Source organism: Arachis stenosperma, chromosome 5 (assembly GCF_014773155.1).
Source record: "Arachis stenosperma cultivar V10309 chromosome 5, arast.V10309.gnm1.PFL2, whole genome shotgun sequence".
NCBI lineage: Eukaryota > Viridiplantae > Streptophyta > Magnoliopsida > Fabales > Fabaceae > Arachis > Arachis stenosperma.
In genome coordinates this window covers 19,908,839-19,969,786 of record NC_080381.1, presented here as the reverse complement: position 1 = coordinate 19,969,786, position 60,948 = coordinate 19,908,839, and the positions used below count along the sequence as shown (strand labels likewise).

General features: G+C 39.0%; 2 non-coding genes across 2 annotated transcripts; both read left to right on the top strand.

The window, feature by feature from the left end:
- The first annotated feature begins 1,426 nt into the window (after window positions 1-1,426).
- Window positions 1,427-1,534, top strand: LOC130932268 (small nucleolar RNA R71). The gene has a single exon (XR_009067425.1). It is a non-coding gene; the product is annotated as a small nucleolar RNA R71 (small nucleolar RNA).
- Window positions 1,535-27,383: 25,849 nt separating this feature from the next.
- Window positions 27,384-27,491, top strand: LOC130984394 (small nucleolar RNA R71). The gene has a single exon (XR_009088332.1). It is a non-coding gene; the product is annotated as a small nucleolar RNA R71 (small nucleolar RNA).
- Window positions 27,492-60,948: the final 33,457 nt, after the last annotated feature.

Here is a 60,948-nt window from a genome sequence, read left to right as displayed (position 1 = left end):
AAAGGTCCTACTTATAGAAAACTAGTACATAGATGAGTAAATGACATAAAAATCCACTTCCGGGCCCACTTGGTGTGTGCTTGGGCTGAGCAATGAAGCTTTTTCGTGTAGAGACTCTCCTTGGAGTTAAACGCCAGCTTTAGTGCCAGTTTGGGCGTTTAACTCCCAATTAGGTGCCAGTTCCGGCGTTTAACGCTGGAATTTCTTGAGGTGACTTTGAACGCCGGTTTGGGCCATCAAATCTTGGGAAAAGTATGGAATATTATATATTGCTGGAAAGCCCAGGATGTCTACTTTCCAAAGCCGTTGAGAGCGCGCCAATTGGGCTTCTGTAGCTCCAGAAAATCCACTTCGAGTGCAGGGAGGTCAGAATCCAACAGCATCTGCAGTCCTTTTGAGTCTCTGGATCAGATTTTTGCTCAGGTCCCTCAATTTCAGCCAGAAAATACCTGAAATCACAGAAAAACACACAAACTCATAGTAAAGTCCAGAAAAGTGAATTTTAACTAAAAACTAATAAAAATATACTAAAAACTAACTAGATCATACTAAAAATATACTAAAAACAATGCCAAAAAGCATACAAATTATCCGCTCATCAGACGTCCCATGAGATCTTTCTCACTGGGATTCACGTCCTCCTCCTCCTCTGTGCATTAGGCCACACCAAACAAGGTTATGACCTTGCACTCTCTTTTTGGATTTTCTTCTGTATTGCTTGGGAGAGTACTAGGAGGAGTTTCAGTGACTCTTTTACTCAGCTAGCCCACTTGTGCCTCCAAATTTCTAATGGAGGACCTTGTTTCATTCATGAAACTTAGTGTGGCCTTAGATAGATCAAAGACTATGTTTGCTAAGCTAGAGGGGTTCTGCTCAGAATTCTCTGTTTGTTGCTGAGAAGATGATGGAAAAGGCTTGCTATTGCTAAACCTGTTTCTTCCACCATTATTAAAGCCTTGTTGAGGCATTTATTGATCCTTCTATGAGAAATTTGGATGATTTCTCTATGAGGGATTATAGGTGTTTCCATAGGCTTCATCCATGTAATTCACCTCTGCCATTGCAGGGTTCTCAGGATCATAAGCTTCTTCTTCAAAAGATGCTTCTTTATTACTGTTGGATGCATTTTGCAATCCATTCAGACTCTGAGAAATCATGTTGACTTGCTGAGTCAACATTTTGTTCTGAGCCAATATGACATTCAGAGCATCAATTTCAAGAACTCCCTTCCTCTGAGGCGTCCTATTACTCACAGGATTCCTTTCAGAAGTGTACATGAACTGGTTATTTGCAACCATGTCAATGAGTTCCTGAGCTTCTGCAGGTGTTTTCTTCAGGTGAATAGATCCACCTGCAGAATGGTCCAATGACATCTTAGACAATTCAGACAGACCATCATAGAATATATCCGGATGGTCCATTCTGAAAGCATGTCAGAAGGACACTTTTTGGTCAGTTGCTTGTATCTCTCCCAAGCTTCATAGAGGGATTCACCTTCTTTCTGTCTGAAGGTTTGAACATCCACTCTAAGCTTGCTCAGCTTTTGAGGAGGAAAGAGCTTGGCTAAGAAAGCCGTGACCAGCTTATCCCAAGAGTTCAGGTTATCTTTAGGTTGAGAGTCCAACCATATTCTAGCTCTGTCTCTTACAACAAAAGGGAAAAGCATAATCTTATAGACCTCAGGATCAACTCCATTGGTCTTAACAGTATCACAGATATGTAAGAATTCAGTTAAGAATTGAAAAGGATCTTCTGATGGAAGTTCATGAAACTTGCAATTCTGTTGCATTAGAGAAACTAATTGAGGCTTTAGCTCAAAATTGTTTGCTCCAATGGCAGGGATTGAGATGCTTCTTCCATGTAAGTTGGAATTTGGTGCAGTAAAATCACCAAGCATCTTTCTTGCATTGTTGTTGGGTTCGGCCATGTCTCTTTCTTTTTCGAGATTCTCTATAAGGTTTTCTCTGGATTGTTGTGCTTTAGCTTCTCTTAGCTTCTTCTTCAGAGTCCTTTCAGGTTCAGGATCTGCTTTAACAAGAGTGTCCTTATCCTTGCTCCTACTCATATGAAAAAGAAGAGAACAGAAAAGAAGAGGAATCCTCTATGTCACAGTATAGAGATTTCTTTATGTGAGTAGAAGAAGAAAAGAATAGAAGAAGAAAAATTCGAACACAGAGAGAGAAGAGAAGAGGGTTTGAATTATGAGTAGAAGAGAAGTGTTAGTAAATAAATAAATAAATAGAAGGAGATGAGAGAGAGAGAGAGAGAATTCGAATATTAAAAGAAGAGAGAGGAGAAATATTTTTATTTTTATTTTATTTATGATGTTAGTTTCGAAAATTAAGAAAGGGAATGAAATTAAAAGTTAAAACAATTAGTTAAATAAAAAAGATTTTTGAAAAAGAAGAAGGTGATTTTCAAAAATTAGAGAGAGAAAAGTAGTTAGGTGGTTTTGAAAAAGATAAGAATTAGTAAAACAAACAAAAAGTCAATTAGTTAGTTGAAAAAAATTTGAAAATCAATTTTGAAAAGATAAGAAGTTAGAAAAATATTTTGAAATCAAATTAAAAGAGATATGATTGAAAAGATATGGTTGAAAAAGATTTGATTTTTAAAATTGATGACTTGACTAACAAGAAACTAAAAGATATGATTCTAAAATTTAAAGTTTGAATCTTTCTTAACAAGAAAGTAACAAACTTGAAATTTTTGAATCAAGACATTAATTGCTAGTATTAATTTCGAAAATAAAAGATAAAATTAAGAAAAAGATTTTTGAAAATTAATTTTAAAATTTTTGAAAATAAAAAAATAAAAAAGATTTGATATTTGAAAAAGATTTGAAAAGATAAGATTTTTAAAATTGAAATCTTGACTTGACTAACAAGAAACAACTTATTTTAAAATTTTTTGACTAAGTCAACCCAAAGATTTCGAAATTTATGAGTGAAATAAGGAAAAGATATTTTTTTATATTTGAATTTTTAATAAGGAGAGAGAAAAACACAAAAATGACTCAAAACATGAAAAATTAATATCAAAACAAAGAAGACATGCAAGAACACTTTGAATGTCAAGATGAACACCAAGAACACTTTGAAGATCAAGATGAACATCAAGACTTATTTTTGAAAAATTTTCAAGAAAAGAAAAATATGCAAGACACCAAACTTAGAAATTTGTAATGCTTAGACACTAACAAACTAAAAATGCATATGAAAAACAAGGTAAGACACAAAACAAGAAAATATGAAGATCAAACAAGAAGACTCACCAAGAACAACTTGAAGATCATAAAGAACATATGCATGAATTTTTTTCTCGAAAAATTTTTTGAAAATTAAAAAGATGCAATTGACACTAAACTTAAAAATTGACTCAAGACTCAAACAAGAAACACAAAATATTTTTGATTTTTTTATTTTATTTAATTGTTTTTGGATTTTTCGAAAATTATCTTTAGAAAAACGAAAAAGAGAAAAAAATTTTTGAAAGATTTTTGAAAACCTTTTGAAAATAAAATAAAGGTTGAAACAAAAAGAAAATGACCTAATCTGAGTAACAAGATGAACCGTCAGCTGTCCAAACTCGAACAATCCCCGGCAACGGCGCCAAAAACTTGGTGCACGAAATTGTGATCTCAATGGTGCCAACAACTTGGTACGCACAATTGTAATCTCAACTCTTTTTCACAACTTCGCACAACTAACCAGCAAGTGCACTGGGTCGTCCAAGTAATAAACCTTACGTGAGTAAGGGTCGATCCCACGGAGATTGTCGGCTTGAAGCAAGCTATGGTCATCTTGTAAATCTCAGTCAGGCGATTCAAATGGTTATGGAATTTTAATAATTAAAAGATAAATAAAACATAAATAAAGATAGAGATACTTATGTGATTCATTGGTAGGAATTTTAGATAAGTGTATGGAGATGCTCTATCCCTTCTGAATCTCTGCTTTCCTACTGCCTTCATCCAATCCTTCATACTCCTTTCCATGGCAAGCTGTATGTTGGGTGTCACCATTGTCAATGGCTACTTCCCGTCCTCTCAGTGAAAATGGTCCTCTACGATTTCTGTACGGCTAATCAACTGTCAGATTGCTCGTCTCGGATGAAAAATACCATGCACATATATCGTATGGCTAATCAGCTGTTGGTTCTTGATCGTGTAGGAATAGGATTTACTATCCTTTTGCGTCTGTCACCACGCACTACAGTCGCGAGTTTGAAGCTCGTCACAGTCATCCCATCCCAGATCCTACTCGGAATACCACAAACAAGGTTTAGACTTTCCGGATCTCAGGAATGCTACCAATTGATTCTAGCTTATACCATGAAGACTTTGATCTCGGATTCAGATGCCCCATTGTCAGAGGGGAGTCGATGTGAATCGTTGATTAGAAATCCAAGAGATATACATTCAAGCTTGTTTTCATGTAGAACGGAAGTGGTTGTCAATCACGCGTTCATAAGTGAGAATGGTGATGAGTGTCACATAATCATCACATTCATCATGTTCTTGTGTGCAAATGGATATCTTAGAATAAGAATAAGCATGAATTGAATAGAAGAATAATAGTACTTTGCATTAATACTCAAGGAACAGCAGAGCTCCACACCTTAATCTATGGTGTGTAGAAACTCCACCGTTGAAAATACATAAGTGAAAATAAGGTAGGCATAGCCAAGAGGCCAGCCCCCAATGTCTAAGGACTAACAATGATCAAAAGAACTTCCAAAAGCTCGTCCAAATATTAAAATACAATAGTAAAAAGTCCTATTTATACTAAACTAGTTACTAGGATTACAGAAATGAGTAAATGATGCAGAAATCCACTTCCGGGCCCACTTGGTGTGTGCTTGGGCTGAGCATTGAAGATTTCACGTGTAGTGGTCTTCCTTGGAGTTAAATGCCAGTTTGTAACTTGTTTCTGGCATTTAACTCTACTTTGCAACTTGTTTCTAGCGTTTAACGCCAGAATAGGGCAGAAAGCTGGCGTTAAACGCCAGTTTGCATCGTCTAAACTCGGCCAAAGTATGGACTATTATATATTTTTGGAAAGCCCTGGATGTCTACTTTCCAACGCAATTAAGAGCGCACAATTTGGGTTTCTGTAGCTCCAAAAAGTTTATTTCGAGTGCAGGGAGGTCAGAATCCAACAGCATCAGCAGTTCTTTTTTCGCCTCTAAATTAGATTTTTGCTCAGGTCCCTCAATTTCAGCCAGAAAATACCTGAAATCACAGAAAAACACACAAACTCATAGTAAAGTCCAGAAATATGAATTTTGCTTAAAAACTAATAAAAATATACCAAAAAGTGAATAAAACATACTAAAAACTACCTAAAAACAATGCTAAAAAGCGTATAAATTATCCGCTCATCATACGCGCACGTGTCGCTGTGCAAATCTCCAAATCACGTGCACGCGTCAGGTACGCGCATGCGTCACTCCTCGCTAGTTATCTCCTTTAATTCGTGTACTCCTTCCTTTTTTGCATGCTTCCTTTCTATCCTCTAAGCCATTCCTGCCCTGTAATCTCTGAAAATACTTAACGCAAGTATCATGGCATCAAATGGTAATAAGAGAGGATTAAAATTAGCTAAATTAAGACCAAAGAAACATGTTTTCAATCATAGCACAAAATCAGGAAGGAAAATGTAAAACATACAATTTACATGAATAAGTGAGCAAAAAATTGATAAAAACCACTCAATTGAGCACAAGATAAACCATGAAATAGCAGTTTATCAAGGCCTTGGATGATTTCTTCTTTTATTTGTCTTCTCATTTGTTTGTGTAACATTATCTGTTACAAAATCAGTTAAGATAGGTAAGCATCTCCTCCAAGTTATGCAATGATACATGTTTCACAGCAATGATACAATGTTTATTGAGATATGATATAAGTAAACAGAAACAAAAGGTTAACCTGTTGCATTTTTTGTAACCATTTCCTCTGGCATCAAGTCATCCACAATTGGAGTTCCAAAATGATCACCTTCATTAGCATCATTAGCATTATTCTCATGTTTGTCTTTATTTATTGTCTCAGCTTCTCCAGAATCACCGTCAGCCTATCTAGTTTCACCAGCTCTTCTTTCATAGGGTAAACCACTTAGTGGTGGTCTTGGATGCCTCTTTCTAACCTTCTTAACACCCTTCTCTGGAGCTGCTGCTACTTTAGTGTCTTTATCCCCATTTACTTCATTCACATCTTCATTCATAACACTACTCACACCTTTATTCAACTCATTAACCTCAATAGTGGCCTCATTCACAACTTCGTTCACAATTTCGTTCACAACAACACTCACACCTTTATTCAACTCATTAACCTCAAAAGTTGCCTCATTCACAAATTTATTCTCCCTCTCATTAGTCTCACCAATTACTTTATTAGTCACTTTATCTTCGTTCACATTATCAACAGACGGATTGATTTCATACACACTCTCACCACTACCATCAGACACCACATCTTCGTCAACAATTCCAGGGTTGGCATCAATAGGATGATCAAAATAAAGATGGACAGTGTTATCATTCTTCATCGCACTCTCACACATTCTCATCACTTCGGCATCCGTCCTAAGCACTCTTAAACCCTTAGCTAAATCTAAACCAGGTTCTAGCCAATACATTTCATTATATTCAGGGTAACCAAAGTCTAAAAATAAGTCCTCAATAAAAAATAAATTGCATGTCTTCATATTCACCCTATGTATCTCAGTTACTAAACCCCCATCGTATATCACATTACCGTCTCCATCCCTTTTCTAGGAACCCATGTGATGATACAAAAATATAACTAGATGATCCATCTAAAAAATAGTAGAGAAAAAATACAATGAATAAACAAGAAGTTATAAGCACAGAAAACAAACAATAAAAATGGCCCACTACTAAAACAATCAAAATAATCATAAGGTTGTCCAAAAAGGCAACGTGCACAAAACCATGGAATGAAGCGAAACCTACCTCTTCGTAGGGTCGTTCCCAGCAAAGAATGAAGACGCGATGATGCCACTTGCAATCCCTTACACTTGAAGCTCCAAATTCGACAATATCTCTCACGTCGTTTCATTCTTCTTCATGCCAAGCTTCTACAGCAACGTCTCTCACTTTCTACATGACCTTTCAGTTTTACTCGTAGTGAAACAATGGGAGATACACTTAGTCATAGTAAGTCAGTAACTAGTAACAACGGTAGCTAATAAGGGCTTAAGGCAAATCCATTTGATTTAGGGAAAATTCAATTTCAATTAGGGATTTTCCAGCTAGGTTGATGATTTATTTAATTAAAAATTCCAGCTAAAATTAAACTTATCTTGTCAGCAAAAACCGGTGGTCAGCTCAGTATCGTTCTCACCGAAGCTGTGGTTTAGCAAGCACGAGGACACACTTGTCAATTTTTAAAATCATTCAGGTGCCATTTTGTCAATACCAATAGTGAGGTACCATTTTGTCAGCGCCAGAATCTTTTGGGTACTGATTTGGTATTACGAATTCAAAATTTTTACTCATCATAGAATACTTCTAGAATGACTAATAGATAAACTTCTAGAAAAAGAAAAAAAATGAGTATAATACATATATAATAAAGTATCACTTATGCCCTTTTGTATCTATTGTATTTGAACTTCTTTAATGTTTTAATTTAAATAAACTTTATTTTTAACTTAGAAATAAATTTTAATTTTATCTTTTAATAATATCAATTTTTTACGTTACGTAGTTATTCAATTATTTTTTAATCACATCTAAGTAAATTACACTTAATCACATTACTTTCAATCTAAATAATTTTATTTTTTAATTTTACTTTTAAAGATTTTTACTCATCACGAAATATTTATAGAATGACTAATATATAAACTTGCGGTAAAAAAAAAGAGCATGGTACATATACAATAAAGTATAAATTATACATTTTGTCTCTAATGCACCAAAATTCTTTAATGTTTAATATAGTTAAACTTTATTTTTAATGTTAGAATAAATTTTAATTTTACCCTTTAATAATATCAATTTTTTATGGTAGATAATTATTCAAATTATTTTTTTAATTGTATCAAATTAAATTACTCTTAATTATATTATTTTATTCTAAATAAATTTGTTTTTAAATTTTACTCTTAATCATATTGTAAATCTCGTTAAATTAGTAGATAATTAGTCAAAAAATTAATTTTTAACAAAGAAGATTAGAAATATGAATATGATATTAAATTAGGATAGAGCTCATCGAAATGAGAATTTTGACACTAATTTCGAAGAAATCGACCCAAAATTGGACCGAATGGGCCGTGGGCCCAACCGGTTCCGCATTTAAATGAGCCTAAAGCTCATTTCCTTCACCAACATAGCAGAACAGCAACGTACTAGAGAGGAGAAGAGAAGGGCACGAAACCCCTACGTCAACTTCCGAACACCGTAACTCCTCCGTCCGAGCTCCGATCGACGCACTGTTTGCGGCCACGCGACTGCCACGTCGAGCTCTACGTTTCTATGGAATAATTTGATAGGTAACTCATTCTTTTTTCTCAGCCTCTTTTTCCCCAATTTTATGGAATTTGAGTGGAGGTATTGAATTTCTTTGTTCTTTGATGTTTTAGGATCCAATTATCTTGAGGAAAATGTTCACTTTTATTTATGTGAAGCTTGGGTAGGGTGAGAAAGCCATAATTCCATTTTAATTTCACTGAAATTGAGCTTTGAGTATTAAATTGGTTATATATGTGCTATAAATGTGTATTACATTGTGAATAAATAATTGGAGCTTGAAAATGTGAATATTGGAACTTGGAGGAAGCTGAGGTTAGAGTGTATTGAGCTTTTGATAGGCTATCTTTGTTTTAATTAAATTGCCTTGATCGTTACGTGGAAATCGGCCAAGGTATGATTTAGGTTTCTTGCATTTAATATATAATGTTCTGTGAAAACTTAGGCTAGATGACCATAGGATAGGCTGGAACGAATGTGTATGTAATTATTGCTTAGCCTCTTGTTAATTAGTTGATTTGGTTTGGTGTTTGTGAGAATTGAATAGCTTGATGATTATGGATTTGAGAATGTATGTTTATAGTTGATAATGCTTAATGAATTAGTGGTGATTTGGTGAATTCGTTGATGATTTGGACTATGATTATGGTGGTGATTGCTATGGTGAAGAAGATGGATATGTAGTGTTGATTTGGTAGGTTCAGAAGTGTATAAAATGAAACTTTTGAATTGAAAATGAGGTTTTTGAGGTTTGTTGCACTTTGGTTTTGGACTGAACTTCGGCAGGCTATAACTTGGCTTCCGGAACCCCAAATTGATTTTAACTTGTCTTAAATAAAAATTGGGTTCGTGAAGTTTATGCCGTTCGAAGAACGGAAGAAAAACGATTTAAAACGATTGAGTTATGCCCATTGGAAATTTTGATGTAGAATATGTAACTTATATGTAACAATGTAGGAAGCTTTCTATGATTCTGCAGCTCTGCTACTGAAATCTATTTTTCTAAGAGAACGTACGTCCACGCGTGACATGGGATTTTGGCGATGTGTGCACGACTGATGCCATGCACACGCGTAAGGGGTAGTAAGCATGTCCACGCGTACGCGTGACCCACACGCACGCATGACATGGAGTTTTCATCCACGCGTACGCATGACAAGGGACGCGCGCGCGAGCGGCACTTTTACACTCCCACACGTGGCCCCTCTTCCAGCAAACATGATTTTTGAGTTTTTAAACCCTATTTCAAACTTCTAAACCTCTATTTTCATTCCTTTAGTCATTAATAATAGTATTAAACTTGATATTCAGATGAAGTTAGGAAATGAGGATTACTTGGAAATGAAGTAAAGTTGAAAAGTAATGAATTGACTATGAAATGTTACAGATGATCATGTATGATACATGACTTGTTAATCAAATTAATGATCATGTATTATACTTGGCTTGAAGGATTAAATGATCTGAGATACGAGATTCCCTGGATAAAGTACCGTGGCTTGCCACCACGTGTACCAGGTTGAAAACTCGATACTCTATTGACAATACGACGTAAGGGTGACCGGGCACTTATAAATTCCCGGGAATGTTAACTCGCATTGAGCAATATTGATTATTTGAGAAAAAGTTATGCATAGACTCTTGGGGATGCACGTCGAGGGATAGTCTAAGGTTTTCGGACTTGTCAGGTTGGCTGGATAACCGACAGATAAGCCTCATCAGCCATAGAATAGGTATGCAACATATGCATACTACTTGAATTACTTGTTTGTGCATTAACCGGGTGTGCCTAAGTGTACTTGCCATGCTAAGTGTATATTTGTTACCTGCAGTGCTTGTAACTTTCTTGTGCTTGCCTTTATTTGTTTATTTGTCTGTGAAACACTAACGGAGATGGAGGTAGGGAGAAATGGCAGTATGGGACTTAGATTTAAGGTTAAGTTAAGTTAGGCCTAGATACTCTTAGAAAACTACCTTTTATGGCTTCTGTTTAATACTTTAAGCTCTATAATCTGAGTGCCGACATTCTAGGATTGACTCTGGCATTTCCAGGGCCTTATATATTATGTGTGTGGCACCTTTACCATACTGAGAACCTCCGGTTCTCATTCCATACTATGTTGTTGTTTTTCAGATGCAGGTCGAAAGGCATCTCGTTAGGTATCTGGACTCCTAAAGCGAAGTGGTTATTGGGTTATTTTGTTGTACAGTGATGTATATATATGTACTTAGCTTTCTCTCCGCATAACTTGTTCTTTTTTATCCTCTTAGAGGTTTATGGAGAGGCAGGATTTTGTTTATGTACATTTGGGTTTTGGATATGTATATATACGTGTAAATATTCTCTGATCAGCCTTGACTTTGCGCGCTGAGTTAGGAGCTTGTTATTTTGTATCTTTGGCTTTCTATTCCTACTTTTATTATCTTATGTTTGATAGTTATAGTTTTCTTCACATGCAAGTTATTTCATTTCCGGAGCGTTGCGCTTTTCGTTTCGCGATTTTGTTATACCCATTTTTCAGGACTCCTAGTTTATTGTATTATTTCTGCTATTATATGTATGTATTTTAATTTTAGAAGTTGTAGCACCTCGCCACCTTTGTTTTACATCCTAGGTGTAATACTCTGTGTGGTAGGGTGTTACATTATGGTATCAGAGCAGTTCGTTCCTGTAGAGCTTGAGAGATGGACTGATTATGGTTCTGTGCATACTCTGTGTGTGACTATGTGCTACCTAAGATATCCGACTGGTATGTGTAGCATACATGTTCGTGAGCATGAATTTGTGACTTTAAAGCATTAAACTTGAGATATTGAGACTGATCACCTTAATATCAATTGTTTGGTGTGAATAGGGACCAAATGTCATCTCGTAGATCCGAGCGAGATGCCCAGAGGGAAAATCTTAGGACCAAACCGATGCAAGGACCTCGAGATGGGAGCTCGGGTGCTGGTACAAGCAATGTAGGTCAATACTACAGGTCTATGACCCTTACTGATTTCCTCAAGAGTGGTCCACCTTAGTTTAATGGAAATACCAATGCATTGGAGGCTGATCCATGGTTTTGAGACGTAGAGAGATTTTTGTACACTCAGCACGTTCCTGAAGTACAGTCAGTGGAAATGGTGACCTACATGTTGGAGGGAGATGCTCAGAAATGGTGCCAGGAGTTATGTCATACCTTGCAGATAGAGTTAATAGATGTTCCTTAGAATAGATTCAAGACAAAAATTTTACGGAAAATATTTCTTGCATGCACTTCGCACTGCAAAGGAGTTGGAGTTAATGTAGCTGAAGCAAAAGAATATGTTTGTTGCTGACTATACCTGTGAATTTGACAACCTGTGCCATCTCTCAAGAGTTTGTCAAGGAGATCCAGCCGACTATGAGGAGTGAAAGTGTGCTCAGTATGAGAAAGGACTTAGGAGGGACATATTTAACTACGTGTATCCGCAAAGGTTAACGAATTTCACCAAATTGGTTAAGAAAAGTTAATTCGTAGAAAATTACTCTATTAAATGGGCGATGCTACAGGAAGGTTTTGGAGAGACAGCTCCAGACGAGCCGCCTAGGGCCGGGTTAGATGAATGCTACAAGTGTAGAAAGCCGGGGCATATGGCTCGAGACTGTTTACACAGAAAATGCCGGGATGCAGCCGAATTCGATTCTCAGACCCGAGATAATCATAAACTAGCAGTTGAATTTCGAACTTCCTTGCATAGGATTAATATGTGATATTCATTCTTAATATATGATGCACATTGATAATTGTAAAGCCCAAGTCGATGATTGGTCAAAGGCTATTAGTTGTTAAGACGGAGTAATATTTAGTTAACTTAGAAGGGTGGATCAATTTGGGGGGATGTTAGATTTAAAATATATAAGTGTTAGATATGAAGATATTCCAAAAACTGCTTTCAGGATACGTTATGATCATTATGAGTATACGGTGATGTCTTTTAGGTTAACTAATACTCCAGCAGTATTTACAAATTATATGAATAGGATTTTTCGGCTGTACCTGGATAAGTTTGTTATTGTCTTTATTGATGATATTCTTCTTTACTCTAAGACTGAGGAGGAGCATGCTGATCACTTGCGAACTGTGCTACAAATTTTGAGAAATAGGAAGTTATACGCTAAGTTATCTAAATACGAGTTCTGGAAGAGTGAGGTGAAGTTTCTTGGTCACACATAGTGAGCAAGCATGAAATAGCTATGGATCCTGCTAAGGTGGAAGTTGTAATGAAATGGGTGCGACCAACTTCAGTAACAGAGATCCGAAGTTTCCTAGGTCTGGCAGGGTATTATCGCAGATTCATTAAGGGATTTTCACAGCTCGCCTTACTTTTAACTAAGTTGACTAGGAAGGATACGCCTTTTATCTGGACTCCGGAGTGTGAAGAGAGTTTTGAAGCATTGAAGCACAGGTTGACTACTGCACCCGTGTTGGTATTGCCTGAACCAAGTGAACCGTTTGAAGTGTACTGTGATACATCATTAAAGGGTTTAGGATGCGTTCTGATGCAGCACCGGAATGTTGTAGTATATGCCTCACGACAATTAAGGTCGCACGAGATGAACTATCTGACACATGATTTAGAACTTGCTGCTGTTGTGTTTGCTCTAAAGATCTGACGGCACTATCTCTATGGTGTTAAGTTACATATCTTCTCAGACTATAAGAGTTTGAAGTATCTCTTTGAGTAGAAAGAGTTGAATATGCGTCAGAGGAGGTGGATGCAGCTTCTGAAGGATTATGATTTTGAATTGAATTATCATCCAGGAAAAGCAAACGTTGTGGCAGACGCCTTGAGTCAGAAGTCTTTATATGCAGTTTGGATGATATTGCGAGAAGAAGTGTTATTAAAGTCATATCAAGGTTTGAAACTGGGAGTTAGGAAAGAATTTAGAATTCTGTGTTTGAATCAGTTGCAAATTTCAAGTGATTTTAAATCAGAACTTCTGAAGGCTTATCAAGATGGTGAAGCATTACGTAAGTCGGAGATCTGTGAAAGAGTATCTTGAAGAAAGCTCATAAAAGCGGGTTTTCAATTAATCCAAGAAGCACTAAAACATACCAAGATCTGAAAGTGATGTTCTGGTGGCCAAGGATAAAGAATAATATGGCATTGCATGTATCTAAATGTTTAAACGTGTCAGAAGGTTAAGATTGAGCATCAGAGACCATGAGGAACCTTCAAGCCTTTAGAGATTCCACAATGGAAATGGGAGAGTATCGCAATGAATTTTGTGACAGGTTTACCTGGGACTCAGACTGGTTGTAACGCTATTTGGGTGGTTGTGAACCGACTGACAAAATCAGCTCACTTTCTCCCCATCCAAATAAGTTGCACAATGGAAAAATTAACTCGAATGTACATCAAAGAGATTGTCAGATTGCACGGCATGCCTTCTACCATTATATCTGACAGAGATCCTCGTTTCACATCAAAGTTCTAGGGAGCCTTTCAGCGTGCATTTGGGACTCAGTTAAGTTTTAAGTATTGTATATCACCCTCAGACAGATGGTCAGTTAGAGAGAACCATTCAGATCTTGGAGGATATGCCAAGAGCTTGTGTTTGGACCAGCCGGCGAGCTGGAATTGATATATGCCATTAGTGGAGTTCGCTTATAACAATAGCTACCATGCGAGCATTGGAATGGCTCCATATGAGGCTCTGTATAGCATGAAATGTCAATCTCCCCTATGTTGGTATGAAACTGGAGAAAGAAGCTTATTAGGGCCTGAGCTGATAGATGAAACTACTGAGCAAATAAAGAAGATTCGTAACCGAATGCTTATAGTCCAAAGCTATCGGAAGAGCTATGCTGATTAAAGGCGGAAGCCTTTGGAGTTTGAAGATGGGGAACATGTCTTTCTGAAGGTTACACCAACCACCAGAGTGGGAAGAGCCATTAAGACTAAAAAACTGAACCCCCGTTATATTGGGCTAGTGGCTTATAGAATTGCTTTACTGCCGTATCTTTCGAACTTGCACGACATGTTTCATGTGTCACAGCTTTGGAAGTATACTCCTGACACAAGTCATGTTCTTGAACCGGAACCGATTCAAGTAAGAGAAGATCTAACACTTCCAGTTTATTCTGGTGAGAATTGATGAAACTAGTGTTAAACGATTGCGTGGGAAGGAAGTATCACTGGTAAAGGTTGCTTGGAGTCAAGATGGTATTGAGGAACATACTTGGGAACTCAAATCAGATATGCGGAAAGACTATCCACATCTCTTTTCAGGAAACTACATTTGAATTTTGAGGGCAAAATTCTTTGTTAGGTGGGTAGGATATAAACCCCGTTAAATTAGTAGATAATTAGTCAATAAATTAGTTTTTAATAAAGAAGATTAGATATGCGAATATGATATTAAATTAGGATAGAGCTCATCAAAACGAGAATTTTGACATCAATTTCAAAGAAATCGGCCCAAGATTGGACTGAATGGGCCGAACCGGTTGAACCAGACCCAAATCGGGCCATGGGCCCAACTGGTTCAGCATTTAAATGAGCCTAAAGCTCATTTCCTTCACCAACGTAGCAGAACAGCAATGCACCAGAGAGGAGAAGAGAAGGGCACGAAACCCTTGCATCAACTCCTGAGCACTGTAACTCCTCCGTCCGAGCTCCGATCGCCGCACCGTTTGCAGCCACGCGGCCACCGTGTCAAGCTCTACGTTTCTACCAGAAAAATTTTATAGGTAACTTGTTCTTTGTTCTCAGCCTCTTTTTCCCTAATTTTTGAGAATTTGAGTGGAGGTATTGAATTTCTTTGTTCTTTGATGTTTTAGGATCCAATTAGCTTGAGAAAAATGTTCACTCTTGCTTATATGAAGCTTGGGTAAGGTGAGAAAGCCATAATTCCATTTTAATTTCATTGAAATTGAGTTTTGAGTATTAAATTGGGTATATATGTGTTATAAATGTGTATTAGGTTGTGAATAAATAATTGGAGCTTGAAAATGTGAATATTGGAACTTGGAGGAAGCTGAGCTTAGAGTGTATTGAGGTTTTAAGGGGCTATCTTGGTTTTAATTAAATTGCCTTGATCGTTACGTGGGAATTAGCCAAGGTATGGTTTAGTGGTGCGCGAAATTGTGATCACTACTTTTCACAACTCAATTAATCCCCGGTGATGAGTCCAAAAACTTGGTGCTCAATACCATGGCATAAACACAAATTCGCACAACTAACCAGCAAGTGTACTGGGTCGTCCAAGTAATAAACCTTACGCGAGTAAGGGTCGATCCCACAGAGATTGTTGGTATGAAGCAAGCTATGGTCACTTTGTAAATCTTAGTCAGCCAGACTCAAATGGGTATAGATGATGAATAAAACATAAAGATACAGATAGAGATACTTATGCAATTCATTGGTGGGAATTTCAGATAAGCGTATGAAGATGCTTTTCCCTTCTGTCTCTCTGCTTTCCTACTGTCTTCATCCAATCCTTCTTACTCCTTTCCATGGCAAGCATTATGCAAGGGTTTCACCGTTGTCAGTGGCTACCTCCCATCCTCTCAGTGGAAATGTTCAACGCACCCTGTCACGGCACGGCTATCCAGCTGTCGGTTCTCGATCATGTCGGAATAAAATCCAGTGATTCTTTTGCGTCTGTCACTAACGCCCCACAATCGCGAGTTTGAAGCACGTCACAGTCATTCAATCATTGAATCCTACTCAGAATACCACAGACAAGGTTTAGACCTTCCGGATTCTCTTGAATGCCGCCATCAGTTCTAGCCTATACCACAAAGACTCTGATCTCACGGAATGGCTGGCTCGGTTGTCAGGCGAGCGCTCGGTTGTCAGGCGATCAACCATGCGTCGTGTATCAGGAATCCAAGAGATATTCACCCAATCTAAGGTAGAACGGAGGTGGTTGTCAGTCACACGTTCATAGGTGAGAATGATGATGAGTGTCACGGATCATCACATTCATCAAGTTGAAGAACAAGTGATATCTTGGAACAAGAACAAGCGGAATTGAATAGAAGAACAATAGTAATTGCATTAATACTCGAGGTACAGCAGAGATCCACACCTTAATCTATGGTGTGTAGAAACTCCACCGTTGAAAATACATAAGAACAAGGTCTAGGCATGGCCGTGAGGCCAGCCTCCCAATGATCTAAGAACTAGATGTCCGAAGATGAAAAATACAATAGTAAAAGGTCCTACTTATAGAGAACTAGTAGCCTAGGGTTTACAGAGATGAGTAAATGACATAAAAATCCACTTCCGGGCCCAGTTGGTGTGTGCTTGGGCTGAGCAATGAAGCATTTTCGTGTAGAGACTTCTCTTGGAGTTAAACGCCAGCTTTTGTGCCAGTTTGGGCGTTTAACTCCCACTTTGGTGCCAGTTCCAGCGTTTAACGCTGGGAATTCTGAAGGTGACTTTGAACGCCGGTTTGGGCCATCAAATCTTGGGCAAAGTATGGACTATTATATATTGCTGGAAAGCCCAGAATGTCTACTTTCCAACGCCGTTGAGAGTAGGGGTGTGCATGGTTCACTTTTTCCCTAAACTGAACTGAAACTGCACTAAACCATTTTAAATGGTTTAGAAACTGAACCAAACTGCTTTGTCACATAAGAAACTGGTTTTAAACCAGTTTATAATACAGTGCACCAGTTTAAACCAGTTCATAAAAAAAACTGGTTTTAATTTAAAAAACCAGTTTAAACTGGTTTATAGGCTAAAACTAGTTTTCTCACCCTCTCTCTCCTCAAAAAAATCAGTTTAAACTGGTTTATAGGCTAAAACTAGTTTTCACACCCTCTCTCTCTCCTTCCCCTCTCTCTCTCTCTCTCCCATTTTCTCTCCCTTCCCCTCTCTCTCTCCCCTACCCTCCCCCTCTATCTCTCTCTCTCTCCTCTCTCTCCCCCTCCCTTTCCCTCTCTCTCCCCCCTTTCTCACTCTCTCTCTCCTCTCTCTCTCCTTCCCCTCTCTCCCTCCTCTTTCTCTCCTCTTCCCCTCTCTCTCTCCCCCTTCCTTTTCTCTCTCTCTCCCCCCTTTCCCACTCTCTCTCCCTTCTCCTCTCTCTCTCTCTCCTCTCTCTCTCTATCTCTCTCTCCTTCTCTCTCTCCTTCCCCCCTCTCTTTCTCTCCCCTTTTCTCTCCCTTCCCCTCTCTCCCTCCTCTTTCTCTCATCTTCCCCTCTCTCTCTCCCCCTCTTTCTCCCCTTCCTTTCTCTCTCTCCCCCCTTTCCCCCTCTCTCTCCCCCTTCTACTTTCTCTCTCCTCCTTCTCTCTTTCTCTCTCCTCTCTCTAAATCAAAAGTTGAAAGAATCATAAAATATTTACATACTAGTAAACTAAAGCATAGTCTTACTTTTTGTTCAATGACAACATTCAAAATATGATATAATATGACACTAACCTAAATGAAGTTAAAATAAACTAATTCAAATCTAACACAAATACACAATTTTGGCCCATTACAATATTCTAATCATCTTCAAGAGAATCAAGCGTGCCCACATTTCTTGAAGAATTTCTCCCTACATAGAAAAAAAATATCTCATTAATTATAGAAAACTAACAATTAGTAACAAACAAGCAATAAGAAAAAAAAGTATATTACCTTGTTCAGCTTTTTCAATCTCTTCAAAATTTTCAATTAGTCCAAAAGGGTCATCTATTACCCAATCTTGAGTGCATACAAGAGCTTCCACCATATATGGTGTCAAGGAGCTCCGATAAGGGTCAATAATCCTTCCTCCTGTACTAAACGCACTCTCAGAAGCAACTGTAGAAACCGGTATGGCTAAAACTTCTCGAGCCATACGTGCAAGAATAGGAAATCGGGTTGAATTTCCCTTCCACCAACCCAAAATATCCAACTCTGCCGACTTGTTTCTAGGCTCACAATCTTCTTTCAGATATCTGCCAAGTTCAGATTTAGCATCTGAATCACGTCCAGTTGATTGCAAATAAATATTCAGGATATCATCTTCATCCTCTTCATTGATCATTGCATCTTGATTACTTTGAGATTCATCTTCTTTGCCTTGGTAGTGATTATAAAGGGAATTCAAGCAAGTAAACAATTTTGACTTGAGTTCTCCTCCCTTTTTAACACCAAATGACTCATCCAAAATCCAATTTACAAAATCCAACTTGTGACATGGATCAAGCACAATTGCAATTAACAACAACATGTTAATGACATTTGGAGTTCCCCAATACTTATCATATTTTCTTTGCATCTTGGACGCCATTAATCTTATGCTCAAATCAGTATTTCACAATGCAACTTGATTTTTCTTCCGATGCTAAAGACTTCTTTCATATATTTATTACTAGTGACATACAAACTCCCAGAAATGCGCAATGTAGCATCATAGAATATTTTCAAGAATGGTAAAACTGACTCTGCATAAGTCCAATCATCATCTGTAGGCACACCATAAGATTTGCTCATCTCATTAATATATTTATCATCTTGCAACTCAAGCAAATCAAACGCTGCTCGAAGCTTCAATGCTGCCTCCAACATTAAATATGTCGAATTCCACCGAGTTTCAACATCCAAAGAAACAAGCCCTTTATAATTGATGCTCTCCCACTCAATGCACGCTTTGAAGCTTTCACATCTCATAGGAGATGACTTGACATATTTGACTGCATTACGAATTCTTGTAATTGAATCATCAATCTCTTTCAAGCCATCTTTTACTATCAAATTTAGGATATGAGCACAACAACGCATATGAAGATAGTCCCCCTTTAAAACAAGACTATTCCATGCATTTAATCTCTTTTTCAAGTATAAAATTGCACCATCATTAGAAGTTGTGTTATCAACCGTTACAGTAAAAACTTGATGCAATTTTCAAGCATCCAAACAACCTTCAATAGCTCTACCAAGTACCTCTCCTGAATGACCCTCAACCCGACAAAAATTCAATATCTTCTTTTGCAACTTCCAATCATTATCAATAAAGTGTGCCGTTAGTGACATATAAGTCAAATTTTGACTCGATGTCGTCCAAGTGTCAGTTGTAAGGCACACTTTTTGACAATGATGAGAGAGATAACTTTGTAACTTCATTTTCTCTGTTTCATAAAAAGAAAGTATATCACAGGCCAATGTAGTACGCGAAGGGATTTTAAACTTAGGTTGCATGCTATGCAAAAGCCTTCGAAACACATTTCTTTCTACAAATCGGAAAGGTAGCTCTTCAGTCACAAACATCTCAGTAAGGATACTTCGAGTTACTGCTTGGTCAAACTTTATAACACTCGGTGAGGATATAAGACCACTTGTTCCCCTTCTATCCTTTGTCTCTTGCTCTGTTCGTTGTTCGATTCAAAACATCGCTTCCAATGTTGCCGCATAGCACTTGTTCCCCCCGCATATTTTATTTGACCGTTGCAGTTTTTACATCTTGCATACTTCTCTATCCCTTCGATTGGAATGAAATGTTCCCATATCTCTGATCGATTCTTACGCCCAAAAGATCCACTAGGTTGAGGAGGTAATGAGAGATGAGCAGAAGGAACAGCAGGATTTGAATACTCCTCTCTCTCAGACATTTTTAATATGAGCAACAAACCTAATTGTAAATTAAATAACTAATTAGACCAAGTTTAAAAAGCAGGGAGCAACAACACTTTAAAAAGGAAAATAAATAAATAAAATGACACAAACTATGAAGTAATAAATACATCATTACATGCTAACACTAACAGGGTTACTTAGACCAAGTTTGGAACTTACTTTTTCTTCAGCAATGCTCTCTTTAGAAATCTGAGAAACGCCTCAAAAAAGGAAGCCGCAGGAACCAGTTTGCAAGTCAATAATGCAAGGGTATTCTAGAGCTCTCTGAGCTTTCACCTCATCTAGTCTACAACAACATCAACAATAAGCAAACGTAAGAGTACTGGAAAGCAAACAGAAGAAATAGCGCAGTTAAGACTAACAGTGAACTGGAATGAAACTATATAGACCAGAATTATAAAACAAAGTTTATAAGATCTGACAGAAAGCTTTTCTACAAATTGCATACCAACACATTAATTGGGCAGAAAGAGAACTATTATGTCTATGTGTATAGCACAAAGCAGAATGCCACAAACACACTCAGGAGTTAGCAATAGGGACAAACAATCCTAAGAACTTCACTACTTATATATACTCATTCACACACAAATGTTTTGGCTTTAAAATTGTAAAGTGGTGGTGATGATGAAACTTTAGCTACAAATGCATCAGAGCCTACCAAGTGGACAAACCCAAAAGCAACTTGATGAGCATTTATTTATCATCATATCATATCATATCATGTAAAAATAAGGGCCATTAAATGGTTCTGCATTTAATTCAAACTTTTTTATAAAGACACATTGACATATACTATTATTTTTGTATTCAACTTTTAATAAATGTTCACTAAGGCGATTATTAACCACGTGAGCCCAAATTATTTTAATGCATATAAAAATATTTAAAGTCTTAAACAAATCTTTGAAAAACTAGTAAGTGAGCTGTATAAATAGACTATAATGACATTCCCTATTTCTCACAATCTCGCCTTATAATATCTTATATCCATTTTTTCATTCTATGGTGGTACAGATTTGCATAATTTATACTGTTTTCTTATTCTTCCTTCTTTAAACATCATCTCTACTACAATTGAGAGAAATAACCTGATTCATACACAAAGCAGGAAGATACCAAATACTATTTCTTCTTATAAAAGAATATTCCAAATACAGAGTATTTTTAATGTACTTTGTTTGAACTCAAGGAAAAGAGAAAAAAGAAATTAATCACACACACAAACAACAAACATAACAATTCAATTAATCTAAACAAAGTGGAAATCTTTTTTTCCTTTTGTTTTTACCCAATTTTTAGTGCCTCAACAAAGTAAAATTGTAAATTCAGACCCTACATACTATTATGAATGGCACATATTATAGTCCAATAGTATGTCACCAACGCTATATTTAACAGCATTTTAACTGAAGCAAAAATCACATCAATAATGGAAAACTTTCTACTTCAAAAAAGGTAAACCATGAAAAACCAGAGAAACAGAGAGGGAGGGAATGAGAGATTGAGAAATCTTTTACACAACCAAGCTAGTTCAAACTGCATTCCCATCAACATCTGATCAAACGGGTTGACCAGAGATTTCTTCAACAATACAAAACTTTCTCTAACATCCTTAATGTAAAAAACACCAAATCCATTCAACTCACACTAACAAAAACACAATTCAGCACAGCAAATCACAAAAAAGTACATAAACCATACCAACCAAATTTCAGGTTTTGGATCTAGCAGGCTAAAACAAGTAAACATCAACAATTCAAAGCTTCCGAATCAGAAAAGAGAAATGGGTAACTGTAAAAATGGCTTACTAATTGACTATGTAAAAAAGTATTGTCTCCCCTGCTTCCAATCATAGTAAAACATAAGAGAAAAGAGATTACCTACTGTGTTAGATGGCAGCAGCAGGGGTTGGTAGCGACGGTGATGATGGCGGTGGTGGGTTGGTAGCAGCGGCAGCAAGGGAGAGACGAGAGAGGAATGGTAGCGACAGCAGCAACCAGCAAGGGAGAGAGGATACTGTGTCAGACGATGGTGAACGACAGTGAGCGACAGCGGCGAATAGTTCGACGACGGCGGCTCTGACGGTGGCAGCGGTCGGTTGGTTGCGGCGGCAGAAGGGGAGAGACGAGAGAGGATGTTGAAACGCGATTAGGGTTTTTGCGTTTTTAGTTTTCACATTTTCAATTTTTGAGTTTGGAAGATTGAATTGAAGTTACTGATGTGAATAAACCAGTTTTGATTTGGTTTAAAACTAAACTGAACCATAAAAACTGGTTTTTAATAAATTGGTTTTTATAAAAAACTATGGTTTCAGTTCAGTTTTTTATTTAAAAAAACTGGTTTATTTAAAACAGTTTCAATTCAGTTTCAGTTCAGTTCAGTTAAACCAGTTTTTTTGCACACCCCTAGTTGAGAGCGTGCCAATTGGGCTTCTGTAGCTCCAGAAAATCCACTTCGAGTGCAGGGAGGTTAGAATCCAACAGCATCTGCAGTCCTTTTCAGTCTCTGAATAAGATTTTTGCTTAGGTCCCTCAATTTCAGCCAGAAAATACCTGAAATCACAGAAAAACACACAAACTCATAGTAAAGTCCAGAAAAGTGAATTTTAACTAAAAATTAATAAAAATATACTAAAAACTAACTCAAACATACTAAAAACATACTAAAAACAATGCCAAAAAGCGTACAAATTATCCGCTCATCACAACACCAAACTTAAATTGTTGCTTGTCCCCAAGCAACTGAAAATCAAATAAGATAAAAAGAAGAGAATATACTATAGACTCCAAATTATCAATGAAACTTAGCTCCAATTAGATGAGCGGGACTAGTAGCTTTTTGCCTCTGAACAGTTTTGGCATCTCACTTTATCCTTTGAAATTCAGAATGATTGGCTTCTATAGGAACTCAGAATCCAGATAGTGTTATTGATTCTCCTAGTTAAGAATGATGATTCTTGAACACAGCTACTTTATGAGTCTTGGCCGTGGCCCAAAGCACTCTGTCTTCCAGTATTACCACCGGATACATACATGCTACAAACACATAACTGGGTGAACCTTTTCAGATTGTGACTCAGCTTTGCTAGAGTCCCCAATTAGAGGTGTCCAGGGTTCTTAAGCACACTCTTTTTGCCTTGGATCACAACTTTATTTCTTTCTTTTTCGTTCTTTTTCTCTCTCTTTTTTTCCGCTTCTTTTTTTTTTGTATTCACTGCTTTTTCTTGCTTCAAGAATCATTTTTATGATTTTTCAGATCCTCAGTAACATGTCTCCTTTTTCATCATTCTTTCAAGAGCCAACCAATCATGAACCACAAATTCAAAAAACATATGCACTGTTTAAGCATACATTCAGAAAACAAAAGTGTTGCCACCACATCAAACTAATTAAGCTAGTTTTAAAGATGAATTCGAAATCCTGTACTTCTTGTTCTTTTGTGATAAAAACAGTTTTCATTTAAGAAAGGTGATGGATTCATAGGACATTCATAACTTTAAGGCATAGACACTAATGATCACAAGACACAAACATAGATAAACATAAGCATAAAATTCGAAAAACAAGAAAATAAAGAACAAGGAAATTAAAGAACGGATCCACCTTAGTGATGGCGGCTTGTTCTTCCTCTTGAAGGTCTTATGGAGTGCTTGAGCTCCTCAATGTCTCTTCCTTGCCTTTGTTGCTCCTCTCTCATGATTCTTTGATCTTCTCTAATTTCATGGAGGAGAATGGAATGTTCTTGGTGCTCCACCCTTAATTGTCCCATGTTGGAACTCAATTCTCCTAGGGAGGTGTTCAGTTGCTTCCAATAGTTTTGTGGAGGAAAGTGCATCCCTTGAGGCATCTCAGGGATTTGATGATGAGAGGGGTCTCTTGTTTGCTCCATCCTATTCTTAGTGATGGGCTTGTCCTCATCAATGGGGATGTCTCCCTCTATGTCAACTCCAACTGAATAACAGAGGTGACAAATGAGATGAGGAAAGGCTAACCTTGCCAAGGTAGAGGACTTGTCCGCCACCTTATAGAGTTCTTGGGATATAACCTCATGAACTTCTATTTCTTCTCCAATTATGATGCTATGAATCATGATGGCCCGGTCTAGAGTAACTTCAGACCGGTTGCTAGTGGGAATGATTGAGCGTTGGATAAACTCCAACCATCCTCTAGCCACGGGCTTGAGGTCATGCCTTCTCAATTGAACCGGCTTCCCTCTTGAATCTCTCTTTCATTGGGCGCCCTCTTCACAGATGTCTATGAGGACTTGGTCCAACCTTTGATCAAAGTTGACCCTTCTAGTGTAAGGATGTTCATCTCCTTGCATCATGGGCAAGTTGAATGCCAACCTTACATTTTCCGGACTAAAATCTAAGTATTTCCCCCGAACCATAGTAAGCCAATTCTTTGGGTCCGGGTTCACACTTTGATCATGGTTCTTGGTGATCCATGCATTGGCATAGAACTCTTGAACCATTAGGATTCCGACTTGTTGAATGGGGTTGGTAAGAACTTCCCAACCTCTTCTTCGGATCTCATGTCGGATCTCCGGATATTCACTCTTCTTGAGTTTGAAAGGGACCTCGGGGATCACCTTCTTCAAGGCCATAACTTCATAGAAGTGGTCTTGATGCACCCTTGAGATGAATCTCTCCATCTCCCATGACTCAGAGGTGGAAGCTTTTGCCTTCCCTTTCCTCTTTCTAGAGGTTTCTCCGGCCTTGGATGCCATAAATGGTTATGGAAAAACAAAAAGCAATGCTTTTACCACACCAAACTTAAAAGGTTTGCTCGTCCTCGAGCAAAAGAAGAAAGAAGAGAGTAGAAGAAGAAGAAATAGAGGAGATGGAGATGGCTTATGGTTCGGCCAAAAAGGGGAAGAAGTAGTGTTTAGGGTGTGTAAAAATGAAGGAGTGAAGATGGGTTTATATAGGAGTGGAAGGAGGGGTAGGGTTCGGCCATTATGGGTGGGTTTGGGAGGGAAAGTGGTTTGAATTTGAATGGTGAGGTAGGTGGGGTTTTATGAAGGATGGATGTGAGTGGTGAAGAGAAAGATGGGATTTGATAGGTGAAGGGTTTTTGGGGAAGAGGTGTTGAGGTGATCGGTGAATGGGTGAAGAAGAAGAGAGAGAGTGGTGGGGTAGGTGGGGATCCTGTGGGATCCACAGATCCTGAGGTGTCGAGGAAAAGTCATCCCTGCACCAAGTGGCGTGCAAAAATGCACTATGTGCCAATTCTGGCATTAAACGCCGGGCTGGTGCCCATTTTTGGCGTTTAACGCCAGCTTCTTGCCCTTTCCTGGGGTTTAATGCCAGTCTGGTGCCCCTTTCTGGCGTTAAACGGCCAGAATGGTGCCAGACTGGGCGTTAAACGCCCATCTGCTAGCCTTACTGGCGTTTAAACGCCAGCAGGTTCTTCCTCCAGGGTGTGCTATTTTTCTTTCTGTTTTTCATTCTGTTTTTACTTTTTCCATTGATTTTGTGACTTCTCATGATCATCAACCTACAGAAAACATAAAATAACAAAGGAAAATAGATAAAATATAACATTGGGTTGCCTCCCAACAAGCGCTTCTTTAATGTCAGTAGCTTAACAGTGAGCTCTCATGGAGCCTCACAGATACTCAGAGCAATGTTGGAACCTCCCAACACCAAACTTAGAGTTTGAATGTGGGGGTTCAACACCAAACTTAGAGTTTGGTTGTGGCCTCCCAACACCAAACTTAGAGTTTGACTGTGGGGGCTCTGTTTGACTCTGTTTTGAGAGAAGCTCTTCATGCTTCCTCTCCATGGTGACAGAGGGATATCCTTGAGCCTTAAACACAAAGGATTCTTCATTCACTTGAATGATCAATTCTCCTCTGTCAACATCAATCACAGCTTTTGCTGTGGCTAGGAAGGGTCTGCCAAAGATGATAGATTCATCCATGCACTTCCCAGTCTCTAGGACTATGAAATCAGCAGGGATGTAACGGTCTTCAACTTTTACCAGAACATCCTCTACAAGTCCATAAGCTTGTTTTCTTGAATTGTCTGCCATCTCTAGTGAGATTTTTGCAGCTTGCACCTCAAAGATCCCTAGCTTCTCCATTACAGAGAGAGGCATGAGGTTTACACTTGACCCTAGGTCACACAAGGCCTTCTTGAAGGTCATGGTGCCTATGGTACAAGGTATTGAGAACTTCCCAGGATCTTGTCTCTTTTGAGGTAGTTTCTGCCTAGACAAGTCATCCAATTCTTTGGTGAGCAAAGGGGGTTCATCCTCCAAAGTCTCATTACCAAATAACTTGTCATTTAGCTTCATGATTGCTCCAAGGTATTTTGCAACTTGCTCTTCAGTGACATATTCATCCTCTTCAGAGGAAGAATACTCATCAGAGCTCATGAATGGCAGAAGTAAATCCAATGGAATCTCTATGGTCTCAGTGTGAGCCTCAGATTCCCATGGTTCCCCATTAGGGAACTCATTGGAGGCCAGTGGACGTCCATTGAGGTCTTCCTCAGTGGCGTTCACTGCCTCTTCCTCCTCTCCAGATTCGGCCATGTTGATGGCCTTGCACTCTCCTTTCGGATTTTCTTCTGTATTGCTTGGAAGAGTACTAGGAGGGAGTTCAGTAATTTTTTTGCTCAGCTGACCCACTTGTGCCTCCAAATTCCGAGGACCTTGTTTCAGTCATGAAACTTTGAGTGGTTTTGATTAGATCAGAGACCATGGTTGCTAAGTCAGAGTGGCTCTGCTTAGAATTCTCTGTCTGTTGCTGAGAAGATGATGGAAAAGGCTTGCCATTGCTAAACCTGTTTCTTCCACCATTATTGTTGTTGAAACCTTGTTGAGGTCTCTGTTGATCCTTCCATGAGAGATTTGGATGATTTCTCCATGAAGGATTATAGGTGTTTCCATAGGGTTCTCCCATGTAATTCACCTCTTCCATTAAAGGGTTCTCAGGATCATAAGCTTCTTCTTCAGATGAAGCTTCCTTAGTACTGCCTTGTGCATTTTGCATTCCAGACAGACTTTGAGAAATCAAATTGACTTGCTGAGTCAATATTTTGTTCTGAGCCAGTATGGCATTCAGAGTATCAATCTCAAGAACTCCTTTCTTCTGATTTGTCCCATTGTTCACAGGATTCCTTTCAGAAGTGTACATGAATTGGTTATTTGCAACCATTTTAATCAGTTCTTGAGCTTCTGTAGGCGTCTTCTTCAGATGAAGAGATCCTCCAGCAGAGCTATCCAAAGACATCTTGGACAGTTCAGACAGACCATCATAGAAAATACCTATGATGCTCCATTCAGAAAGCATATCAGAGGGACACTTTCTGATTAATTGTTTGTATCTTTCCCAAGCTTCATAGAGGGATTCTTCTTCCTTCTGTCTGAAGGTTTGGACTTCCACTCTAAGCTTACTCAATTTTTGAGGTGGAAAGAACTTTGCCAAGAAGGCATTGACTAGCTTTTCCCAAGAGTTCAGGCTTTCTTTAGGTTGTGAGTTCAACCATGTCCTAGCTCTGTCTCTTACAGCAAAAGGGAATAGCATGAGTCTGTAGACCTCAGGGTCAACCCCATTAGTCTTGACAGTGTCACAGATTTGCAAGAACTTAGCTAAGAACTGATGAGGATCTTCCAATGGAAGTCCATGGAACTTGCAATTCTGTTGCATTAGAGAAACTAATTGAGGCTTAAGCTCAAAGTTGTTTGCTCCAATGGCAGGGATAGAGATGCTTCTCCCATAGAAGTCGGGAGTAGGTGCAGTAAAGTCACCCAGCACCTTCCTTGCATTGTTGGCATTGTTGTTGTTTTCGGCTGCCATGGGTTCTTCTTCTTTGAAGATTTCTGTTAGGTCCTCAGAGAGTTGTGCCTTAGCTTCTCTTAGCTTTCGCTTCAAGGTCCTTTCAGGTTCAGGATCAGCCTCAACAAGAATGCTTTTGTCTTTGCTCCTGCTCATATGAAAGAGAAGAGAACAAGAAAATATGGAATCCTCTATGTCATAGTATAGAGATTCCTTAAGGTGTCAGAGGAAAAGAAAAATAGAAGGAAGAAGTATAGAATTCGAACTTATCAATGAAAGATGGAGTTCGAATTGTTCCTTGAGGAATAGTGTTAGTCCATAAATAGAAGGATGTGAGAAGAGGGGAAGAAATTTTCGAAAATTAAGTAAAAGATTTTAAAAACATTTTGAAAAACTCTAATTGATTTTCGAAAATAAGAGTAGAAAAGAAATGAAGTGATTTTTGAAAAAGATTTTGAAATTAGAAATCAAAGTGATTGAAAACTATTTTGAAAAAGATGCGGTTAAGAAGATATGATTGGTTTTAAAAAAAAGATGTGATTGAGAAGATATGATTTGAAAAACATTTTAAAAAGATTTGATTTAAAAAAAATTAATGGCTTGGCTAACAAGAAAAGATATGATTCTAACATTAAACCTTTCTCAACAGAAAAGGCAACATACTTGAAATGTTGAATCAAATCCTTAATTGATAGCAAGTATTTTTGAAAATGGAAAGAAATTGATTTTGAAAAAGATTTGATTGAAAAGATATGATTTGAAAAAGATTTGATTTTGAAAAACTTTGAAAACCTGAAAAAAATTTGCATTAAAAACAGAATCTTCCTTCTTGTGCCATCCTGGCGTTAAACGCCCAGAATGGTGCACATTCTGGCGTTTAACGCCCAAAGCACTACCCTTTTGGGCGTTAAACGCCCAGCCAGGCACCCTGGCTGGCGTTTAAACACCAGTTTGCCTTCTTCACTGGGCGTTTTGAACGCCCAGCTTTTTCTACATAATTCCTCTGCTGTATGTTCTGAATCTTCAATTCCCTGTATTATTGACTTGAAAAGACACAAGTTAAAAATATTTTTGGTTTTTTTAATAATAAGGAATAGTCCAAATGCAACTAAAATCAAATAACAATGCATGCAAGACACCAAACTTAGCAGTTTGTATACTACTGACACTAACAAAATGAGAATGCACATGAGAAACAACAAAACACTCAAGTCAAGAGAATTTAAAGATCAGAGCAATGAAATCATCAAGAACAACTTGAAGATTAATGAAGACACATGAATGGATGCAAGAAGAACAAAAACATGCAATTGACACCAAACTTAAAATGAAACACTAGACTCAAACAAGAAATATTTTTGGATTTATGATTTTGTAATTTTTTTTGGATTTTCAAAAATTAAGTGGACAAGAAAATAAAGGTATCAAAATTCTTAATGAGAATTCCAGGAATCATTGCAATGCTAGTCTAAGACTCCGGTCCAGGAATTAGACATGGCTTCACAGCCAGCCAAGCTTTCAAAGAGAGCTTCAGTCCAAAACACTAGACATGGCCAATGGCCAGCCAAGCCTTAGCAGATCATTGCTCCAATAGCAAGATTGATAGAAATCAACAAGCTCTTGTGATGATAAGTTGAAACCTCGGTCCAATAAAATTAGACATGGCTTCACAGCCAGCCAGACTTCAATAGATCATCATGAAACTCTAGAATTCATTCTTAAGAGTTCTGAAAAAAAAATACCTAATCTAAGCAACAAGATGAACCGTCAGTTGTCCATACACAAAACAAGCCCCGGCAACGGCGCCAAAAACTTGGTGCGCGAAATTGTGATCACTACTTTTCACAACTCAATTAATCCCCGGTGATGAGTCCAAAAACTTGGTGCTCAATACCATGGCATAAACACAAATTCGCACAAATAACCAGCAAGTGTACTGGGTCGTCCAAGTAATAAACCTTACGCGAGTAAGGGTCGATCCCACAGAGATTGTTGGTATGAAGCAAGCTATGGTCACCTTGTAAATCTTAGTCAGGCAGACTCAAATGGGTATAGATGATGAATAAAACATAAAGATACAGATAGAGATACTTATGCAATTCATTGGTGGGAATTTCAGATAAGCGTATGAAGATGCTTTTCCCTTCTGTCTCTCTGCTTTCCTACTGTCTTCATCCAATCCTTCTTACTCCTTTCCATGGCAAGCATTATGCAAGGGTTTCACCGTTGTCAGTGGCTACCTCCCATCCTCTCAGTGGAAATGTTCAACGCACCCTGTCACGGCACGGCTATCCAGCTGTCGGTTCTCGATCATGTCGGAATAAAATCCAGTGATTCTTTTGCGTCTTTCACTAACGCCCCACAATCGCGAGTTTGAAGCACGTCACAGTCATTCAATCATTGAATCCTACTCAGAATACCACAGACAAGGTTTAGACCTTCCGGATTCTCTTGAATGCCGCCATCAGTTCTAGCCTATACCACAAAGACTCTGATCTCACGGAATGGCTGGCTCGGTTGTCAGGCGAGCGCTCGGTTGTCAGGCGATCAACCATGCGTCGTGTATCAGGAATCCAAGAGATATTCACCCAATCTAAGGTAGAACGGAGGTGGTTGTCAGTCACACGTTCATAGGTGAGAATGATGATGAGTGTCACGGATCATCACATTCATCAAGTTGAAGAACAAGTGATATCTTGGAACAAGAACAAGCGGAATTGAATAGAAGAACAATAGTAATTGCATTAATACTCGAGGTACAGCAAAGCTCCACACCTTAATCTATGGTGTGTAGAAACTCCACCGTTGAAAATACATAAGAACAAGGTCTAGGCATGGCCGTGAGGCCAGCCTCCCAATGATCTAAGAACTAGATGTCCGAAGATGAAAAATACAATAGTAAAAGGTCCTACTTATAGAGAACTAGTAGCCTAGGGTTTACAGAGATGAGTAAATGACATAAAAATCCACTTCCGGGCCCAGTTGGTGTGTGCTTGGGCTGAGCAATAAAGCATTTTCGTGTAGAGACTTCTCTTGGAGTTAAACGCCAGCTTTTGTGCCAGTTTGGGCGTTTAACTCCCACTTTGGTGCCAGTTCCGGCGTTTAACGCTGGGAATTCTGAAGGTAACTTTGAACGCCAGTTTGGACCATCAAATCTTGGGCAAAGTATGGACTCTTATATATTGCTGTAAAGCCCAGAATGTCTACTTTCCAACGCCGTTGAGAGCGCGCCAATTGGGCTTTTGTAGCTCCAGAAAATCCACTTCGAGTGCAGGGAGGTCAGAATCCAACAGCATCTGCAGTCCTTTTCAGTCTCTGAATAAGATTTTTGCTCAGGTCCCTCAATTTCAGCCAGAAAATACCTGAAATCACAAAAAAATACACAAACTCATAGTAAAGTCTAGAAAAGTGAATTTTAACTAAAAACTAATAAAAATATACTAAAAACTAACTCAAACATACTAAAAACATACTAAAAATAATGCCAAAAAGCGTACAAATTATCCGCTCATCATTTAGGTTTCTTGCATTTAATATATAATATTCTATGAAAGCTTAGGCTAGATGACCATAGGATATGCTGGAACGAATGTGTATGTAATTATTGCTTAGAATCTTGTTAATTAGTTGATTTGGTTTGGTGTTTGTGAGATTTGAATAGCTTGATGATTGTGGATTTGAAAATATAAGTTTATAGTTGATGATGCTTGATAAATTAGTGGTGATTTGGTGAATTTGTTGATGATTTGGACAATGATTATGGTGGTTATTTCTATGGTGAAGAAGATGGGTATATAGTGTTGATTTGGTAGGTTTGGAAGTGTATAAAATGAAACTTTTGAATTGAAAATGAGGTTTTTGAGGTTTGTTGCACTTTGATTTTGGACTGAACTTCAACGGGCTATAACTTGGCTTCTGGAACTCCAAAGTGATTTCAACTTGTCTCAAATAAAAATTGGGTTTGTGAAGTTTATGCCGTTTGAAGAACGAAAGAAAAATAATTTAAAACGGTTGAGTTATGCCCATTAGAAATTTTGATGTAGAATATGTAACTTATATGTAACAATGCAGCTCTGCTATTGAAATCTATTTTTCTCAGAGAACGTACATCCATGCGAACGCGTGGCCCACGTGTATGCGTGACATGGGATTTTGGCGATGCGTACACGACTGATGCCATGCGCACGCGTAAAGGGGTAGTAAGCACGTCCACATGCACGCGTGACCCACGCGCGCGCGTGACATGGAGTTTTCACCCACGCATATGCGTGACAAGGGACGCGCGCGCGAGCTGCACTTTTACACTCCCACGCGTACGCGTGGCTCCTGTTCCAACAAACATGATTTTTTAGTTTTTAAACCCTATTTCAAACTTCTAAACCTCCATTTTCATTCTTTTAGTCATTAATAATAGTATTAAACTTGATATTCAGATGAAGTTAGGAAATGGGAATAACTTGGAGATGAAGTAAAGTTGAAAAGTAATGAATTGACTATGAAATGTTACGGATGATCATGTATGATACTTGACTTGATAATTAAATGAATGATCATGTATGATACTTGGCTTGAATGATTAAATGATCTGAGATACGAGATTCCCTGGATAAAGTACCATGGCTTGCCACCACGTGTACCAGGTTGAAAACTCGATACTCTATTGACCCTACGATGTAAGGGTGACCGGGTGCTTATAATTCTCGGGAATGTTAACTGATGAGCGGATAATTTGTACGCTTTTTGGCATTGTTTTTAGTATGTTTTTAGTATGTTTTAGTTAGTTTTTATTGTATTTTTATTAGTTTTTAGTTAAAATTCACTTTTCTGGACTTTACTATGAGTTTGTGTATTTTTCTGTGATTTTAGGTATTTTTTGGCTGAAATTGAGGGACCTGAGCAAAAATCTGATTCAGAGGCTGAAAAGGACTGCAGATGCTGTTGGATTCTGACCTCCCTGCACTCGAAGTAGATTTTCTGGAGCTATAGAAGTCCAATTGGCGCGCTCTTAACTGCGTTGGAAAGTAGACATTCTGGGCTTTCCAGAAATGTATAATAGTCTATACTTTGCACGAGATTTGATGGCCCAAACCGGCGTTCCAAATCAGCTCAAAACTGCCCAGCGTTAAACGCCGGAACTGGCACAAGAATGGGAGTTAAACGCCCAAACTGGCACAAAAGCTAGCGTTTAACTCCAAGAGAAGTCTCTACACGAAAAAGCTTCAATGCTTAGCCCAAGCACACACCAAGTGGGCCCGGAAGTAGATTTTTATGTCATTTACTCATTTCTGTAAACCCTAGGCTACTAGCTCTCTACAAATAGGACCTTTTGTTATTGTATTTTCATCTGGAGATCTTTGAATCTTTGGATCCTTGATCATCTTTAGATCTTTGAATCTTTTGATCACGTTTTGGGGGCTGGCCTCACGGCCATGCCTAGACCTTGTTCTTATGTATTTTCAACGGTGGAGTTTCTACACACCATAGATTAAGGTGTGGAGCTCTGCTGTACCTCGAATATTAATGCAATTACTATTGTTCTTCAATTCAATTCGGCTTATTCTTGTTCTAAGATATCACTTGTTCCTCAACTTGATGAATGTGGTGATCCGTGACACTCATCATCATTCTCACCTATGAACGTGTGCCTGACAACCACCTCCGTTCTACCTTAAATTGAGTGGATATCTCTTGGATTCCTTAATCAGAATCTTCGTGGTATAAGCTAGAATTGATGGTGGCATTCAAGAGAATCCGGAAGTTCTAAACCTTGTCTGTGGTATTCTGAGTAGGATTCAAGGATTGAATGACTGTGACGAGCTTCAAACTCCTGAAGGCTGGGCGTTAGTGACAGACGCAAAAGAATCAATGGATTCAATTCCAACCTGATTGAGAACCGACAGATGATTAGCCGTTCCGTGACAGGGTGCGTTGAACATTTTCACTGAGAGGACGGGATTGTAGCCACTGACAACGGTGATGCCCAATATACAGCTTGCCATGGAAAGGAGTAAGAAGGATTGGATGAAGACAGTAGGAAAGCAGAGAGACGGAAGGGACAAAACATCTCCATACGCTTATCTGAAATTCTCACCAATGAATTACATAAGTATCTCTATCTTTATGCTTTATTCGTATATCATCCATAACCATTTGAATCTGCCTGACTAAGATTTACAAGGTGACCATAGCTTGCTTCATACCAACAATCTCCGTGGGATCGACCCTTACTCGCGTCAGGTTTATTACTTGGATGACCCAGTGCACTTGCTGGTTAGTTGTGCGAAGTTGTGATAAAGAGTTGAGATTGCAATTGAGTGTACCATGTTGATGGCGCCATTGATAATCACAATTTCGTGCACCAAGTTTTTGGCGCCGTTGCCGGGGATTGTTTCGAGTTTGGACAACTGACGGTTCATCTTGTTGCTTAGATTAGGTATTTTTCTTCAGAGTTCTTAAGAATGAATTCTAGTGTTTCAAGGTGATGTTATTATCATCACCAAAGCTGATTGATTCTCATCAATTTAGCTCTTGAATGCAATGTCCTGCTGAAGCTTGGCTAGCCATGTCTAATTTCTTTAGACTAAAGCTTTAGACTAACATTGCATGATTCCTGGAATTCTCATTAAGAATTTTGATATCTTTATTTTCTTTTCCACTTAATTTTCGAAAAATCCAAAAAAATTACAAAATAAAAAAACCAAAAATATTTTATGTTTCTTGTTGAGTCTAGTGTCTCATTTTAAGTTTGGTGTCAATTGCATGTTTCTGTTCTTCTTGCATTTTTCGAATTCATTCATGTGTCTTCATTAATCTTCAAGTTGCTCTTGATGATTTACTTGCTCTGATCTTTAAATTCTCTTGTCTTGAGTGTTTTGTTGTTTCTCATATGCATTCTCATTTTGTTAGTGTCAATAGTATACAAACTTCTAAGTTTGGTGTCTTACATGTATTGTTTATTTGGTCTTAGTTTCATTTTGATTATTCCTCATTATTAAAAATTCAAAAAAATTTTAATTTGTGTCTTTTCAAGTCAATAATACAGAGAATTGAAGATTCAGAACATACAACAGAGAAATTACATAGAAAAAGGCTGGGTGTTCAAAACGCCCAGTGAGGAAGGAAAACTGGCGTTTAAACGCCAGCCAGGGTGCCTGGTTGGGCATTTAACGCCCAAAAGGGTAGTGTTTTGGGCGTTAAACGCCAGAATGTGCACCATTCTGGGCGTTTAACGCCAGGATGGTACAAGAGGGAAGATTTTGTTTTTAATGCCAATTTTTTTTCAAGTTTTCAAAATTTTTCAAAATCAAATCTTTTTCAAATCATATCTTTTCAATCATATGTTTTCAAAATCAATTTCTTTCCATTTTCAAAAATACTTGCTAACAATTAATGATTTAATTTAACATTTCAAGTATGTTGCCTTTTCTGTTGAGAAATGTTTAATGTTTGAATCATATCTTTTCTTGTTAGTCAAGTCATTAATTTTTAAAATCAAATCTTTTTAAATTGTTTTTCAAATCATATCTTCTCAATCACATCTTTTTAAAACCATAACTTTTCAATCATATCTTCTTAATCACATCTTTTTCAAAATAGTTTTCAATCATATCTTTTTAATTTCTAATTTCAAAATCTTTTTCAAAAATTTCTTTATTTCTTTCCCAATCATATTTTTCGAAAATCATTCTTCAATTTTTCAAAATGTTTTTAAAATGTTTTTAATTTATTTTCAAAAATTTCTTCTCCTCTTCTCACATCCTTCTATTTATGGACTAACACTCCTCCTCAATGCACAATTCGAACTCTATCTTTCTTGATAAGTTCGAATTCTTCTACCTCTTCCTTCTATTTTTCTTTTCCTCTAACACCTCAAGGGATCTCTATACTGTGACATAGAGGATTCCATATTTTCTTGGCCTCTTCTCTTTCATATGAGCAAGAGCAAAGACAAAAGCATTCTTGTTGAGGCTGATCTTGAACCTGAAAGGACCTTGAAGCGAAAGCTAAGAGAAGCTAAGGCATAACTCTCTGTAGAGGACCTAACAGAAATCTTCAAAGAAGAACCCATGGCAGCCGAAAACAACAACAATGCCAACAATGCAAGGAAGGTGCTGGGTGACTTTACTGCACCCACTCCCGACTTCTATGGGAGAAGCATCTCTATCCCTGCCATTGGAGCAAACAACTTTGAGCTTAAGCCTCAATTAGTTTCTCTAATGCAACAGAATTGCAAGTTCCATGGACTTCCATTGGAAGATCCTCATCAGTTTTTAGCTGAATTCTTGCAAATCTGTGACACTGTCAAGACTAATGGGGTTGACCCTGAGGTCTACAGACTTATGCTATTCCCTTTTGCTATAAGAGACAGAGCTAGGATATGGTTGGACTCACAACCTAAAGAAAGCCTGAACTCTTGGGAAAAGCTAGTCAATGCCTTCTTGGCAAAGTTCTTTTCACCTCAAAAATTGAGTAAGCTTAGAGTGGAAGTCCAAACCTTCAGACAGAAGGAAGGTGAATCCCTCTATGAAGCTTGGGAAAAATACAAACAATTGATCAGAAAGTGTCCTTCTGACATGCTTTCTGAATGAAGCATCATAGGTATCTTCTATGATGGTCTGTCTGAACTGTCCAAAATGTCATTGGATAGCTTTGCTGGAGGATCTCTTCATCTGAAGAAGACGCCTGCAGAAGCTCAAGAACTCATTGAAATGGTTGCAAATAACCAATTCATGTACACTTCTAAAAGGAATCCTGTGAACAATGGGACGAATCAGAAGAAAGGAGTTCTTGAGATTGATACTCTGAATGTCATATTGGCTCAGAACAAAATATTGACTCAGCAAGTCAATATGATTTCTCAAAGTCTGTCTGGAATGCAAGATGCACCAGGCAGTACTAAGGATGCTTCATCTGAAGAAAAAGCTTATGATCCTGAGAACCCTTCAATGGAAGAAATGAACTACATGGGAGAACCCTATGGAAACACCTATAATTCTTCATGGAGAAATCATCCAAATCTCTCATGGAAGGATCAACAGAGACCTCAACAAGGTTTCAACAACAATAATGGTGGAAGAAACAGGTTTAGCAATGGCAAGCCTTTTCCACCATCTTCTCAGCAACAGACAGAGAATTCTAAGCAGAGCCACTCTGACTTAGCAACCATGGTCTCTGATCTAATCAAAACCACTCAAAGTTTCATGACTGAAACAAGGTCCTCCATTAGGAATTTGGAGGCACAAGTGGGACAGCTGAGAAAGAAAATTACTGAACTCCCTCCTAGTACTCTTCCAAGCAATACAGAAGAGAATCCAAAAGGAGAATGCAAGGCCATTAACATGACCCACATGGCCGAACTTGGAGAGGAGGAAGAGGCAATGATCGCCACTGAGAAAGACCTCAATGGACGTCAACTGACCTCCAATGAGTTCCCTAATGAGGAACCATGGGAATCTGAGGCTCATAATGAGACCATAGAGATTCCATTGGAATTACTTCTGCCATTCATGAGCTCTGATGAGTATTCTTCCTCTGAAGAGGATGAAGATGTCACTGAAGAGCAAGTTGCTAAGTACCTTGGAGCAATCATGAAGCTAAATGACAAGTTATTTGGTAATGAGACTTGGGAGAACAAACCTCATTTGCTCACCAAAGAACTGGATGACTTGTCTAGACAGAGATTACCTCAAAAGAGACAGAACCCTGGGAAGTTCTCAATACCTTGTACCATAGGCACCATGACCTTCAAGAAGGCCTTGTGTGACCTAGGGTCAAGCATAAACCTCATGCCTCTCTCTGTAATGGAGAAGCTAGGGATCTTTGAGGTACAAGCTGCAAGAATCTCACTAAAGATGACAGACAATTCAAGAAAACAAGCTTATGGACTTGTAGAGGATGTTCTGGTAAAAGTTGAAGACTATTACATCCCTACTGATTTCATAGTCCTAGAGACTGGGAAGTGCATGGATGAATCCATCATCCTTGGCAGACCCTTCCTAGCCACAGCAAAGGCTGTGATTGATGTTGACAGAGGAGAATTGATCATTCAAGTGAATGAAGAATCCCTTGTGTTTAAAGGCTCAAGGATATCCCTCTGTTACCATGGAGAGGAAGCATGAAGAGCTTCTCTCAAAACAGAGCCCCCACAGTCAAACTCTAAGTTTGGTGTTGGGAGGCCACAACCAACTTCTAAGTTTGGTGTTGAACCCCCACATTCAAACTCTAAGTTTGGTGTTGGGAGGTTCCAACATTGCTTTGATTATCTGTGAGGCTCCATGAGAGCCCACTGTCAAGCTACTGACATTAAAGAAGCGCTTGTTGGGAGGCAACCCAATGTTATATTTATCTATCTTCTTTTGTTATTTTATGTTTTCTGTAGGTTGATGATCATGGGAAGTCACAAAATCAATTGAAAAAGCAAAAACAGAATGAAAAATAGAAAGAAAAACAGCACACCCTGGAGGAAAACCTTGCTGGCGTTTAAACGCCAGTAAGGGCAGCAAATGGGCGTTTAACGCCCAGTCTGGCACCATTCTGGGCGTTTAACGCCAGAAAGGGGCACCAGACTGGCGTTAAACGCCAGGAAAGGGCAAGAAGCTGGCGTTAAACGCCAGAAATGGGAACCAGCCCGGCGTTTAACGCCAGAATTGGCATAAAGAGTATTTTTGCTCGCCACTTGGTGCAGGGATGAATTATCCTTGACACCTCAAGATCTGTGGACCCCACAAGATCCCCACCTACCCCACCACTCTCTCTCTTCTTCACCCATTCACCAATCACCTCAACACCTCTTCCCCAAAAACCCCTCACCTATCAAATCCCACCATTCTCTTCACCACTCACATCCATCCTTCATAAAACCCCACCTACCTCACCATTCAAATTCAAACCACTTTCCCTCCCAAACCCACCCATTCATAACCGAACCATACACCCTCTCTCCACTCCTATATAAACCCATCTTCACTCCTTCATTTTCACACAACCTACACATTACTTCTCCCCCTTGGCCGAACCACATAGCCTCCTCCATCTCCTCCATTTTCTTCTTCTTCTACTCTCTTATTTCTTCTTTTGCTCGAGGACGAGCAAACCTTCTAAGTTTGGTGTGGTAAAAGCATTGCTTTTTATTTTTCCATAACCATTTATGGCACCTAAGGCCGGAGAAACCTCTAGAAAGAGGAAAGGGAAGGCAAAAGCTTCCACCTCCAAGTCATGGGAGATGGAGAGATTCATCTCAAGGGTGCATCAAGACCACTTCTATGAAGTTGTGGCCTTGAAGAAGGTGATCCCCAAGGTCCCTTTCAAACTCAAAAAGAGTGAATATTCGGAGATCCGACATGAGATCCGAAGAAGAGGTTGGGAAGTTCTTACCAACCCCATTCAACAAGTCAGAATCTTAATGGTTCAAGAGTTCTATGCCAATGCATGGATCACCAAGAACCATGATCAAAGTGTGAACCCAAACCCAAAGAATTGGCTTACAATGGTTCGGGGGAAATGCTTAGATTTTAGTCCGGAAAATGTAAGGTTGGCATTCAACTTGCCCATGATGCAAGGAGATGAACACCCTTACACTAGAAGGGTCAACTTTGGTCAAAGGTTGGACCAAGTCCTCACAGACATTTGTGAAGAGGGTGCCCAATGGAAGAGAGATTCAAAAGGGAAGCCGGTTCAACTAAGAAGGCATGACCTCAAACCCGTGGCTAGGGGATGGTTGGAGTTTATCCAACGCTCAATCATTCCCACTAGCAACCGGTTCGAAGTTACTATAGATCGGGCCATCATGATTCATAGCATCATGATTGGAGAGGAAGTAGAAGTTCATGAGGTTATAGCCCAAGAACTTTATAAGGTGGCGGACAAGTCCTCTACCTTGGCAAGGTTAGCCTTTCCTCGTCTCATTTGTCACCTCTGTTATTCAGTTGGAATTGATATAGAGGGAGATATCCTCATTGATGAGGACAAGCCCATCACTAAGGATGGAGCAAACAAGAGATCCCACTCATCATGAAATCCCTGAGATACCTCAAGGGATGCACTTTCCTCCACAAAACTATTGGGAGCAAATCAACACCTCCCTAAGAGAATTAAGTTCCAACATGGGACAACTAAGGGTGGAGCACCAAGAACATTCCATCCTCCTCCATGAAATTAGAGAGGATCAAAGAATCATGAGAGAGGAGCAACAAAGGCAAGGAAGAGACATTGAGGAGCTCAAGCACTCCATAAGATCTTCAAGAGGAAGAACAAGCCGCCATCACTAAGGTGGACCCGTTCTTTAATTTCCTTGTTCTTTATTTTCTTGTTTTTCGAAAAATCATGCTTATGTTTATCTAAGTTTGTGTCTTATGATCATTAGTGTCTTAGTGTCTATGCCTTAAAGTTATGAATGTCCTATGAATCCATCACCTTTCTTAAATAAAAAAATGTTCTTAATTGAAAAAGAGAAGAATTGCATGAATTTTAAATTTTATAACAGATTAATTATTTTGATGTGGTGGCAAAACTTTTGGTTTCTGAATGTATGCTTAAACAGTGCATATGTCTTTTGAATTTGTTGTTCATGAATGTTGGCTCTTGAAAGAATGATGAAAAAGGAGACATGTTACTGAGGATCTGAAAAATCATAAAAATGATTCTTGAAGCAAGAAAAAGCAGTGAATATTCAAAAAAAAGAGAAAAAAAGGAAAAAATAATGAAGTTGTGATCCAAAGCAAAAAGAGTGTGCTTAAGAACCCTGGACACCTCTAATTGGGAACTCTAGCAAAGCTGAGTCACAATCTAAAAAGGTTCACCCAATTATGTGTCTGTGGCATGTATGTATCCGGTGGTAATACTGGAAGACAGAGTGCTTTGGGCCACGGCCAAGACTCAGAAAGTAGCTGTGTTCAAGAATCATCATACTTAACTAGGAGAATCAATAACATTATCTGGATTCTGAATTCCTATAGAAGCCAATCATTCTGAATTTCAAAGGATAAAGTGAGATGCCAAAACTGTTCAGAGGCAAAAAGCTAAAAGCCCCGCTCATCTAATTAATACTGATCTTCATAGATGTTTTTGGAATTCATTGCATATTCTCTTCTTTTTATCTTATTTGGTTTTCAGTTGCTTGGGGACAAGCAACAATTTAAGTTTGGTGTTGTGATGAGCGGATAATTTGTATGCTTTTTGGCATTGTTTTTAGTATGTTTTAGTTAGTTTTTATTGTATTTTTATTAGTTTTTAGTTAAAATTCACTTTTCTAGAATTTACTATGAGTTTGTGTGTTTTTCTGTGATTTCAGGTATTTTCTGGCTGAAATTGAGGGACCTGAGCAAAAATCTGATTCAGAGGCTGAAAAGGACTGCAGATGCTGTTGGATTCTGACCTCCCTGCACTCGAAGTGAATTTTCTGGAGCTACAGAAGTCCAATTGGCGCGCTCTCAACTGAGTTGGAAAGTAGACATCCTGGGCTTTCCAGAAATGTATAATAGTCTATACTTTTCCCGAGATTTGATGGCCCAAACCGGCGTTCCAAATCAGCTCAAAACTGCCCGGCGTTAAACGCCGGAACTGGCGCAAGAATGGGAGTTAAACGCCCAAACTGGCACAAAAGCTGGCGTTTAACTCCAAGAGAAGTCTCTACACGAAAAAGTTTCAATGCTCAGCCCAAGCACACACCAAGTGGGCCTGGAAGTGGATTTTTATGTCATTTACTCATTTCTGTAAACCCTAGGCTACTAGCTCTCTACAAATAGGACCTTTTGCTATTGTATTTTCATCTGGAGATCTTTGAATCTTTGAATCTTTGATCATCTTTAGATCTTTGAATCTTTTGATCAAGTTTTGGAGGCTAGCCTCACGGCCATGCCTAGACCTTGTTCTTATGTATTTTCAACGGTGGAGTTTCTACACACCATAGATTAAGGTATGGAGCTCTGCTGTACCTCGAGTATTAATGCAATTACTATTGTTCTTCAATTCAATTCGGCTTATTCTTGTTCTAAGATATCACTTGTTCCTCAACTTGATGAATGTGGTGATCCGTGACACTCATCATCATTCTCACCTATGAATGTGTGCCTGACAACCACCTCCGTTCTACCTTAGATTGAGTGGATATCTCTTGGATTCCTTAATCAGAATCTTCGTGGTATAAGCTAGAATTGATGGCGGCATTCAAGAAAATCCGGAAGGTCTAAACCTTGTTTATGGTATTCTGAGTAGGATTCAAGGATTGAATGATTGTGATGAGCTTCAAACTCCTGAAGGCTGGGCGTTAGTGACAGACGTAAAAGAATCAATGGATTCTATTCCAACCTGATTGAGAACCGACAGATGATTAGCCGTGCCGTGACAGGGTGCATTGAACATTTTCACTGAGAGGACGGGATTGTAGCCACTGACAATGGTGATGCCCAACATACAGCTTGCCATGGAAAGGAGTAAGAAGGATTGGATGAAGACAGTAGAAAAGCAGAGAGACGGAAGGGACAAAACATCTCCATATGCTTATCTGAAATTCTCACCAATGAATTACATAAGTATCTCTATCTTTATGCTTTATTCGTATATGATCCATAACCATTTGAATCTGCCTGACTAAGATTTACAAGGTGACCATAGCTTGCTTCATACCAACAATCTCCGTGGGATCGACCCTTACTCGCGTAAGGTTTATTACTTGGACGACCCAGTGCACTTGCTGGTTAGTTGTGCGAAGTTGTGATAAAGAGTTGAGATTGCAATTGAGTGTACCATGTTGATGGCGCCATTGATGATCACAATTTCGTGCACCATTAACCCCCATCGAGCAATATTGATTATTTGAGAAAAAGTTATGCATAGACTCTTGGGGATGCACGTCGAGGGGCAGTCTAGGGTTTTCGGACATGTCGGGTTGGCTGGATAACCAACAGATGAGCCTCATCAGCCTTAGGGCAGGCATGCATCATATGCATACTACTTGAATTACTTGTTTGTGAATTAACCGGGTGTGCCTAAGTGTTCTTGCCATGCTAAGTGTATATTTGTTACCTGCAGTACTTGTAACCTTCTTGTGCTTGCCTTTATTTGTTTATTTGTCTATGAAACACTAACGGAGATGGAGTTATGGAGGAATGGTAGTATGGGACTTAGATTTAAGGTTAAGTTAAGTTAGGCCTAGATACTTGGTGCACGAATATTACTTCACACTATGTAATTTCGCACAACTGACCAGCAAGTGCACTGGGTCGTCCAAGTAATACCTTACGTGAGTAAGGGTCGATCCCACGGAGATTGTTGGCTTAAAGCAAGCTACGATTATCCTGTAACTCTTAGTCAGGATATAATATCAATAATAATTTTTAGTTTTAATTGTAAAAAGTAAAAGAGCATGAAATAAATACTTCTTATGCAGTAATGGAGAATATGTTGGAGTTTTGGAGATGCTTTGTCTTCTGAATTCCTGTAACATAATGCTTCCTCACTTTCAAACATTCAAGGCTCCTTCCATGGCAAGCTGTGTGTAGGGCATCACCGTTGTCAATGGCTACTTCCCATCCTCTCAGTGAAAATGGTCCAAATGCTCTGTCACAGCTCGGCTAATCATCTGTCGGTTCTCGATCATGTCGGAATAAGATCCATTGATCCTTTTGTGTCTGTCACTACGCCCAACACTCACGAGTTTGAAGCTCGTCACAGTCATCCAATCCCAGAATCCTACTCGAAATACCACAGATCAAGTTTAGACCTTCTGGATTCTCAAGGATGCTGCCAATGGATTCTAGCTTATACCACGAAGATTCTGATTAAGAAATCTAAGAGATACTCATTCAATCTAATGTAGAACAGAGGTGGTTGTCAGGCACACGTTGATGGATTGAGGAAGGTGATGAATGTCATGGATCATCACCTTCTTCATAGTGAAGCGCGAATGAACATCTTAGATAGGAACAAGCGTGTTTGAATGGAAAACAGAAATGATTGCATTAATTCATCGAGACGCTGCAGAACTCCTCACCCCCAACAATGGAGTTTAGAGACTCATGCCGTCAAAAGGTACAAATTTCAGATCTAAAAATGTCATGAGATACAAAATAAGTCTCTAAAAGTTGTTTAAATACTAAACTAGTAACCTAGGTTTACAGAAAATGAGTAAACTAAGATGGATAGTGCAGAAATCCACTTCTGGGGCCCACTTGGTATGTGCTGGGGCTGAGACTTAAGCTTCTCACGTGCCTGGGCTATTTCTGGATTTGAACGCCAGGTTGTAACCTGTTTCTGGCGCTGAACTCCAACATGCAACCTGTTTCTGGCGCTGAACGCTAGAATGCAACATGGAACTGGCATTAAACGCTAGTTTACGTTATTTATCTTCGTGCAAAGTATGGACTATTATATATTGCTAGAAAGCCCTGGATCTCTACTTTCCAACTCAATTGAGAGCGCGCCAATTGGACTCCTGTAGTTCCAAAAAAATCCATTCCGAGTGCAGGGAGGTCAGAATCCAACAACATCAGCAGTCCTTTTTCAGCCTGAATCAGATTTTTGCTCAGCTCCCTCAATTTCAGCCAGAAAATACCTGAAATCACATAAAAATACACAAACTCATAGTAAAGTCCAAAAATATGATTTTTGCCTAAAAACTAATAAAAATATACTAAAAACTAACTAAAACATACTAAAATCTACATGAAATTACCCCCAAAAGCGTATAAAATATCCGCTCATCACAACACCAAACTTAAACTGTTGCTTGTCCTCAAGCAACTAGATAAATAAAATAGGATAAAAAGCAATTAAGAGGCAATAATATCTCAGAGTTTCAAGTGAAGCTCAGATTCTAATTAGATGAGCGGGACTAGTAGCTTTTTACTTCTGAACAGTTTTGGCATCTCACTTTATCCTTTGAAATTCAGAATGATTGGCATCCATAGGAACTCAGAATTCGGATAGTATTATTGATTCTCCTAGTGTAGTATGTTGATTCTTGAACACAACTTTATGAGTCTTGGCCGTGGTCCTAAGCACTTTGTTTTCCAGTATTACCACCGGATACATAAATGCCACAGACACATAACTAGGTGAACCTTTTCAGATTGTGACTTAGCTTTGCTAGAGCCCCTAATTAGAGGTGTCCAGAGTTCTTAAGCACACTCCTTTGCCTTGGATCACGACTTTAACCACTCAGTCTCAATTCACATGGACCTGCATGCCACAAGCAAATGATTAGGGACAGCTTGATTTAGCCGCTTAGGCCTGGATTTACTTCCTTGGGCCCTCCTATCCATTAATGCTCAAAGCCTTGGATCCTTTTCACCCTTGCCTTTTGGTTTTAAGGGTTATTGGCTTTTTCTTTTTCTTTATCCAATGATCCTTTTTTTTCACTGCTTTTTCTTGCTTCAAGAATCAATTTCATGATTTTTCAGATCAGCAATAATATTTCTCTTGTTCATCATTCTTTCAAGAGCCAACAATTTTAACATTCATGAATTTCAGTATAAAAAATATGCACTGTTCAAGCATTCATTCAGAAGACAAAAAGTATTGCCACCACATATAAATAATTAGAATTTTCCTTATTAAGAACTCGAAAAAATTAAATTGCCTCTTTATTCTAAAAATCTACTATTTTATTCATGTTTGATGATGATGAGAAAAATAAATTATAGCTTAATTGGAAATAAAATCAAAATAGATATACTAATTACTACTACTCCTATATAACTTCTAAGGTAAATTCTTATAAAAACAACTATCACAGAGTTAAAGCTAAGATTAGGACTCAATAACCTTTATTTTGAGAACTGGATGTTCCTCTAGTCTATGGGGTGCTTGGTCCTTCAAGAGATAGTTTTTGACGCTTCAGTTCCTTCAAGTCACGCCTTTGCTCTACTTGTTCCCCAAGCAGTTTGCAAAGCATGCTATTTTGATTATTCTGTTCTTCCTTTTATTTGGTCCATAGCTTCTTGCAACTTGATAACCGATGCTTCAAGATGCTCCCAGTATTCAAATTGAGGGATTTCTGGGAGGAATTCCTGTGCTCTCCTCTTGATGGGGTCATCCTGCACTTGTTGTTTTTCCATTGATATTTTGGTGATTGGTCGCTCAACTGAGATATACTCAGTTATTCCCATCTTTACTCCAGCATCTTTACATAGCATAGATATTAAGCTAGGATAAGCCAATTTGGCATCTTTGGAGTTCTTGTTTGCAATTATGTAAAGTTCACACAAAATCAACTGATGAACTTCCACTTCTCTTCCTAACATAATGCAGTGGATCATCACTGCTCTTTTAATGGTGACTTTAGAGCAGTTGCTAGTGGGCAGTATAGAACGCCCAATGAAGTCCAGCCAGCCTCTGGCAACTGGTTTGAGATCTTCTCTCTTGAGTTGATTTGGGACGCCCTTGGTGCTGGTGGTCCACCTGGTTCCAGGGATTCATATGTCCTCTAGAATCTTATCCAGGCCCTTATTTGTTCTCATCATTCTCCTATTAAAGGAGTCTGGGTCATCTTTCACCTGAGGTAGCTTAAAGATCTCCCTGATTTTATCAGGGTGGATGTGAACAATATTTCCTCTGACCAAGGTCCGATAGTCATAGAGGGCAGTTCCAGATATTCTCTGCCTGTATGTTTGCCACAGATTAGCATAGAATTCTTGAACCATGTTTCTTCCCACCTTCGTTTCAGGATTAGCTAAGACTTTCCAGTTCCTGTTTCGAATTTGCTCTTGGATCTCCGGATATTCATCTTCTTTTAGATCGAATTTAACTTCCAGGATCACTGACCTTAGACCCATTATTTTGTAGTAATGGTCTGAATGTTCTTTGGTTAAGAACTTTTCTTGATTCCAAAGTGGTTTTGGAATACTCTCTTTCTTGCCTCTTGGAGTGGGTTGTTTTCCTTTAGGAGCCATGATCTTAGTCGGTATGGCTTAGTGATCACGGATAAACACACCAAACTTAGAGGTTTGCTTATCCTCAAGCAAAAGAAAAGAAAGGAGAGGGATAGAAGGAGAGCTAGTTTACGAATTATAGATGAGAGGAGAGAGGCCGAATATAGATTTAAAGGGAGGGGTGGGTTTTCGAAAATTTTGAAGAAAGATAAGATAGAAGATATGATTTGTAAAAGATAAATATGATAGGAAAAAGATATAATTGAAAATTGAAAAGATATAGAAGATATCTGAAAAAGATAAATCTGAATTTTAGAAAAAAAATTTGGGATTAATTTGAAAAGATAATTGAGTTTTGAAAAAGATTTGAAAAGAAGTTGGAGAGGATTTGAAAAGGATTTGTGTTTATGAATTAAGATACATTTGATATCTTTTGAAAAAGGGATTTTAAAAATTAGGATTAAAATTTTTGGAATTGAAGGATGAGGGTTTGTAACATATTTATGCAAGAAATTATTAATTGGAACATAAAAATTTGGAAAAATGTGAATTGAAAACGAATTTACCTCCTCCCACAATCCTGGCGTTAAACGCCCAAATGCTGCATGTTTTGGGCGTTTAACACCCATTTGTAGCTTCTTCTGGGTGTTCAACGCCCAGCTGTTGTTTCTAGCTGGCGTTGAACGCCAGAAACTCCTTTGTCACTAGGTGTTTTTCTGAACGCCTAGGACGCTGTAAATCTGGCGTTAAACGCCCAGAAAGTGCTTCTTTCTGGCATTCAACGCCCAGAAGATGCTTCTTTCTGGCGTTTAACACCCAGATGGCTATCTTTACTGGCGTTGAACGCCCAGTAGATGCTTCTTTTGGGCGTTCAACGCCCAAAACAACTCTTACTGGCTTTTTCGCACCAGTGAGCTTTCTTTTTGCTGTTTTATCCTCTGAATCCTTCTGTAACTCTGTGAACTCAAGCAATTACTATTTTACCTTGAAGATAATTGACATAAACCTGTAAAAATCAATTAATTAACAATTAAGCCTTGTTAATGGCTGGGTTGCCTCCCAGCAAGTGCTTCTTTATTGTCTTTAGCTGGACTATTACTGAGCTTTAATCAAGTCTCAGTTTTGAGCATTCTTACTCAAAATTGCTTTCAAGATAATGTTTGACTCTCTCTCCATTAACAATGAACTTTTTGTTAGAATCATTATTCTAAAGCTCTACGTATTCATATGGTGACACACTTGTAATCACATATGGACCTCTCCACCGGGATTTCAATTTCCCAGGGAATAATCTAAGTCTAGAATTAAATAGCAGAACTTTCTGCCCTGGCTCAAAGACTCTGGATGATAGTTTCTTATCATGCCATCTTTTTCCTTTCTCTTTGTAAATTTTTGCATTTTCGAAAGCATTGAGTCTGAATTCCTCTAGCTCATTTAACTGGAGCAATCATTTTTCTTCAGCTAACTTGGCATCAAGGTTTAGGAATCTGGTTGCCCAATAGGCCTTATGTTCCAGTTCCACTGGCAAGTGATAGGCTTTTCCATACACAAGCTGGTATGGAGAAGTTCCTATAGGAGTCTTGAATGATGTTCTGTATGCCCACAGAGCATCATCCAAGCTTCTTGCCCAATCCCTTCTACGGTTAATCACAGTCCGTTTCAGGATTCTTTTAAGTTCTCTATTAGAGACTTCAGCTTGCACATATGTCTGTGGATGATATGGAGTAGCTACCCTGTGGCTAACTCCATATCGAACCAAAGCAGAGTAAAGCTGTTTATTGCAAAAATGAGTACCCCCATCACTGATTAGTACTCTAGGGATACCAAACCTGCTGAAGATGTGTTTCTGGAGGAATTTCAGCACTGTCTTAGTATCGTTAGTGGGTGTTGCAATAGATTCCACCCATTTGGATACATAATCCACTGCCACTAGAATATAAGTGTTTGAGTATGATGGTGGAAAAGGCCCATGAAGTCAATACCCCATACATCAAACAACTCAATCTCCAAGATCTCTTGTTGAAGCATGGCATAATTGTGAGGCAGATTGCTAGATCTTTGGCAACTGTCACAATTAAGTACAAACACTCGAGAGTCTTTATAGAGAGTAGGTCAGTAGAAGCCACATTAGAGGACTCTTGTGGCTGTTCGCTCAGTTCCAAAATATCCTCCATACTGTGATTCATGGCAGTGCCAGAGGATCTTCTGTGCTTCTTCTTTAGGCACACATCTATGGATTACTCCATCTGCACATCTCTTGAAAAGATATGGTTCATCCCAAAGATAGTACTTTGCATCCGTGATCAATTTCTTTGTTTGCTGCCTACTGTACTCTTTGGGTATGAATCTCACTGCCTTGTAGTTTGCAATGTCTGCAAACCATGGCACTTCCTGGATGGCAAAGAGTTTCTCATCCAAAAAGTTTTTAGAGATCTCAGTAAGAGGGAGGGACGCCCCTTCTACTGGTTCTATTCGGGATAGGTGATCTGCTACTTGGTTCTCTGTCTCTTTTCTATCTCTTATTTCTTATCAAACTCTTACAGAAGCAACACCCATCTGATGAGTCTGGGTTTTGAATCCTGCTTTGTGAGTAGATATTTAAGAGCAGCATTGTCAGTGTACACAATCACTTTTGATCCTACTAAATAAGATCTAAACTTGTCAATGGCGTAAACCACTGCAAGTAACTCTTTTTCTGTGGTTGTGTAGTTCTTCTGTGCGTCAATTAAAACACGACTGGCATAGTAAATGACGTGCAGAAGCTTGTCATGCCTTTGTCCTAACACTGCACCAATGGCATGGTCACTAACATCACACATCAGTTCAAATGGTAATGTCCAGTCTGGTGCAGAGATGACTGGTGCTGTGACCAGCTTAGCTTTCAGAGTCTCAAATGCCTACAGACACTCTTTATCAAAGATAAATGGCATGTCAGCAGCTAGCAGATTACTCAGAGGTTTGGCGATTTTTGAAAAATCTTTTATAAACCTCCTATAAAATCCTGCATGCCTCAGAAAGCTTCTGATTGCCTTAACATTGGCAGGTGGTGGTAATTTTTTAATTACCTCTACCTTAGCTTGATCTACCTCTATTCCCTTGTTCGAAATCTTGTGCCCAAGGACAATTCCTTCAATCACCATAAAGTGACATTTCTCCCAGTTTAAAACCAGGTTAGTCTCTTGGCACCTCTTTAGAACAAGTGCTAGATGGTCAAGACAGGAGCTGAATGAGTCTCCAAATACTGAAAAGTCATCCATGAAAACTTCCAGAAATTTTTCTACCATATCAGAGAAAATTGAGAGCATGCACCTTTGAAAGGTTGCAGGTGCATTGCACAGGCCAAATGGCATCCTTCTGTATGCAAATACTCCGGATGGACATGTGAATGCTATTTTTTCTTGATCCTGGGGGTCTATTGCAATTTGATTATAACCTGAATATCCATCCAGGAAGCAGTAGTATTCATGACCTGCTAGTCTTTCTAGCATCTGGTCTATGAATGGTAAAGGAAAATGATCCTTTCTGGTGGCTGTATTGAGCCTTCTATAATCAATACACATACGCCACCCTGTAACTGTTCTTGTAGGAACCAGTTCATTTTTTTCATTATGAACCACTGTCATGCAGCCCTTCTTAGGGACGACTTGAACAGGGCTTACCCAGGGGCTATCAGAAATGGGATAAATAATCCCAGCCTCTAGTAATTTAGTGACCTCCTTCTGCACCACCTCCTTCATGGCTGGATTCAGCCACTTCTGTGGTTGAACCACTGGCTTAGCGTCACCCTCTAATAGGATCTTGTGCATGCATCTGGCTGGGCTAATGCCCTTAAGATCACTGATGAACCACCCAAGAGTTGTCTTGTGTGTCCTTAGCACTTGAATTAGTGCTTCCTCTTCCAGTGGCTCTAAGGTAGAGCTTATGATTACAGGAAAGATATCACCTTCTCCCAGAAATGCATATTTCAGGGATGGTGGTAATGGTTTGAGCTCAGGTTTGGGAGGTTTCTCCTCTCCCTGAGGGATTTTCAAAGGTTCGATTATTCTCTCTGGTTCCTCCAGATCAGGCTGAACATCTTTAAAGATATCCTCTAGCTCTGATTCGAGACTCTCAGTCATATTGACCTCTTTTACCAGAGAATCAATAATATCAATGCTCATGCAGTCATTTAGGGTGTCTGGATGCTGCATAGCTTTGACAACATTCAACTTAAACTCATCCTCATTGACTCTCAGGGTTACTTCCCCTTTTTGGACGTCAATAAGGGTTCGGCCAGTTGTTAGGAAAGGTCTTCCTAGAATGAGAGTTGCATTCTTGTGCTCCTCCATTTCCAGCACCACAAAGTCAGTGGGAAAGGCAAATGGCCCAACCTTGACAATCATGTCTTCAATCATGCCTGATGGGTGTTTAATGGAACCATCAGCAAGTTGGAGACATATCCGGGTTGGTTTGACTTCATCAGTCAACCCAAGCTTTTTGATAGTAGATGCAGGTATTAGGTTGATACTTGCCCCAAGATCACATAGAGCTTGCTTGGTACAAGTACCTTCTAATGTGCATGGTATCATAAAGCTTCCAGGATCTTTAAGCTTCTCAGGTAAGCTTTTCAGAATGACTGCATTGCATTCTTCAGTGAGGTAAACTTTTTCAGTTTCCCTCCAATCCTTCTTATGACTTAAGATCTCTTTCATGAACTTAGCATAAGAGGGTATTTGCTCAAGTGCTTCTGCAAACGGAATCTTTATTTCAAGAGTCCTGAGATAGTCTGCAAAGCAGGCAAATTGCTTATCCTGTTCTGCTTGACGGAGTTTTTGAGGATAAGGCATTTTGGCTTTGTATTTCTCAACCTTAGTTGTTGCAGGTTTATTGCCTACAGATGTAGGTTGAGCAGCCTTTTTAGAGGAGTTGCTATCAGCACTTGTATGTGTATGATCTCCTATTGGCGTTTGAATGCCAGGGGTGGAAGCTGGAGTGGCGTTAGATGCCAACTCCTTACCTATTTCTGGCGTCTGAACGCCAAAACTGTGCTTCCTTTGGGCATTCAACGCCAGTTCCTTGCTTGTTTCTGGCATTGGACGCCAGGACTGAGCATGGGTTGGGTGTTCAACGCCAGCTTTCCACCCATTTTCTGGCGTTTGAGCGCCAAAATTATTCCTCTCTGGGCTCTGACTGTTCTCAGAGGGATTTTGAGTAGCAGTCTGTTCAATTCTTGGCTTTCTACTGCCTTGAAGTGAGGTATTTAATGTTTTTCTACTTCTTAATTGAACTGCTTGGCATTCTTTTGTTATTTGTTTTGATAACTACTGTTCTGTTTGCTTCAACTGCACTTCCATATTCATATTAGCCATTCTTATTTCTTGCAATATTTCCTTGAATTTGGCTAACTGTTTTGTTAGAAAATCTAATTGCTGATTGAATTCAGTAGCTTGATCTGCAGGACTGAGTTCAGCAGTTACTGTTTTAGCCTCTTCGTTGATGGAAGGTTCACTGCTTAGATACAGATGCTGATTTTTGGCAACTGTATCAATAAGCTCTTGAGCTTCTTCAATTGTCTTTCTCAAGTGTATAGATCCACCAGCTGAGTGGTCTAGAGAAATCTGAGCTTTCTTTGTAAGCCCATAATAGAAGATGTCTAACTGCACCCACTCTGAAAATATTTCAGAGGGGTATTTTCTTAGCATCTCTCTGTATCTCTCCCAGGCATCATAAAGAGATTCATTATCTCCTTGTTTAAAGCCTTGAATGCTCAGCCTTAGCTGTGTCATCCGTTTTGGAGGAAAATAGTGATTAAGGAATTTTTCGGACAGCTGTTTCCATGTCTTTATGCTGTCCTTAGGTTAGTTATTTAACCACCTCTTAGCTTGGTCTTTTATAGCAAATGGAAACAGTAACAATCTGTAGACATCCTGATCTACTTCCTTATCATGTACTATGTCAGCAATTAGTAAAAACTGTGCCAGAAACTCTGTAGGTTCTTCTTGTGGAAGACCAAAATACTGGCAACTTTGCTGCACCATGATAATAAGCTGAGGGTTCAACTCAAAGCTACTGACTCCAATGGAGGGTATACAGATACTACTCCCATATGAAGCAGTAGTGGGGTTAGTGATGAGCGGATAATTTGTATACTTTTTGGCATTGTTTTTAGTATGTTTTTGATATCTTTTAGTTAGATTTTAGTACATTTTTATTAGTTTTTATTTAAAATTCACTTTTCTGGACTTTACTATGAGTTTGTGTGTTTTTCTGTGATTTCAGGTATTTTCTGGCTGAAATTGAGGGACCTGAGCAAAAATCTGATTCAGAGACCAAAAAGGACTGCAGATGCTGTTGGATTCTGACCTCCCTGCACTCGAAGTGGATTTTCTGGAGCTACAGAAGCCCAATTGGCGCGCTCTCAATGGCGTTGGAAAGTAGACATCCAAGGCTTTCCAGCAATATATGATAGTCCATACTTTGTCCAAGATTTGATGGCCCAAACCCGCGAAGCAATCCGGCCTCAGGAATTCCAGCGTTAAACGCCGGAACAGGAATAAAAGTTGGAGTTAAACGCCCAAACTGGCATGGGAGCTGGCGTTTAACTCCAGAAAAGGTCTCTACACGAATTTCCTTGATTGCTCAGCCCAAGCACACACCAAGTGGGCCCGGAAGTGGATTTTTATGTCATTTCTGTACACCTTAGGTTACTAGTTTACTATTAATAGGACCTTTTACTATTGTATTAGTAGACTTTGGTAGCTATCTTCACTTTTATGCTATCTTAGATCTTTGGGAGGCTGGCCATTCGGCCATGCCTAGACCCTGTTCTTATGTATTTCAACGGTGGAGTTCTACACACCATAGATTAAGGGTGTGGAGCTCTGCTGTACCTCGAGTATTAATGCAATTACTATTGTTCTTCCATTCAATTCCGCTTGTTCTTTTACCAAGATATCACTTGTTCTTCAACATGATGATGGTGATGATTGACGCCCATCACCACTCTCACCTATGAACAAGGTGACTGACAACCATTCTTGTTCTACAAGCATTCGAGGCTTAGTGAATATCTCTTGGATTCTTCGGAGTCTTCGTGGTATAGGCAGGACCTGATGGCAGCATTCAAGAGAATCCGGAAGGTCTAACCTTGTCTGTGGTGTTCTGAGTAGGATTCAATGGCTGAATGACTGTGACGTGCTTCAAACCCTGAGGGCGGGGGCGTTAGTGATAACGCAAAAGAATCACTGGATTCTATTCCGCGCCTGATTGAGAACCGACAGATGAATTCCGCTATGCCGTGACAGGACATATGCAATCGCTTTCACTGAGAGGATGGGAGGTAGCTGCTGACAACAGTGAGACCTACACGAGCTTGCCATGGAAAGGAGTAAGAAGGATTGGATGAAGGCTGTAGGAAAGCAGAGAGACGGAAGGGAAGGCATCTTCATACACTTGTCTGAAGCTCTTACACCAATGATATACATAAGTATCACTATCTTTATCTTTTATGTTATTTTCGTTCATCATCATCATATACATTTGAGTTTGCCTGACTAAGATTTACAAGATGACCATAGCTTGCTTCAATACTAACAATCTCCGTGGGATCGACCCTTACTCACGTAAGGTTTATTACTTGGACGACCCAGTGCACTTGCTGGTTAGTTGTGCGAAGTTGTGTAATGCCATGGTATTGAGCCACCAAGTTCTTGGAGCCATTACCGGGGATTTTGAGTTGTGAAAAAGTATTGTTCACAATTTCGCGCACCAAGTTTTTGGCGCCGTTGCCGGGGATTGTTCATGTTTTGAGCAAGCTTTTGGTAACATCAGAGCCAAGATCCGGCAACAACATCAAATTTTGGTGTTATTGCCCGGGATTGTTTAGGCTGGACAACTGACGGTTCATCTTGTTACTTAGATTAGGTATTTTTTTTCGAAATTCTTGAAGGTGAATTCTAGAGTTTCATGATGATTTGTTGAAATCTGGCTGGCTGAGAAGCCATGTCTAATCTGATTGGACCGAGGTTTCAACTTATCACCACAAGAGCTTGTTGATTTCGTATCAATCTTGCTGTTGGAGCAGTGATTTGCTAAGGCTTGGCTGACCTTGGTCATGTCTAGTGTTTTGGACCGAAGCTTTCTTTGAAAGCTTGGCTGGCTGTGAAGCCATGTCTAATTCCTGGACCGGAGCCTTAGACTAGCATTGCACTGATTCCTGGAATTCTCATTAAGAATTTTGATACTTTTTTTCACTTAATTTTCGAAAATCACAAAAAAATTACAAAACCATAAAAATCCAAAAATATTTCTTGTTTGAGTCTAGAGTCTCATCTTAAGTTTGGTGTCAAATGCATGTTTTTGTTATAATTTTCGAATTCATGCATATATTTCTTTGTTTTGATCTTTGAATTCTATTGACTTGAAGTATTTTGTGTGTCTCATATGCATTTTCATGTTGTTAGTGTCAGTAGTACACAAACTGCTAAGTTTGGTGTCTTGCATGCATTGTTAATTGATTCCTTTTGCATTTTGATTATCAAAATCCAAAATATTTTTAATTGTGTCCTTTCAAGTCAATGATACAAAGAATTAAAGATTCAAAACATGCTGCAGAGGAATTATACAGAAAAAGCTGAGCATTCAAAATGCCCAGTGAAGAAGGCAGACTGGCGTTTAAACGCCAGCCAGGGTACCTGGTTGGGCGTTTAACGCCCAAAAAGGGTGCATTTTGGGCGTTAAACGCCAGAATGTATACCATTCTGGGCGTTTAACGCCAGGATGGTGCAGGGGGAAGATTTTGTTTTCAAAATCAAATTTTTTTTTTTAGTTTTTCAAAATCAAATCTTTTTCAAATCAAATCTTTTCAATCAAATGTTTTCAAAATCAATTTCTTTCCTTTTTAAAAGATACTTACTAACAATTAATGATTTTTGAACATCACAAGATTGTTACCTTTTCTGTGAGAAAGGTTTGAATGTTTCAAATCATATCTTTTCTTGTTAGGCAAGTCATTCTTTTTTAAAATCATATCTTTTCAAATGGTTTTCAAATCATATCTTTTAAAAATAGTTTTCAAATCATATCTTCTCAATCACATTTTTTTTAAATCCTTTTAACCACATCTTTTTCAAAACAGTTTTCAATCAAATCTTTTTAATTTCTAATTTCAAAATCTTTTTCAAAAATCACTTGGTTTCTTTTCCACTTTGATTTTCGAAAATCAATTGATGTTTTTCAAAAATGTTTTCAAAGTATTTTAATTAATTTTCGAAAATCTTCTTCCCTCCTTCCCACATCCTTCTATTTATGGAGTGCCACTCCTTCTCAATGCACAATTCGAACCTTATCTAACTAAAGTTCGAATTTATCTTCTCCTTCTTCTTTCTATTTCTCTTTTCCTCTGACACTTAAAGGAATCTCTATAACTGTGACATAGAGGATTCCACATTTTCTTGTTCCCTTCTCTTTCATATGAGCAGGAGCAAGGACAAAGGCATTCTTGTTGAAGCTGATCCTGAACCTGAAAGGACTTTGAAGAGAAAGCTAAGAGAAGCCAAAGCACAACTCTCTTTAGAGGACCTGACCGAATTCTTCAAGGAAGAAAACATGGCAGCAGAAAACAACAACAATGCAAACAATGCAAGGAAGGTGCTGGGTGACTTTACTGCACCTACTCCTGATTTTTATGGGAGAAGCATCTCTATCCCTGCCATTGGAGCAAACAACTTTGAGCTTAAGCCTCAATTAGTTTCTCTAATGCAACAGAATTGCAAGTTCCATGGACTTCCAATGGAAGATCCTCATCAGTTTTTAGCTGAATTCTTGCAAATCTGTGACACAGTCAAGACTAATGGGGTTGACCCTGAAGTCTATAGACTGATGCTATTCCCTTTTGCTGTAAGAGACAGAGCCAGAATATGGTTGGACTCTCAACCTAAAGAAAGCCTGGACTCATGGGAAAAGCTAGTCAATGCCTTCTTGGCAAAATTCTTTCCACCACAAAGATGGAGTAAGCTTAGAGTGGAAGTCCAAACCTTCAGACAGAAGGATGGAGAATCCCTCTATGAAGCTTGGGAAAGATACAAACAATTAATCAGAAATGTCCTTCTGACATGCTTTCTGAATGGAGCATCATAGGTATTTTCTATGATGGTCTCTCTGAACTATCTAAGATGTCCTTGGATAGCTCTGCAGGAGGATCTCTTCATCTGAAGAAGACGCCTACTGAAGCTCAAGAACTGATTGAAATGGTTGCAAATAACCAATTCATGTACACTTCTGAAAGAAATCCTGTGAACAATGGGACTAGTCAGAAGAAAGGAGTTCTTGATATTGACACTCTGAATGCCATTTTGGCCCAGAATAAAATATGACTCAACAAGTCAATTTGATTTCTCAAAGTCTGTCTGGAATGCAAAATGCACCAAACAGTACTAAGGAAGCTTCATCTGAGGAAGAAGCTTATGATCCTGAGAACCCTTCCATGGAAGAGGTAAATTACCTAGGAGAACCCTACGGTAACACCTATAATTCTTCATGGAGAAATCACCCAAATCTTTCATGGAAGAATCACGAGAGACCTCAACAAGGTTTCAATAACAATGGTGGAAGAAACAGGTTTAACAATGGCAAGCCTTTTCCATCATCTTCTCAGCAACAGACAGAGAGCTCTAAGCAGAATAATTCTGACTTAGCAACCATGGTCTCTGATCTGATCAAAACCACTCAAAGTTTCATGACTGAAACTAGATCTTCCATTAGGAATTTGGAAGGACAAGTGGGTCAGCTGAGCAAGAAAATTACTGAACTTCCTCCAAGCACTCTCCCAAGTAACACTGAAGAAAATCCAAAAGGAGAGTGCAAAGCCATAAACATGGCCGAATCTGGGAGGAAGAAGAGGCAGTGAACCCACTGAGGAAGGCCTCACTGGACGTCCACTGGCCTCTAATGAGTTCCCCAATGAGGAACCTTGGGAATCTGAGGCTCAGACTGAGACCATAGAGATTCCCTTGGACTTGCTACTGCCTTTCATGAGCTCTGATGAGTATTCTTCCTCTGAAGAGGATGAGTATGTCACTGAGGAGCAAGTTGCTAAATACCTTGGAGCAATCATGAAGCTAAATGACAAGTTATTTGGAAATGAGACTTGGGAGGATGAACCTCCTTTGCTCACCAAAGAACTGGATGACTTGTCTAGGCAGAAACTGCCTCAAAAGAGGCAGGATCCTGGGAAGTTTTCTATACCTTGTACCATAGGCACCATGACCTTCAAGAAGGCCTTGTGTGACTTAGGGTCAAGTGTGAACCTCATGCCCCTCTCTGTAATGGAGAAATTAGGGATCTTTGAGGTGCAAGCTGCAAAAATCTCACTAGAAATGGCAGACAACTCAAGAAAACAAGCCCATGGACTTGTAGAGGATGTTCTGGTTAAGATTGAAGACCATTACATTCCTACTGATTTCATAGTCCTAGAGACTGGGAAGTGCATGGATGAATCCATCATCCTTGGCAGACCATTCCTAGCCACAGCAAAGGCTGTGATTGATGTTGATAGAGGAGAGTTGATCATTCAAGTGAATGAAGAATCCATGGTGTTTAAGGCCCAAGGATATCCCTCTATCATCATGGAGAGGAAGCATGAAGAGCTTCTCTCAAAACAGAGCCAAACAGAGCCCCCACAGTCAAACTCTAAGTTTGGTGTTGGGAGGCCACAACCAAATCTAAGTTTGGTGTTGAAACCCCACATTCAAACTCTAAGTTTGGTGTTGGGAGGTTTCAACAAGGTTCTGAGTGTTTCTGAGGCTCCATGAGAGCCCTCTGTCAAGCTAATGACATTAAAGAAGCGCTTGTTGGGAGGCAACCCAATGTTTTATAATTAATTATTTTCTTTTGTTATTTTATCTTTTTTGTAGGTTGATGATCATAAGAAGTCACAAAAACAATGAAAAAGCAAAACAAAATGAAAACAGGAAGAAAAACAGCACACCCTGGAGGAAGATGCTGCTGGCGTTCAAACGCCAGTCAGCCTAGCAGTTGGGCGTTTAACGCCCAGTCTGGCACCTTTCTGGCGTTTAACGCCAGAAAAGGGCACCAGACTGGCGTTAAACGCCAGTAAAGGGCAACAACCTGGCGTTAAACGCCAGGAATGGGCACCAGCCCGGCGTTTAACGCCAGAAATGGGTCAAAACGTGGATTTTGATGCCATTTGGTGCAAGGATGACTTTTCCTTGACACTACAGGATCTGTGGACCCCACAGGACCCTACCATCACTCTCTCTCTTCTTCCCCCATTCACCAATCACCTCAACACCTCTTCCCCAAAAACCCCTCACCTATCAAATCCCATCTTTCTCTTCACCACTCACATCCATCCTTCATAAACCCCACCAACCTCACCCTTCAAATTCAAACCACTTCCCCTCCCAAACCCACCCTCAAATGGCCGAACCTTACCCCCCTCTCTCCTATAAATACCCTTCTTCAACCCTTCATTTTCACACAACCTAAAGACCACTTCTTCCCCCTTTGGCCGAACACACTACCCTACCCCTCTTCCTCATTTCTTCTTCTTCTACTCCTTTCTTTCTTCTTTTGCTCGAGGACGAGCAAACATTTTAAGTTTGGTGTGGTAAAAGCGTTGCTTTTTTCGTTTTTCCATAACCATTATGGCACCAAAGGCCGGAGAAACCTCTAAAAAGAGGAAAGGGAAAGCAAAAGCTTCCACCTCCGAGTCATGGGAGATGGATAGATTCCTCTCAAAGGTGCATCAAGACCACTTCTATGAAGTTGTGGCCTTGAAGAAGGTGATCCCCGAAGTCCCCTTTTTACTCAAAAGGGTGAATATCGGAGATCCGCCATGAGATCCAAAGAAGAGGTTGAGAAGTTCTCACCAACCCCATTCAACAAGTTGGAATCTTGATGGTTCAAGAGTTCTATGCCAATGCATGGATCACAAAGAACCATGACCAAAGTGTGAACCCGAATCCAAGAATTATCTCACTATGGTTCGGGGGAAATACTTGGATTTTAGTCCGGAGTGTGAGGGTGGCGTTCAACTTGCCTATGATGCAAGGAGATGAGCATCCTTTCACTAGAAGGGTCAACTTTGATCAAAGGTTGGACCAAGTCCTCACAGTCATATGTGAAGAGGGCGCACAATGGAAGCAAGATTCAAGAGGAAAGCCGGTCCAATTGAGAAGGCATGACCTCAAGCCCGTGGCTAGAGGATGGTTAGAGTTCATACAACGCTCAATCATTCCCACTAGCAACCGGTCCGAAGTTACCATAGACCGGGCCATCATGATCCATAGTATCATGATTGGAGAGGAAATAGAGGTTCATGAGGTTATAGCTCAAGAACTCTATAAGTGGCAGACAAGACCTCCACTGTGGCAAGGTTAGCCTTTCCTCACCTCATTTGTCACCTCTGTTATTCAGTTGGAGTTGACATAGAGGGTGACATCTCCATTGATGAGGACAAGCCCATCACCAAGAAAAGGATGGAATACACAAGACCCCTCTCATCAAGAAATCCCTGAGATTCCTCAAGGGATGAACTTTCCTCCACAAAACTATTGGGAGCAACTAACACTCCCTAGGAGAATTAAGTTCCAACATGGGACACTAGGGTGGAGCATCAAGAACACTCCATTCTCCTCCATGAATTAGAGAAGATCAAAGAATCATGAGGGAGGAGCAACAAGACAAGGAAGAGACATGAGGAGCTCAAGCACTCCATAGGACCTTCAAAAGCAAGGAAGAGCCGCCATCACTAAGGTGGACCCGTTCCTTAATTTCCTTGTTCTCTATCCTTCTGTTTTTCGAATTTTTATGCTTTATGTTGTCCATGTTTGTGTCTTATGATCATTAGTGTCTTAGTGTCTATGCCTTAAAGTTATGAATGTCCTATGATCCATCACCTTTCTTGAATAAAAATGTGCTTAATTGAAAAGGAAGAATTGCATGAATTTTGAATTTATAATAGTTTAAATTATTTTGATGTGGTGGCAATATTTTTGTTCTCTGAATGTATGTGTAAACATTGCATATGTATCTTGAATTTGTGGTTCATGAATGTTGGCTCTTGAAAGAATGATTGAAAAAGGAGACATGTTACTGAGGATCTGAAAAATCAATAAAATGATTCTTGAAGCAAGAAAAAGCTATTCAAAAAAAAAAAAAAAAAGAGAAAAAAAAAACCGAAAAAAAAAAAAATCGAAAAAAAAAAA